Below are 63,648 nucleotides of genomic sequence, written 5' to 3'. Positions count from 1 at the left end.
CCGGGGAGGCAAAGCCCGCGCGCACGCACGCGCGCTCGCACGGCCCCGCGCCAGACGCCGGGCCCGGCCCGGCCCGGCAGAACCCTCCCCCGACTCGGAGGGGGGAGGCGCGGGCCACAGCAGGCAAAGAGCAGCACACGGCCCCGCCGCGGGGCCGGCGCAACCCACACGCCAAAGCGGCGGGGTCCTGCCCACACGCTGCGGCAGTCGCTTCCCCGTGGCGACTGCACGCTCTGGATGGAGGAGCGGCGGCTGGGGGTTGTCCGGTACCCCCCAAGGCTCCCCTCTCAGATCGCTAGAGAAGGCTTTCTCACCGAGGGCGCATCGCCCCCTACCCAGCGGGGGCCCCCTTCAGGCCTACGGAAGTCTGCCGAGGTGGACGTCAGCGCTCGGCTGGGCAGGAGGGGCCTGCGGTAGGGGTAAGCAGCGGGCCGAAAAGCGAGCGTTCGCGGTCGGGGCCGGGGAAAGCCCGTGCCGCCTCGCGAGGAGACGCACCCAAGGCCGCGTGGGGACGAGACAGGCGCCCGCCCCCACCGGCACATCACCCGGCCCCACCACGTCCGCTCCCACGCCCGGGCGCGAGCCCCGCAGAGGGGGGGACCCACCCGGCGTGCGCCCGGCCACGTCAGTCCCCCCCGTACAGGGTGAGGACGACGACCAGGAGGCGGCCCCGGCCCCAACCGAGGGTGGGGAGCGGGGCCACGCCTCGCTTACCGTCTCGACCCCTCCCCCACTGCTCAAGAGAGTGGCTCGGCACACACGACCACCGCAGGGGTTACCCGAGAGGACACGCTGGGGACGGGAAGCGATGCCACCGCTCGGCCTCGGGCACCTGAGGGACAACCTGGAGCGCTCCAGGGGCACCACAGAGGGCCAAGGCGAGACACGCTCGCACCCCGGCGAGGGGATACGTGGCGTGGCGGCGGGGGCAGCCCTCCCCCACCGCGGGGGAGGGCCGCTCGCGAGACAAGACGCCGAGCAGGCGAGGAGGCGAGAGGTGTCTGCCGCGTCACAAGACCCCGGCCCCGCCGACACCACGAGGCACGGGAGACCGAGGTCGGGCCGGAGTCCGCACCCCTTCCTTGCCCCCGCCACCCACGGGCGGTGGAGGAGAGGCGAGGGGCCCGCAGGCAGAACGAGAAGAGAGGCCACGTTCACCATGAACGTCCCGTCCCTCGTCTGGCGCGGCTTAGGCCCGGCCCGGGAGAGCATGACGTCACCACATCGGTCAGGTGAGCGAGCGAGCGAGCGAGCCATGGGGCAGGGAAGCCCCAGAGCCAGAAGGGAGGGCCCGGCGAGGACAACCACCAGAGGGGGGCCTGCTTCAGCCTCGCCAGGCGCCACCCACTCCTCGTTCCTCTACGAGGAGAGTGGCCAACGACCCCAGGCGGAGAATGCCTGACACGCGGCACGGAGCCTGGGAGGGTGGGGTCGTGCCGGCCACCACCGGGTGCCTGCGGCAGGGAGCGCACGGGGTAAAAGACCCACGCCGCCACCTCACCCCACCGCCCTCGGGCCACCAGAGACCGGAGGCGGCACCACGGGCCACGTCAGCCGGACGCACACACGAGAGCCGGCGCGCAGGCCCGAGCGGGCGGCTCAAGTGTCAGAAGCAGAGTCAGCTTCTACCAGGCCAGGGCTCACGCAGAGACAAAGCCCAAGAGCCCCACACGCGTCCGGAGACCCAACACTCGGTGACAGACACCGAGAAAGACCGTGTCAGCACCTATCTGCTGGCAGAAAATGCCCAACACGAAAGGAAAAATGACAGCGCCCGGAAACGGGTCGGGTCCACGATTTGCAGGGGGGGCCCCGGGACCTCGGTCCGGCCACCTGCCCCCAGCCCTACCCCCATAAATGGCAGCCCCGAAGCTCTCGGGGGCCATCTGATCGACCGGGGGGGGGAGGGGGAGGGGGAGGGGTTGAGGAGGAGCAGTGGGAATGGGAATGGGAAGGGGAAGGGGAAGGGGAAGGGGAAGGGGAAGGGGAAGGGACGAGAGGGAGACGGGATCGGGCCGGGGACGCCCTGCCCGTTTCTCGCCCGCGTGGCCGGGGACTCGGGGAGATGCCACAGAGGCGCCTCCGAGGAGAGGGCCCCCCACGAGGGACCGCTCCCGAGCACCGGGCCGGGGAAAGCCTGCCTCCCCCACATCCCTCGCAGGACGCCCCCGTGCCGGTCCCCGAGTCCGGATGAAGTCTCGGTCCCTCAAATGCCACCGGAACCCACGCGGGCAGGCTTACGGGCCGGGGGGCGCCCTCCCTGGCCTCCCGCGCCAACAGGGGCCGGCCCAGCCACGTCTCCGGGTCCATCGGGACTCAGAAAACATTTCATCCAAGGAGGCGCCTCCGACGACCGGGAACCCCAGCGCGCCCGTCCCCGGCCTCACCGCACTGGGCCCGGGCCGCTCCTCGCCTCGGGAGCAGTCGTCCAAGGGACACAGACGAGGGCCGGACCACCTAGCCGCCGGCGGCCCGGGCGCGGGACACCCCGTCCCTTTCCCCCGCGGCGGCACGGCGCAGGCCGTGTCCGATCGGCTCGGGTCGGTCCCCGCGGCTGCAGGGGCACAGGCGGATGCTGGTCGACCAGGCCAGGCCACACGGCTTCCCCCTACACACGAGATCCCGGGAGCGCGGCGACAGTCACCCCCTCATCAGCCTGCGAGTCCAATCTGCGCCGAGAGCAGGACGCGCCCGCGGCTCAGCGCCACGGGGACTGTCACCGCCGGTGTCGCCAGCCTCCCCGAAGTCTGCCTCGGGCCCCGCCGCCGAGCCCCATCCCTTGCCGAGGTCGCCGACGCTCGGGAGAAGAGGGACGATCTCAAGAGCGGCAGCCAGATGGCGCCCGACAGCCGTCGCCAACGTCCCCGGAACCGATCCCGACCGCCGGCCGCCCAAACGCCCGAGACCGTCCCGGGCTGAGGCGCCGGGCGGCCGGCCGGCGCGACCCCGTGGCGTCCGCCTCGGAGCCCGCTCACCCTCGTCACGGCACGGCACGGCACGGCGGCATGAGGCGACGCGACGCGACGCGACCCACCCCGGCAGCAGATCAGGGCGGGGAGGACGGAGGGAGCCGGGGTTTGGCAAGACACGGCCGGCCGGGCGGGCGGCTGCCGCGAAGGGGACGCGCTCCCCACGCGATTCCCCGGGCGGGGGAGATCACACGGACACGCCGGCGGGTGGCCCAGAGCGACCAGGACGAGATCCCGGGTTCCCGGCGGCGGGGGGGGGGTGGGAAGGGGAGGAGGGAAACTGGGAGGGAAGGCGTTGTATAGCAAGTTTAGTCATTCACACACATTAATCTGTAAGCCCACTCAATTTCTACACCGATTCCAGCTCCTCCTCCTATTTGATGACGTACACTTTCCTGTTGTAGAGACCCATATTGGCCTCCATCCTGTGTGAGAACTCTCTTCACTGCCTATAACTCACAGAGGAGCATGGCCACAAATTGTCCAGAGAGAGAATATTCTCCCTCTCTGCCGGGGGCTGTAAACAAATCTCAATCTCAGTATGAAATTTCAGGGCCACTGGATATGAACTGAGCTTTCAGCCCTGCCTTTGTGCAGCAGTGTTTGCTATGACCAAGTCCAATTTCTCTTCTCATGAAAACACATTAACAATGGAGCCAAGAAGACAAAGCAGTTCTGGAACGGCAGTTTTGCACCCCTACCTTCTACATACACCAACAATGGTATTTCTTATGGGATCCCCAATCTGTTTTGTTCCACACACACCCCATCTAGAGCTCAGTCCTTCTTCCAGTACCCCGAGGCTTCCTGTGTGCAGTGGGCCCAGCCCTCTACCTGAGTTCCTCATTGATCTCCAACAGCCAGTCCCAGCTTGTCCCTGCCAGCTAGCATATAGGGACAGGGATGCAGGGATTCTCCGTGTCAGTTTTCCTAAGTTCTGTCTGCCACGCTCTTGCCACTTACTCCTCCAAATTTTCGAAGCTCATCTGTCCACTCTGTCCTCCCGGCTGGAGAGGGGACACCCCAGTGTGAGGGTGCCTTTCTTCCTATGACACTTCATCACTGCAGGATTGGTCCTGCACCAAATTTTTAATCTCATTTTTTTAAACCAGATTTTATAAATATCTTCCTGTATTTTGAAATGAGAGACATTCTGCCAAAGTTCAGTAGATGTGTGCTATTCAATGGGTTTGTAGATGTAATTCTGGTATTTGTGGGAGAGGGCGAGGTATGAGTCTCTCTACTCAGCCATCTGGGCTCTTCTCAATTTCAAAATAAGGCTAGGTCTTCCTTACTATAAGCAAGCTTTTCTGATTTTCAGTGTATAACCCTTGTATTTTCCCTTACCTATATTGGATGCTGGTTCAGAACATACACAACCTCCTGAAGAAACATGCCCCAATCTGTCTTGTGCTACCACCTAGCTGACCTGCGACTGAGTAATCGAAGTTTTGTTCTTTACCTAATTCTTAATTCTTTAGAATATATCATTCTACTCTCATAAATGCTTATTGTACTTAGGACAAATATTTTAAAGTAGAAAGACAATTTAATTACTCTATAGATGACTAATGAGTGAATTCCAATTAACATATTATGTTAATGCTTTAAAACTACTCATGAAATACTGACACATTTAAAAAGATGGAAGTATCACCTAAAGGAAAAGGGTATAAATTTGCAAACATCCCCCAAAGTGACCCTCATGAATGGTTTTGTGCAAGTCTTTCATTCTGGTTTGAATGACTTGGTCTCTGTCTCATTCTGTCTCTTTCAGTCTCTCTCTCTTTTTCACACACCACAGGATACAATTACATCTATGAAGACTTCACACATTTGATCATAGAGATGGTATCCCGGATGCAAATAGTGGATTCACAACCATCCAACATGAGGGCTGCCCTGACATCACGCAGAGACCTAGCACTCACTTTTCCAGCTGTACAGTATTCATGTGTCCTTGTGAACTAGAACTGATGGATTCCATCCACTCTACATGAAGATTAGTGTGGCTTCCAATTTCCTACTAATTTACCCAGGACTCTGATAGATATCTTTAAAAACACATCTTTGAAAAGTTGTGCAAACATTTTAGTGGAATCAACAATTAGGATCAGCACTGCTGGGAAAGGGATGCACCTGTTGAACTTTCATGCATCCTGCACACCATTCTCCCAGAGAGAAGTGTCAGCTCACTCTTCCCTCCAGGATATCTACTGGGGCCTCAGCCTCCTCATGTTTTCACTACAGCTGGTAATCACCAGGCTGAAAGCCTGACTGTGTGATGGTGACCAATGCTGTCTCCAGAGTGCGTATGTCTGCACGTGTCCTCACCTCAGAAGCCGAGCATCTTTAACATACACTGGCCACCTGCAATGCCTCTCGGTGGAATTGCATGTGTTTGTTCTATTTCTATTTAGAACACCGGGTTTTGAGATGTTTTTTGACCACCGGGATGTGAAACTTTCTCCAAACTTGGGTTATGAGAAATGAGTTTTCTAGGTTTTGGTTTGTCTTCTCAGCTGTCTTTCTTGGCTTTTGTTTGTTGGTTGGTTTTCTTTGGTTCTGTTTTCTCACAGAAAGAACTAAGCATCTTCCTTCTGACTCTGGTTTCATACGTAGAACTGCAGTACCTATCCTGAGATTAGGTACATAGTTACTATAACAGCTTCACTGTGTATACCTCATCTTTAATCCACATGGATTGCCCTTTTAAATGACTAAAATGCTATTTCAAATAAAGCAACCAAAAGAAAAATTCACCATTCCCTGGTTAAAATATGTAGGCAAACACAAACAGCTACGTTTTGTATGACGTCACCGGTAAGGAACATCATGAATATATAAGTACAGAGAGAGAAATGGGATTAGGGCTGGTCAGGACCTGGGGGACGGAGGAAGGGGAGTGTGTGTTTTGGATACAGGGCTTTATTTTGAGGAAAGAAATAGTCTGAAACTAAACAGTAGTGATGTTCGCACAGAACTGTGAATGCACTTTATGCTCCTGAATTGCAAAATTTAAAATGGAAAAAAACCCTAGATTTTATTATTATAAACTTAAAACTTACAAAAAGATGATGCTGTAAATGACATGAAATAATACAATGAAATTACAGGGGAAAAAAAAAACAAAAACAAATGAAAACCATACCAGAGAAGGGAAGTTAACTTCCTGTCGGGAAGTGGGTTGATTTTGAGAATTAGGAGATGACAGTGCTGGTGGTTGCAGAGCTCAGCCTGTGGGGGTGGTGATGCCTGAATTGGCTCTGGGTTGTCTAGAGGTGCAGGTGTAGGTGCAGGAGGAGCCACAGAAGCAGGCTCAGGGTCTCCCTGTAGGACTGATGGAGTGTGACATGGCTCTTTATTTTTCTCAGGTGCAGCCTCAGGTATCACTACAGGGTTGGTGGATTGGGGCCCAGTCCTTGGTCTCCTGCAGGAGCAGATGCAGTTTCTCTGCCGGAGTGGTGTTTTCTCCTCTCGCTCTGCATCTCCTGATGGATCAGGTACTTCCTTTCTTTTGTCCCTGGTGTCTTCTCCTTCTACTATCTCCTGTGGTTATGTATCTGTAGGAAATGAAGAGAGATTTAAGTCTTATGGATGTTCTACAGCTGTGAGAGAGGAAAACTTTACCCACATGCCTCCCTTTCCATGTACATTTTCAAGGACAGAAATCGTCCCAGAGCTTTATAGGCAAGCCTTACTCAGAAACCCCAACAGGATATGTTCTGTGACTACATTCCACTAGATGGGTGGTCTGAGGCCAATATTTGCTCTGGTCCCGGAATCCTCACTGTGTGAGCCAGTCCTCACACCCGCTTACACACTGGCATAACCCCACTGCCCTTCTCACCTTCAGGATCTGCCTAGGTGGGCTTCAGGCCATCCAGCTGACTCACAGGAAGGTTGGCCTTGTACTCCAGGTTGAAGCCATGTGTGCTGAGCTGCCCCTCATTGCCAGGTAGGACCCTGGGGACTGGCCTGGGTGGTGTCTGGGCAGGAAGCCTTCACCATTCATCTCTGGGCCCTGGTTTGGGAGATCCCTTTGTGTCCACACTCACCCAGAGCCTGTGCTGGCCCTCGGCAGTGTGGCATACCAGCCTCTCACTCAAGGAGGTGGAGTGGGTGTTCTCGCTTACCAGCTCCTGTCCGATCTGCGGTGTGGGGCTCTGCAATGACAGTGACCAACAGCTGGCCTGGCCCGGAGATCTCAGAGCCCTGCCTGGCCAGCATCACTGCCTCTTCTGCCCACTCAACCCTCTGCTGCCAGATAAGACACTTAGTGCTTGGTGTGCTCACACAGTCACCCGGGAGAGAAGACACACCCAGAGGGCTTGGGCTTCACCTCAGGCAGAAGGGCCCTACCCCGGGTCTCCATGTCCCAGCCGGCCAGCTTTGACCCGGGTTGTGGACGTGCCTGGCCCGCCAGGCCTCTGACCCTGTCTCAGCCTGCTCTTGCTTGAGGCAGATCTCCCCACATGACCACCCCACCTCCACGGTCCAGGAAGGGGACGTAGGTCTACCTGGCTGGGATCCAACTGGCTGTCTGCCCTGGGCCTCCCTGTGTTACCTTTGGGTCCCTCAGGGTAAAGGGCAAAAGGCGCCCGGAGTGAGACCTGACCCAACGTCTGCAGCGTCGGTAAAGGCCCTCACTGGTGCTTTCCTGAGGCCAGGGCCTTGGGACATTGGGACACGACAGGACATGTTTGAGCACTTCAAACCGAGTGAGCTGGGTAGGGAGCTTCTCTAGAAAGTGGGAGCCTGGTTACCTAGGTTCCAAGTTCTGTTGGGCTCTATTGCCAGGGAAGTGAGGTCACATCCTGGGGTCCCCTTACCCAAGCTTCCTCCACACGCAAAGCTCCCCAAGGGCCTTTCTGGGCTGCTGATTGCACGTCTCCCACCCCCATGCCATGTCCACACACAGTGACAGCAACTCAGAACACCCCAGAGCCCTGGGGAGGCTTTGGTGCAGCCAGGGCCCCAGCTCTGAGGACACAGCTGGGTTCAGACCTGGTTCCCTCTTCTCAGCAGTGCTGTGACCCTGGACAAGCCATGTGCCTCTCAGGGCCTCCCCAATCCCCCATCTGCACTGTGAGGCTCATTCTTGCCTCTGCTCCCTAGGGAAGCCTTCATGTCTATAGAACCCTAAACCCCTACAGCACCTGTAAATCCTTGTGCTGGCATCACAGGAAGCTCATGCACAGGCTCAGAAAAGGGAGGGTTAAATAGAGGGCTGGTGCAGTGTAGAACACTCCCCACACAGGCCTGGGCCTGCAGAAAATCACACTCCTTGTTGCCTGCTTCACCAGCTCCCTGTGGGCGGGTTTACTTTAAATACAATTCTCACTTCATCTGCTACTGGCATACAGCCTTCTAGGTCCTCCTGTTATGTTCACATTCAGGCCCAGTGTCCCATCTTGGCCTCTGTGGTGGGCTGCCCCACAATGGCTCCCTGCTTCTTTGCCTTCTGATCACACATCTTAGTGTAATCCCCACACCCACCTCTCCATGGTGGATGGACACTGTGACCGGATTCTGACAAGTAGACTGACTTATGAAAATTGTAAGACATTTACTCATTCTCATCTCCAGTGTTCATTCTCTCTCTCTCTCTCTCTCTCAGTGTCTGTTTGTCTGTCTTTTCTCCCTTTCTGCCTCTCTGTGTTTCAGTCTCTCTTTCCCTTATATATGTGTTTATATATATAAATGTATGTGTGTACATATATATGTGTGTGTAGATATATATGCGTGTATGTACTTACGTGTGTGGATTGATAGGGCCAAGGGTACATCACTTCTAAAGACACCTTAATAACAAACTGATTATTTTAAATTCATATTACTGAACAAAAAACATCATTGAAAGTTGTGCAAGAGCTTTGGTGTGATCAACTCTAAGGATCAGCACTGCTGGGGAAGGGATCAAACTATGGCACTTTCATGCATCCTGCACACTGTTCTCCCAGAGAGGAGTGTCCACTGACTCTCACCTCCAGGGGATCTGCTGGGGCCTCTGCCTCCTCACATTGTCACCAGAGCTGGTTGTTACCACGCTGAGAGCTGCCAGCGTGCTGGGGACCAGTGCTGTCTCCATAGTGTGTGCAACTGCGTGTGTCCTCGCCTGAGAGGCCAAGCATCTCTAACAGACACTGGCCACCTGCACTGCCTCTCATTGGAATTGCCTGTGTTTGTTCTGTTTCCTTTTAGAAAACTGAGTTTCAAGAGATCTTTTCACCACAGGAATTTGAAATCTTTCTCGGACCTTGGGTCATAAGGGATGCTTTTCCATGTTGTGGTTTGTCTTTTCAGACGTCTTTCTTGGCTTTTCTTTTTTTGGTTTTCTGTTTTTGTTTGGTTTTGTTTTGCCACAGGAAGAGCTAAGCATCTCCCTTCTGGCTCTGGTTTCACACATAAAACAGCAGTGCTTACCCTGAGATTATGCACATAGTTACTAAAAGGACCTTATTTTGTACACCTCATGTTCAATCCGTCTGGATTCCCCTTTCAAATAGCAAAAATGCTTTTTCAAGTAAAAAAAATCACCATCAACAGATGACTGGATAAATAAGATGTGCTATATTTATGCAATGCAATACTATTCAGCCATAAAAACCAACAACATGACGCCATTTGCAGCAACATGGATGTTCCTGGAGAATGCCATCATCCTAAGTGAAGTAAGCTACAAAGAGAGAGAAAAGTACCATATGAGATCGCTCATATGTGCAATCTAAAAAAATAAAATAAAGTAAAAAACAGAAACAGACTCATAGACACAGAATACAAACTGGTGTTTGCCAGGGGGACGGGGGTGGGAAGGGACAGATTGGGATTTTGAAATGTAGAATAGATAAACAAGATCGTACTGTGTACCACAGGGAAACATAGACAGGATCTTGTGGTGGCTCACAGCAAAAGAAAGAGGCAATGAATGTATGTATGTTCATGTATACCAGAAAAATTATGCTCTACACTGTAATTTGACACAATATTATAAAATGAGTACAACTCGGAGAGACAAAGAAGATGGTGGAGTAGAAGGACGCTCGTAAGTCACCCTCTCCCACAAATACACCAAGACCCACATCTACAGACCCACTCAGCCAACCAGAGCACCTACGGAATTCTGACAGAACATCGCCCTCTTCAAAAGATAAAGACACCAAAAAATGTGGTAGGAGAAAAGGAAAAAAGAAAGAACAAAAGGCAAAGCAGTGCAGGACGGGTCCTGCGGGGAGGGAGCAGCAAAGGAGGACTGGCGCTCGCTCGCTGGGTCTCCCCTCTCCAACTGAGAGGCCAGCGGGACGGAGGGGGAGCCTCCGAGGCTCGGATCTGTACAGAGCAGCCCTGGTCTGACAGAACTAAGTTAAACGGGCACAGAGCGTCCCCCCGACACCCAGCCTGAGACGCGGGCCAGCAGCGGCAGGCAGGGCCAGGCTGCACAAGCCGGGCGGAGGACGGGGACGGCTGCACGGAGGCAGCCCCGGGGGACTACAAGGGGCTGCGCGCCGTGGCTGTGGGTGCACAGGGCAGAACAAACTGGGCCCTCCATAACAGCAAGGTTGATGTGCTCTCGGGGGAAGGGTGCATACCCCCATCTCTGAAAACCCACGGAAACTTTTCAGGGGAAGAGAGGCGGGGCTCAGGCACAGCCGCCATATCCCCCGGCGCTGAGCACCCAGGCGGGGGCGGGGGCGAAACCTGCACCCACACCGAAGGACATAGCAGCCTCAAAGGCCAGACTCAATAATAAGAAAAAGTTTGAAAAATAGAAACTGAGAGGATGGAATAATATATTTTATGCAAATGGAAATGATATGAAAGCAGAAGTAGCAATACTTATAACAGATAATATAGATTTTAAAACTAAGGCCACAAAGGGAGATAAAGAAGGACAGTATATAATGATCACAGGAGCGATACAAGATGAAAATATTACACTCCTTAACATATATGCACCCAATATAGGAGCACTTAAATATATATATATAAAATACTAACAGACATGAAGGGAAAAGTTAATAAGAATACAGTCATAGTAGAAGAATTTAACACCACACCAACATTTTTGGGCAGGTCTTTCAGATAGAAAATCAATAAGGCAATGGAAATACTAAATGATACATTAGAACATTTGGAAATGGTTGATATCTGTAGGACATTTCATGCCTCCAAAACAGAATAAACACTTTTTTTTTCAAGTGCTCTTGGATCATTTCCTAGGAAAGACCACATAGTCAGGCACATAAGTAACCTCAAACAAATTAAGAAGATAGAAATTATTCCAATCATCTTCTCTGACCACAATAGCAGGAAACTATAAATCAACCACAGGAAAACAAATGAGAAAAAATGACAGCACGGAGAATAAACAGCATGCTAGTAAAAAAGCAATGTGTCAACAACGGAATCAAAGAAGAAATTTAAAAATATCTTGAGACAAATGACAATACAAATACGACCAGACAAAATCTATATCTTGCCGCAATAGCAGTCCTAAGAGGGAAGTTCAAAGAGATAGAAATCTTCCTAAACAAACAGACAAACAAACAAACAAAAAAACAAAACTCAAATAAATAACCTCACCTACCACCTAAAATAATTAGAAAAAAAAAAGAAAAAACAAAACCCAAAGTACAAGAAGGAAAGAAATATTAAAGATCAGGGGGGAAAGAAATAAAACATAGATTAAAGAAACAATAGAAGAAATCAATCAAAGCAAGAGCAGGTTTTATGAAAGACTAAAAAAAATTGACAAACCTCTGGCCCAGCTCACCAAGAAAAGAGAGCACACACAAATAAACAAAATAAGAAATGAATGGTGAGATTACAACCAACACCACAGAAATACAAACAATTCTAAGAGAATATTATGAACACCTATGTGGCAAATAATTGGACAATTTAGAAAAAATGGAAGTTTCTAGAAACATACATCCATCAAACATCCATCAAAACTGCATCAAGAAGAAATAGATCATACAAACAGACCAATCAGTAGAAGTGAAATAGCATCAACAATTAAAAAACTCCCTGCAAACCAAAGTTCAGGACCAGATAGCGTCACTGAGGAATTCTATCAAACATACAAAGAGCTCATGCCAGTTCTTCTCAAACTCTTCCAAAAGATTAAAGAGGAAGGTATACTCCCAAGTTCATTCTATGAAGCCACCATTACTCTGATAGCAAAGCCAAAGGCATTAACAAAAAGGAAATCTATAGGCCAATGACTTTGATGGATATAGACACAAAAATACTCAATAAAAAGTTGCAAATTCCAACAACACTTAAAAAAGATCATACACCATGATCAAGTTGGATTCATCCCAGGGACAAAGGATACATAAATGAATCCATGTGGTACACCACATTACCAAGAGAAAGGATAAAAATCACATGTTTATCTGAATAGATGCAGAAACAGCATTTGATAAAATTCAACAACCTTTTATTATAAAAACTCTTATCAAATTGGGTGTAGAGCAACATATCTCAACATAGTAAAAGCTACTTATGACAAAACTACAGCCAGTATAATACTCAATGGTGAAAAGTTGAAAGCCCTCCCACTAAAATCTGGAACAAGAAAAGAATGTCGTGTCTCACCACTTCTATTCAATATAGCATTGGAAGTTCTAGCCATAGCAATTAGACAAGAAAACTAAAACAGTTCCAAACTGGAAGAGAAGAGGTAAAATTGTCATTATAGATGGATGACATAATACTATATATAGAAAACACTAAAAGCTCCACACAAAGACTACTAGAGCTGATAAAAGAAACTGGCAAGGTAGCAGGATACAAGATTAACATCCATAAGTCAGAGGCATGTCTTTACACTAACAATGAAATATCAGAAAAGGAAAGTAAAGAAGTAATTCCTTTTAAGACTGTATCAAAAAAGAAACAAAACTTAGGAATAAATCTGACCAAGAAAGTTAAAGTCTTATATGTGGAGAATTACAAAATGCTAAGGAAATTAAAGAGGATTTAAAGAAATGGAAAGATATCCCATGTTCTTGGATTGGAAAAATTAATATTGTTAAAATGACCATATACCCAAAGCAATCTACAGATTTAATGTGATTCCTATCAAATTACCCAGGAAATTTTTCACAGAACTAGAACACATCATACTATAATTTATATGGAATCAAAATAGACACAGAGCTGCCTAAGCATTACTGAAGAAAAAGAACAAACCTGGAGGAATAATCCTTCCAGGCTTCAGACAATACTACAGAGCTACACTAATCATATCAGCATGGTTCTGGAACAAAAACAGGCATATGGATCAATGGAACAGCATAGAGACCCCAGAAATAGTTCCACAAACTTTTGGTCAATTAATCTTTGACAAAGGAGGCAAGAACATACAATGGAGTAAAGACAGTCTCTTCTGCCAGTGGTATTGGGAAAACTGGACAGCTGCATGTAAATCAATGAAGTTAGAATACTCCCTCATACCATACACAAAAATAAATTCAAAAAGACTTATAACTTTAAACATAAGACAAGATACTATAAACCTCTTAGAAGAAATCATAGGCAAAACATTATCCCACATAAATCTCAGTAATGTTCTCCTGGATATTCTACCCAAGCAATAGAAATAGAAGCAAAAATAAACAAATGGGACCTATCTAATTAAACTTATAAGTTTTGTCACAACAAAGTAAACCATAAACAAAACAAAGAGACAACCTACAGAATGGGAGAAAATATTTGTAAAAGATGAATTTGACAAGGGCTTAATCTCCAGAATATTTAAGCAGCTCATACAACTTCATAAGAAAAAAACATAACCAATTAAAAAATGGGCAGAAGACCTAAGCAAGCAATTCTCCAATAAAGACATACAAATGGCCAAAATGCACATGAAAAAATGCTCAATATCAGTAATAATCAGAGAAATGCAGGTCGAAAGTACAGTGAGGTATCACATGACAACAGTCTGAATGGTCATCATTCAAAAGTCCACAAAGAGTAAATTCTGGAGAGGATTTGGAGGAAAAGGAATCCTCTATATCATTGATGGGAATGTGGTTTGGTGCAGCCATTGTGGAAAACAGTATGAAGAGTCCTCAAAAGACTAAAAATACACTTACCATCTTATCCAGCAATCCCATTCCTGGGCTTATGTCCAGAGGGAATCTTAATTCAAAAAGATACATGCACCCCAATTTTCATAGCAGCACTATTTACAATAGACAAGACATTGAAACAACCTACATGTCCACTAACAGATAACTGGTAAGAAGTTGTGGTGTATTTATACAATAGAATACTACTCAGTCATAAAAAAGAATACAATAATGCAATTTGCAGCAACTTGGATAAACCTGGGAAATGCCATTCTAAGTGAAGTAAATCAGAAAGAAAGAAAAATTCCATATGATATCACTTAAATGTGGAATCAGAAAAAAAGGCAAACTTATTTACAAAACCAAAACAGACTTATTTACAACACCAAAACAAACTCACAGACATAGTAAACAAACTTATGGTTACCAAGTGGTTAAGGATGTGGAAAAGGATAAATTAGAGTTTGAGATTTGCAGATACTAATTACTATGCATAAAATAGATAAACAAGTTTATACTGTATAGCACAGAAAACTCTATTCATATATTGTAGTAACTTATAGTTAAAAATAATATCAAAATGAAGATATGTTGTTCCTATATGATTGAAGTATTGTGATGTACACCAGAAATTGACACAACATTGTAAACTGACTATACTTAAATAAAAATATATTTTTAAAAATGGGGAGAAGACAGGCATTTCTTCTAAATAGACATTTCTCCAAGGAAGACATACAGATGGCTAACAGGCACATGAAAAAATGCTCAGTATCACTAATTATTAGGGAAATGCAAATCAAAAATACTATGAGGTTTCACCTATTACCAGTCAAATGGCCATCATTAAAAAGTCCACAAATGATAAATGCTGCAGAGTATGTGGTGAAAAGGGCACCCTCCTACACTGTTGGTGGGAATGTCAATTGGTGCAGCCACTTTAAAGGACAATATGGAAGTTAATTTAAAAATTACTAGTTAACATGTGATCCAGCAATCCTACTTCTGGGCACATATCTAGAGAAAAATATAATTCAAAAAGACACATGCACCCCAATGTTCACAGCAGCACTATTTACAACAGCCAAGACATAGAAACAACATAAATGTCCATTGATAGATGACTGGATAAAAAATTGTGGTAAATTTTTACAATGGAATCCTACTCTACTACATATATATATGTACTTGTATATATATAGTGTATATATATAATATCACTTGCAGCAACGTGGATGACCTGGAGATCATCATTATAAGTGAAGTAAGCCAGAAATAGAAAATTTCTACATTTATAAGTGGAATCTACAAAAAAAAAAAAGACACAAATGAACTCACCTGCAAAACAGAAACAGACTGACAGACATTGAAAACAAACTTATGGTTCCCAGGGATGAAAGGGAGTGGTAAAGGATAAATTGGGAGTTTGAAATTTGCATATACTAAATACTATATATAAAACAAATAACAAGTTCATACTGTAAAGCACAGGGAACTATTCAATATCTTTCAGTGACCTATAATGAAAAAGAATATGAAGACAAAAATATATATGTATATGTATATATATGACTGAAATATTATGCTGAACAGCACAAATTACACAAAATTGTAAACTGACTATATTTCAATTACAAAATGCATAAACATAAGAGAATAGCATATGAAATACAATTTAGGGACCTGTGGAAATTATTGAAGAACTGGAGAGACCAGCTTCAGTTAGATTAAGTCGAGAGGCTTCTATTACCTTTTCACAGATAGACCGAATGAAGATACAAAGCAGACAATAGTAACTAATGTTTGGAGACCACAGAGAAAATGGAGAGGGGTTATGCTGGGGCCACCGTTCAGTACATAAGTCTCATGGGCCTCTGGCTTGTGCTTCTGAATTGTATGTCCTATGCCTTTTAATGAACATCTGAGTTGTACAGAGATGAGAGAGGTTACAACTGCAGACCCTGAATTCACCGTGAATCCTGTTTAGTCCTGCAGTATTCTGAGCATTGCTGGAAGGCTGTCTGTCATTTTAGTAATAACAGATTTATAACCTCAATTTATTGAGCATTTGCTATATAAAAGGCACTTTACATATCAACTCACTGGAATTCTTAAAATTCCTAAATAATTGTTGAGTCATTTCACAGATGAGAAACTTGACATTTGTATCAGGCTAATCTATCCACAGTTATGGTTAAGAATCAGCAGTTTGTTGACACTGTCTGCCTTATGCACTTAAAATTGGTGAAAATTACAGCTTTGTTACGTGTTCTCAAAATTTATAATAACCAATAAAGAGTCATGACTTTATTTGAGCATGTCCAGGGTATTTCACACTATACCTCAGGTGATAATTTTGTCAATAAACATTTGTTGTTTTCCAGTGTCTATATATTCCTGATTGTATCTGAAGGATATAAATAAGTCAGCACAGAAACAGCAAACAAGGTCTGAGCCAACTGTACACAAAGTCCCCTTGCCCAGCACCATCATGTCAAATCTCTGCACACAGAACTGGTCAGGGAAGCCCCATCAGAACCCGAGCATCTGTGAACTTTTACAAAGTAGTGACCTGAAGGAAGTAGTGTGGATGTCCATCAAGAATTACAGGCCTTGGTGGATTCATCCCAGAGAAAATTCTTCAGAGATGTGGTGCTAGAAAACTTCAGCCATCTGGTCTCAGTGAGTCTGTCAACAATGACTTCTTTACTTAAGTATCCAGACAAGCTTCCACATACCTCAGACCTCAATCAGCCCCGATTCATGTCTGGTCAAAGCAATGACAGCTGTCTGAAGATGTTTACATCTAGTTTGTCCATCACTACACTGGTGCCTTCCTGATCATAATTCTTGTACACAGTTCTTTCTTGTATCCAATCTCTAAGACACAAAACAGTGCTGGAAAGTCAGTGATTATTTCTTGCATGAATGAGTAAGTGAATTAAAGATTTACTAAGTAAGTGTAATACTCTAAGCATTAAGCTGTGCAAATTAAAATAACATCGTAGAAAGAGCAGACATTTCCCTTTTCTACATAGAACTTAGATTGTTCTGGTGGAGCTAACATTTATTGGATTGTTTTTGACAAAAAAAAATAGTTCAATCAACTGTGGAGTCATCTAGTTCCTTTCTAGTTGAAAACACTGAGCATTCTTCACTCTGTCTTTGCTCTCAGTTCTCTCTGCACTGGCAACAAAAGAGTCTCACTATCTTGTCTTGGAATCAGAGTGATCTTTCTCCTCTGGTGAAACCGTGAATGTTTTCAGTTTTCAAGATGTTTTTCTTCCAGCAGATATTCCTTATGGCTTAGTGTAGACTGAGCTGGAAATAAAAATCAACTTCCAGCTTCTCTCTGGAAGGAGCTAGACTGCACATCTATCTCATGTACTGACCTTCCCAGCTGCTGTCTAAAGTCTACGTTCTAACTCACTCCTCTCTTTGGAAGCTGGCAGGGCCCTCTGGGAGCTTGAGCTGGCAGGGGGGTAATCTCTGCAGCTTCTGCCCCTCACTTGCCCCAGCAAAAACTACCAGGGCCCAGCTTCTCCCTGGAAGGAGTCTGACTGCACATCCAGCACCCAGACTTTTCCAGCTACTGCCTGACTCTTTGTCCTCTAGCTTGTATGACACTTAGAGCAAATGGAGCCCAGCACTCATTAGTCTTCTGGAGTCTGCAGAGAACAAAGTGGCAGTTCCTCATGGCCCTGCAGGCTTTCCCACAACTCCCCTTACCCCGAATTGCTCCAGCAATAGAGATCAGCTCCTAGCTTCTCTACAGACAGTGTCAGGCTACACATGCAGTGCCCCAGCTTGTCCAGTTGCTGCCTGAGGGCTGGCTTCTAATTTGCCTCTCTTGGGGCACTGACAGTACCTCAGTCTCCTGGGGGCACCTAAAAAAGGCACTATGAGTAAGAACAAGGTTTGAGAGGTACCTAGAAACTCTGGCTGGGCTGACTTGTGCCAAACATTTCTGACATAAGGCAAGACTCCGAAGATTGGGAGAGGAGGCTATTTGGTCTAAGGCAAATAAACTAACATGGAGTCAAGAAAAATGAAGAAACAATGAATATATCCTAAGAAAAAAACAAAACAAAATGAAAACAAAGATACACTCCAAGAACAATGACTGTATGATATGGAGATAAGCGATATACCCAACAGAAAATTCAAAATAGTGTTCCTAAAGATTCTTTCTGAGGTCAGAAGAGTAAAGTATGAAAAAAAAAAGGGGGGGGAGAATAAAATCATGTGAAAATAGTTTAAAGGAATTATGTTACATTATTCAGTCCAAAGACAGAACATTGGAGGACCAAGAGGAAGAGAGAAAGAAGCAGAAAAAATATAGAAATAAATCATATCTGAATTTTGTTCCAAACCTGGGGAATAAAGCAGACATCCAGGTCCAGAAACCCCAAAGGACATCAAGTAAGAGAATTCAAAGTGAATCACATCAAGACACACTATAATCAAATTGTCAGAATTTCAAGACAAATAGAGACTGTTGAAAGCAGCAAGAGAAAATCAACTTGTTATATAAATACAGGGTAATTCCCATAAAACTACCACTTGATATTTTCAGGAGAAATTTTGGAGGCCTGAAAAGACTGGGATAACATAAGCCAAAATATTGCAAGGTAAAGAAAAACTGCCAACTAAGATTGCTACACCTGTCCACAAAAGAAAAAAAAAAAAGAAAAAGAGAGAGACAGAGAAAGAATTTCTCAGACAACCATACCAAAAGGAATTTAGCAAGAACTTTCTTAAAAGCAATGTTAGAGGGAGGTCTTCAAGTTGGAAGAAAAGGATACTAAACAGCAACTCAAGAGCAGAAGACAAATTGAATCTTAATGGTAAAGTTAAATATATACAGAATAACAGAATACTCTATTACTATAATGGTGGCAACAAATTGCTACTAATACTACTATAAAAGTTAAAAGATGAAAGATTTAAAATAACTATAACTAAATTAGATTGCCAGATACATAATAGAAGTAGACGTATGTAAACTGTGATATCAGTAGCATATAATATGAATGGAGAGATAGAGGCGTCTTATGTGCAAGTGAAATTAAGTTGCTGTCAACTTAAAATAGGCTGTTATAACTAACAGGTATTGCAAACAAGCCCCTCGGTAACCACAAAGAATATACCTGTGGTAGAGAACAAAAAAAGAGAAAAGAAATAAAAACTTATTAATACCAAAAACAATGGAACACAAAAGACATGAAAAGAAAATGAGAGAAAAACTGCAAGACAAACAGAAAACAGTTCAAAAATGACAACAGTAAGTCATTCTTGATCAAACATTATTTTAGCTGTAAATGGGCTAAACTCCCTAATAAAAAGATACATAGTGGCTGAATGGATTAAAAAGCCAAGCTCCACCTATATGCTGTCTACAAGAATTCATCTTAGATTTAAGGACACACATAGGCTGAAAGTAAAGTGATGGTAAAAGATATTCCATGAAAAGCTGACCGAAACAAAGCAGGAGTGGCTATTATACTTGTCCCAGACAAATGTGATGTTTAGCCAAAAATGGGACAAAAAATGTATTATGTAATTATAAACATGTCAATTCACTAGGAAGTTATAACAATTACAATTATTTATACACATCTAATATCAGATCATCTTAATATGTAAAGCAAACATTGACAGATCTGAAAGGAGAAATTTAATGCAATACAATAGTAAGCATTTCTATATCTGATTATCAACAGTGGATAGAATATTGAGACAGAAATCAATAAACAACCAGTGGACCTAAACAACACTTTAGACAAATGGACCTAACAGACATACACAGAACTTTTCATCCAGTTGCAGAATAATTCACACTCTTTTCAAGTGAAAACAAAACATTCTCCAGGATAGATCACATGTTATGTCACAAAAGGGACCTTACAAATTGAGGAAGATTGACATCATACCAAGAATCTTTGTTGCACCATGAAATGAAACTAGAAATCAATTACAGCACAAAATTAAAAAACTCCACAAATACGAGGAAACTAAATAACACAATCTCAAATACCACTGGGTCAAAGGCAAAATCAAGAGAACTGCTGATTATAAAATTTGAATTTGAGAAGTCATAACTCACCTCTTCTCTCTAAGACTTTTAGATAAAACTAGACTCATCACAAGGCAGATGTCTGTTATTTATGACTTATTAACTGTGACTAATGGCAAATTATACCTCTACATGGAACAGAACACCTCTCATGTGAAACATTTTCCTAAGTGCTTAGGAGTATTGATTTTCAAACTGAGGTCATGTTTAAAGTGTTCTGTATAGAAATCAGTGAATTAATTGTCAATGTCTATTACTCACTTCAATCACAGAGAATTCAGATGCCCAGCCCTGCACATGACTGAACAGGATTCATGCAGATCTTGGGGTTAGCAGGTGCAGATTCTCTAATAACTACACACATCAGATGTCCATTACCAGACGTGTGGACAAAGTCAGCATCACAAGCCTGTCGCTCCAGGGATTTCTACACTGAAAGATGGCCCTAATCTGGCCCTCCAGTGACCTGAGTTCTCCCATTTCTTTCTGTCTTCTTTCTACCTCTCAGCTTTGATGGTCATACAGCATTGCTTCTTCAGGGTCGCACTCACTCTCACTGGTCTGACAGTAACAGAATCTTCCAATAAGGTTCAGGTATTTCAGTCCTTCAAAGATTTCCACAAGATCCTATGTGCTGCTCTATCTACTGCAGTTTCTCTCATCAACATACAGCCATATTTAAGGAAAAAATAAAATTTATACATTGTTTTCCAGTGTTTAAATGTGAACGAAGTTTCCTTACAAAATGAAAACTGGATGGATTTGTACAAGAGGGAAGATAATTATGTTATTTAAAATTGGCAGCCATTTTCAGAGGATGCAGTTACTAATCAAAACTATGACACTGAATTCAGGTCAGATCGCTGACCCCTCACTATCCTCCATGCTCCACACTCACAGGAGCCCTGCTGTTGTCCCCTGTGCCTCCTGCACCTGTGCTGTGTTCAGCTGACCTCATTCTGACACATACGCCAGCACAACTAGAGAGTGAGCCTCTGCTTCTTCAGTCTCCCTCCACTGTGTCCACTATATGACTAATGCACATCAGAAGCCAATCAGCCATGAGTGAGGCATCTTTCCCCTGTGCCGAAGGGACTGAGACAAAGACAGCCGCTCTCATATTGGTGTAATGTGAAGACTTTCAACAGCACAAATACTGGGAAGGAGAATATTCATCTTCTGGGCCACAAAACAACTCAGGGACCTAGGGAAACATAACCAGAGCCCCTTAAATCTTTTATTACTTCTTGGTTTTATAGAGAAGATTCAGGCCTGTGGAGAAGCCTGCTTACCTACTGGCAACAGAGAAAGAGGAAGGACCTGCTTCTCTGTGATTGAACTGTCAGGATCACAGCTAACCTCCATCAGTCTCTGGATTTTCATTTACAAAAAGTTCAAGCACTAAGACACAACTGAAAAAGGAGAAAGAAGCCAAGACATTTTATAGTTTTCCACAATACCCAGGCTCACCTGCCACAAATCCCCTAACCATCACCTGGCACTGTGCTCTAAGAGAAACAGAGACCATTTCTCCTCTCCCAGATTCAGAACTAATATGGCTTTACATGCGGCTGCTCATATAGAAAATATGAATTCTCTTAATTTACATACAAGTAAATAAATTCATTGAATTTTATATGTTAATGAGTCCATGCTACTTAGAGTCTTACTCAATTCCCCCAATCCTGAAACCCAGGAGGCCCTGATTAACACATGTGTATTTCACTCTCCACCTCTGTGGAAGCCTCTCTGAAATTACTCAGATTTACTACTCTTTGTTTATTCACTGATTCTCCAGTATCCAACTCAACCCTCTGGAAACCTCATTCCCTCCCTATCTACCCTGCCCCTACCCCTCAGGATACACTTATCCTCACACATCCTGCCTCTACTATGTAGGGTTTTAAGTAATGTCACTTCCTCAACAATGGCTTCTGTCCCATGTAATTGGTTACTTACCAAGGAACTTATGAATTTACTCCATAAGAGTAGTTTAATTAGTAATTAGTACTCCATGCTGAAGAGTTCAGTGACATCCAAAGCTCAAGTTTCTCAACATGTGTATCATAAATGGAACATCCCATATGTAGGTTTCACTGAATATGTCACTACTTCATGAGTCCTGTAATATAAATGGTAAATCACGATTAATAGGAAGAAAATCAAAATAAGTCTGGTTGATGTATGTCTTCTTTTTAACAAAATATTTTCCATTTAATGAGGTAAATCAAGTAAACACAGTTATGGAACATATATTATGTCTATAGATTATTTCTTTTTTTTTTTTAACAGTCTCAAAAGTAACTTTCTCAACTTTGCACAGAAGTGTCATTGTGGATTCTGTTTTTTCTCAGTACTGTAGAAAATCTGAAACAAAAAGTTCTGCGCTTGTCTTTATTTAAAATAACTTGTAATGTATCTGCATTCTCTCAGATTATGGGCCCAAGTGTGTCCATCTATGTCTTTCTACTATGGTCTGTCTTTGTCTACATGGTGCACATGGATGCTTCAGCCTCACCCCATGTTCTAGTGTATTCTCAGTGCTGTCCTGCCTGTGAACAGTTGTAAGCTGTTCTTCTGAGGGGGAGCAAAGTCTGTAATAACCTACATTGCAAAGTCTGTAATGACCTACATTGCCATCCTGGTGACATCACCCCACAATATTTTTTATTTCATTTCTGATATCTTCTTTAACCCAATAGTTTATAAGGAGTATGCACATTAATTTTCACACATTTGTGAATTTTCTTATTTTCCTCTGTCATTAATTTTTGGTTTATACCATTATTATCAGAAATGATACTTGATATGATTTCAGTCTTCTTACATTTGCTGAGCCTTGTTTTGTGACTTTATAAAGGACCTACCTAGAGAATGTTTCTTGTGTGCTTGAGAAGAACGTCGTTCTGTTGCTACTGGGCAGAATATTGTGCATATATCTGTTAGGTCTATTTCTTTAAAGATGTAGCTCAAGTAAATATTTATTTATTTATTTTCTGTCTTTAAAAACACATAGACTGAGAGTGAAGGGACAGAAAAAGATACTTCAAACAAATAGGAAAAAAAGGGGTGAGTTACACCTAAAACAGTCAAAAATACATTAATCTAACAAAGGTCAAAAAAGGCAAAGAAGGTCATTATATAATGATAGAGGAGTCAATCCATCCAAATAAATGTAACAATTATTAATATTTATGCATCCAAAATCAGAGCAACTAAATATATGTATAGCAAAAACAAGCTAAAAGGCAGAATAAACTACACTATGATAATTGTTGAGAACTTTAACACCCCACTCTCCACAAGTGATAGATCATCCAGACAATAGTTCAATACAGGATCTGTTGATGTGAACAACACTGAAGATCAAATGGTCCTAACAGTCATATATAAAATATTCTGTCTAACAAAAGTTGAATATACATTCTTCTCAAGTGTACAAAATTTTTTTTCTAGACGAGACCACATATTATGTCATATATCAAATCTCAACAAATTCAAGACTGAAATTATACCAAATGTCTTCTCTGATCATAGTATAAAACTAGAAATCAGTAGGAGGAAGAAAACTGGAAAGCTAATGAACACATAGAAATTGATCAACACTCTCCTGACCAACTAATGTATCAAAGAATAAATTTAAGAGGAAATAACAAAGTGTCTTGAGACAGACTAAAATGGAAACAAAGCATACCAAAGCCCATGAGATATAGCAAAACCAATTCCGACAGGGTGGTCTATTACAATAAATGCCTAACTTAAGAAATAAGAAAGAGCTCAAATAAACAATCTTACTTTTCTCCTCAAGGACCTGGAAAAAGACCAAACTGAGCCAAAGTTAGCAGAAGGAAGGACATAATAAAGATTACAGCAGAAATCAATGTGATAGACAAAACAACAGTAAAATTTAGCAATATTAAGAGCTAGTTCATTAAATAAATAAACAAAATTTTGAACTTTTTGCTACACTACACAAGGAAAAGGAGAGAGGAACAAAATCAACAAATTATAAATGATAGAGAAGACATTGCATCTCTACCACAGAAATAAGAAGGATAATAAGTTACTATGAACAACTACATGCAGATAAACTAGACAACCTAGATAAATGGAAAAAAAAAATTCTTAGAAACATATCTAGCAAGAGGGAATCAAGAAGAAATAGAAAATCTAAATGAACCATTTACCACTGTGGAGAATAAATCTGTAATCAAAACTCTTCAAATGAAGGAAAGCTCAAGATCAGATGGTTTCACTGGTAAATTTTACCAAATATGTAATGATTTAATGCCAATCCTCAAGTCTTTTAAAAAATAGACAAGGAAGGAAAATTCCCAAATTCATTTTACAAGGCTAGCATTGCTTTCAAACTGCCAGAGAAGAAAATTTAGGCCAATAACCCAGATGAATGTAGATTTTAAAAAATACTAGCAAATCAAATAAATGTGATGCCATCTCATTAATAGAACAAAAGAAAAAATATAATGATCAATAGACACAGGAAAACACCAAACAGCCTAGGTATAAAATGAATGTAACTCAAGGCCACGGTTCAAAACATACTCAGTAGTGGAAGTCCGAAACTTTCCCCTAATGTCAGGAACAAGGCAAAGGAGCCCACCCCCACCGCTCACTCAGAAAAGTAATGAAAGTCCTAGCTGGAGCAGTCAGGTAAGGAGGAGACAGGAAAGTCATCAAAACTGGAAAATAAGAAGTGCAAATATCTCTAGTTTAAGATAACATGATTTTATCTATAGAAAGTCCTAAAAACTTCACCAAAATCCTGTTAGAACTAATCAGCATAATCAGTAAAGTTGCAGAATAAAAATTTTAAATGCAAAAATCAGTCATATCTCTATACACTGAAAATTACCTGAGGACTAAATTCATCCAAGGAGATAAAATATCACTCTATGAAATAAACTAAAAAATACAGACAAGTGTAAAGTTATCCCTTGCCCATGAATTGGAAGAATTATATTGTTAAAATGCCCATCCTACACAAAGCCATATGTTGATTTAATTCCTATCAAAATCCAGTGGCATTTTTTAAAGTAGGAAAAAAAAAAACAATACAAAAATGTATAAGGAAACACAAAAGACCTTGTACATACAATGTTGGAGATATTGCACTCTATATCAAACTATAATATAAAGCTATAATAATCAAAATAGCATGGTACTGCCATAAAAACAATGGAATAGAAATGAGAGTCTAAATACAATCCCATGCATGTAAAGTCAACCAGTATTTGACAAGGTGGTCAGGAAGACTCAGTGGAGCAAAGACAGTCTTGTCAATAACTGGGCTTGGAGAATTTTATATTCACATGCCAAAGAATAAAATTAGACCTCTATCTAACACCACTCTGAAAATTAAATATAAAGGAAAGAAAGTCAAATATAAGACTGGAAGTCATAAAATTCCTAGAAGAAAACAGTAAAAATCTTTTTAACACAGGTCTTAAAAATTATTTTTGATGATACTTTAAGCATAAACAACAATTAAAAATATAACAAATGAAACTACATCAAACTAAAAATCTCCTACATGAGACAATCAACAAAATGAAAAGACAGCCTATATAATGGGAAAAAAAAATCTAAAAACCTTATAACTAATAAGGTGTTGATATCCAAAATACATATCACACAACTAAAAAGCATCAAAACAAATAACCCACTTAAAAGCTGTGCAAAACACCTAAAAATACATTTTTTCAAACAAAATACATGAATTTCCAACAAATACATGAAAATGTGCTCAACATCACAAAACATTAGGGAAACTAAAATCAAACACCCAAGGAGATATCGACTCAGGATTATTAGGATGAATTTATCAAAAAGACAAGAGGCTTACTATTAAATGCTAGCAAAGGTATGGAGAAAAGGGACTGTTTGTGTACTTTTGGTTGGCTTATGAGTTGGTTTGGCCTCTATGAAAAACACTAGAGAGGTTCCTCAACATTTAACAGGACTACCATATGACCCAAAATTTCTACATATGGGAAATGTATATAAAATAATTGAAAACATTTTGTTGAAGAGACATCTGCACCCATGTTCACAGCAACATTATTTATAATAGGCAAGAGATGATAATGACCTGCCTATCAACAAATGCTTGCATATAAAAGTTGTGCTATATTTAGACAATGGAGCATTATTCAGCAATATAAAGAAGGAAATTCTGCCATTGGTGACAATATGGATGGACGTTGAGGGCATCATGCTAAGTAAGAGAAGTCAGGCAGAGCAAGACAAATACTGTATGTCCTGATTTATATGTGAAAAAAATAAACAAAAAGTAAAATATCACATTTTTGGTTACCAAAGGTGGGCAGTGGGAAGAGGGAGAATTTGATGTAGGAAGTCCAAACATACCAACGTCCAGTTATGGGATAAACAAGTATTGAAATGTTATGTACAACATGATGAATACAGTTAACATTGCTCTGTGGTATATTTGAAAGCTGTTAAGCAAGTAGACCTTAAGTGTTCTCATTACAGGAAAATATATTTTGTTTCCTTTGTTTTCTGCATCTATATTAAAATGATGTATGTTAACTAATCTTATGTGATAATCATTTCACAATATATCAAGTCAAATCATTATAATATGCATTTGAATCTTAAACAGCACCATATTATATCTCAATAAAACCGGGGGTGGGTAATTTATAACAGTTTTACAATAATTTTCTTGAAATTAAAAGAAAATCTTGAAACAAAAGATAATGGAAACACAACTTACTAAAACTTACAAGATACCATGAAAATAGTTATGAGTTTATTACAACAAATTAGTATGACAAGAAGAAAGAATTGCAAATAAACAACTTTACTTCTCAAGGGACTAGAGCAAAAAACAAAATCCTACTAAGTTCACAAGTAGCAAAGAAATGAAATAACAAATGTGAGAGAATAAACAAAGACTGTAAATATTAGAAAACATCAATGCTAGAGTTTGTTTTTGAAATGGTAAAATTGACAAACTGAGCTATACTAACAAAGGGTAAAACAATATGCAAATGAATCAGAAATGAGAGGCGATATTATAACTGATGCAGCAGAAATACAACAGCTTATACGAGGTGACTATCAACAAATACACACAAACAACTCGGTTATGCTGGGAAAAATAAACTCAAAGAAATATAAAAACTACCAAAACTGACTAATAAACAAAACAGAAAATCTGAATAAACCAATGATGAATGAAAAGATTGTATCAGTAAAAAAAATAAAAAATAAAATAAACATAAAAAGAGGCTAAGACCAGACAGTTTCTTTGGGATATTCAACCAAACATTTAAATAGAATTAATACAATCATCTCAAACTTTTTAAAAACATGAAGAGGAGGCATATTTGCAAACTCATTTGATGAGTCCAACATTACCCTGATACCAAAGGCAGAAAAGAACACTACAAGGAGGAAAAATAAAAAAACTAGCAAGTATTACTGATAAATATAGATGCAAGATTTCTCAATGACATATAAGCAAATCAAATTCAACGGTATATTGAAAAGATCATATACCATGTCAAGCGGAATTTATCCCTGAATCCAAGGACAATTCAACCTATGTAAATCAAACATGTGATGCATCACATTAATGAATGAAATACAAAAATCATATGGTAATCTCAATAGATGCAGAAAAACATGTGAAAAAATTAAACAGCCTTCCATAAACAAACAAACAAACAAACAAAACCTCAACAAATTGCTATACAAAGTAAGTAATTAAACATAATAAATGTCATACTGGACAAGTTCACAGTAAACATCATACTCAATGGTGAAGTGTTTTCTGACAAAAATATAAACAAAATAATTTTGTGCAATCACCACTCATTTACCACATAATACTGGAAGTCCTGGCCAGAGCAATTAGTCAAGATAAATACATAAAAGTAATCAAAATTGAAAAGGATTAAGCAAAACTATTTGTTTGCATTTAATATGATCTTATATATAGAAAATCCTAATGATTCCATCAAAAACCTATTACAAACAATAGACAAATTCAGTCAAGTTGCAAGATACAATTTTCAACATGTGAACAGCAATGTGTTTCTATATACCAACAACAAACAATTTGAAAAATAAATTTAAAAAGCATTCATATTTAAAATGACATAAAAAATTAGGAATAAATTAAACCAAGTATGTAAAATATCCTTACACTGAAAATGACAAAACACTGATTAAAAAAAAAAAACAACTGAAAAAAAGATAAATGGAAACAATTTTCATGGTTATGAATTAGAAGTATTAAAACTGTAAGAATGTCTGTGTCACCCAAAGCTGTCTATAGATTCAATGCAATCCCTATCCAAATTCAAATGACATTTACACAGAAATACAGAAAACAAGCCTAAAACTTGTATGGAACCACAAGACACCCCTAATAACCAAATCAACCTGGTCAAAGAATTAATCTATAGATATCACAATTCCTAATTTCAAACTTTATTACAAAACTATAGTAATCAAAAATGGTAGGTAACAGTAAAAAATAGAGACCAAGTCCAATGAAGCAATCAAGTGCTCAGAAACAAACCCACTTATATAGTGCCAACAAGTACTTCACACGGGAACCAAGAAGATGTAAAGGGAAAACTATAGACTCTTCAATAAATTGTGCAGGAAAAAACTGGATAATGACCTACAGATGAATACAATTGGACCCCTTTCTTGCAGCACTCACAGAAATTAACTCAAAACGGACTGAAGGCTTAAATTTAAGACCAAAAACTGTAAAACTACTTGAAGAAAATGTAAACATAAAGCTCCTTGCTATGGTTTTGGCAAATATTTTTTGGATATGACACCAAAGTTTCAAGTAACAAAAGCAAAAACAAACAAGTGGAACTACAGAAATTTAAAAAACAAAAACAAAACAAAACAAAACAAACAAAACAAAACAAAACAAAAAAACAAAAAAAACCTCCACAGCAAAACAAATAATCAGCAAACTAAAAAGCAACTACAGAATAAAATAACATACAGGCAATTTTTTTCCATTTGTTAATCAAAAAACATTTTTTTATAAAATATATAAGTAAGTCATAAAATAATAGCAATCAAATAAAACATTAAAAATAGGTTAAAGGACTTGAGTAGATTTTTTTTCAAAAAGACATATAGATGGCCAATAGGTACATGAATAAATGCTCAACATCACTAATCATCAGGGAAATGCAAATCAAAATCACAATGACACATCCCATCACACCTGTTAGAATAGCCATTATAAAAAAGAAAAAAAATGTTTGCAAGAATATGAAGAAAAGGTAAAACTTGTTTAATTTTTTGGTCAAAATGTAAACTGGTACAGTCGAATGAATATAAAAGAATTAAATTGGACCCCATCTTACACTACTCACAAAAAATATCTCACAATAAAATAGTCAAATTGTGACTTGAAATCATAAAACACCTTAAAAAAAAATCATAGAGTAAAATCCCCTCGACCTTGATCTTGTAAATAATGATTATTTGGATATGACTCCAAAGTACAGGCAAACAAAGCAAAAGCAAAAAGAAACAAGCGGGACTAAGTCAATGTAAAAACTTCTGCATAGAAAAGAATTTGAAAAAATTAAAAGGCATCATATGGAATGGGAGAATCTATTAGCAAACCATCTTTTGATAAATGGTATTTACTGAAGTATATAAATACATCATACAACTTAGCAGCCAAAAAAATAAATCTAATTAAAAATGAATAAAAGATCTGAATAGACATTTTTCCTAAGAAAACATACAAATGTGCAACACGAAAAGGTTGTCATTAATCATCAGGGAAATGCAAATCAAGACCACGAAACCATATCACAACTGTTACAATGGCGAAAGTGAAAAAAGACAAGTGAGTACAATGATTGGAAGGGATGTGAAGAAAATCCTTGTGTGTTGTTGGTAAAAATGTAAATAACCACAGACACTAGGAAAAGCAGTATGGAGTTTCTATCAAAAATTTAAAGTAGTATCCACGAGTCCCAGCACCATATTTCAAAGAGACTATCCTTTGCCCACTGAACGTGTTTTACTTCCGTCTCAAATAGTAGTTGACCTAATATACAGGGGTTTACTACTGGGTCCTCTATACTGTTAATTTAAACCATGTGTGTATTTTAATACCAATATCATTGTGTCTCATACTGTAACATTGTGATTTAGTTCTAAATCAGGAAGTGTGATGACTCCCAATTTGTTCTTTCCCAGGATTGCTCTGGTGTCTGGATCTCTGGTAGTCACATAAAACATTTTTAAGATTGATTTCCCTCCATGTGTAAAAAATGCTGTTGGAATATTGATAGAAATTGCACTGAAACTGTAAATGGCTTTGGGTATTATGGACATTTTAACATTAATTCTTCTGTTCCATTAGCCATACTTCTGGTCCAGTGTATCTTTCCACTTGTTTTGTCTTCTTCAATTTTTTCCATAGAAATCTTATAGTTTTCAAAGTACAAATTTTTCACTTCCATAGTTAAGTTTATTCTTAAGTATTTTATTGGTTTTAATGCTATTTTGAATGAGGAAACTCCAGCATCTTCAACAAATGTTGCTGGGAAGATTGGAAATCCACAAGCAGAAAAATGAAATTGGACACCTACTTTCCACCACTCACAAATATAATTTAAAATGGACTAATGACTGAAATGTAAGACCTCATACTTTAAAACTCCTACAGGAAAACTTAGAGAAGAAGATACTTAACTCTGGTTTGGGTAATAATAATGGGATATAACCCCAAACACAAGCCAGAAAAGCAAATATCAACAGATGGGACTACATCAAACTAAAAAGATCCTGCACAGCAAAAAACATAATCAGCAAAATATAAAGCCTAATACAGAGTAGGAGAGAATTTCTGCAAATCATATATTGGATGGAGGGTTAGTATCAAAATATACGTGGACCTCATATAACACAATAGCAAAAAAAAAAAAAAAAAAGAGTAGACAATCCAATATAAAAAATGGGCAGTGAATCTAAATTTATATTTTAACAAAGAAGACACCCAAATACACAAAAGGTACATGAAAAGATATTCAACATGACTAACAATTAGGGAAATGAAAATTGAAAGTGGAATGAAATATCCTCTCCCTCCTGTCAGAAAGGCCATCACCAAGAAGACAAGAGACAGTGCTGACCAGGATGAGGACAAAAGAAAACCCCTGTACACTGTCAGTGGGGATGTAACCTGGTTCAACCACTATGGAAAAGCTATAGAGGTTACCCAAAAGTTAAAAATAGAGCTACCATATGCTCCAGCAGTCCTCCTTCTTGGTGTGCATCTGAAAGAAGTGAAAACAGGGTATTGAAAAGATAGCTGCATTCACATGTTTATTACAACATTATTCACAATAGCCAAGATATGGAAATGACCTGAGTGTCCAAAAATGAATGAATGGATAAAGAAGAAATGGCATTTATATACAATGGAATATTATTCTGTATTATGAAAGAAGGAATTTCTGCCATTTGGGATATTACAGATTGACCTTGAGGGTATTATGCTTGGTGAGATGAAATAAACAGAGAAAAGACAAATGTAAGATATCAGATATACAAAAACAAACAAACAAACAAAAAACAAGCAAGCAAACACTTAGAAACAAATTGTAAAATGGTGGTACCTAGGTGTCAGGGTGGAGGAAATGGGGAGATGTTAAAGGGTACAAATGTGCAAGCAGAAGATAAATAAGTCATGCAGATCAAATGCACAGCACAGTGATTACAGACAACAGTGCTGTACCAGTCTCCAAAGCTCGTAAGGTACTATCTTGTGAATGTTCTTGCCACCAAAAATAAAGAAAATTATACTTGTGAGTCATGTGAGAGGTGTTAGTTAAAGCTGTGTTTGTGATCACATTGCTGTATGTAAGTGGATCAAATCAACACACTGCAGACTCTGAAAAAAGAAAAAGTAGAACTGCATGATTTCACTTACACGTGTAATCTAAAAAAGCCAAACTCACACAGAGAACAGAGTGGTGATTGTCAGGGCCTGGGAGTGGGGAAATGAGAAGATGCCCAAAGAGTACAAATGTCCATGTTTAAGATGAGTGAGTTCTGGGAAATCTCACGAACAGCATGGTGACTACAGCTAACAAATGCTGTATTATTTATCTGAAAGTTACTGAGAGCAGATCTCAAAAATTCTCACCACAAATGGGAATTTTATGAGTTTATGGAAGTATCCTTATTGTGATAATAATTTCACAATACATATGTGTATCAAATCACCACATTACTTACTGGTAGGGCTGTGTCCTGGGTCACTGTCTCTCAGGACTCAGACTTCAGTGAGTCTGTTTCACTTCATGGCTGAACATATTCAAATGGCCTGTTTATAAAATAAAAATAAAATGACTAATAATTCATTGTGACTAGCTTCAAGAATTTTTTGTTTTTTTTAATTTTGTTCCCATGCTTACATTTCACACTACTGGAACAAAATCAAATATATGCCAAAACAAATAGCACATTACAATAATGATACCAGAGTCGTGAACACAAATATTCAATGTTTCTTCCTGATGTTTTCTAATCAGAAGTGCTTTTTAAAATATTCAAACTCACTGGGTCCTAGCTGATAGCTATGTGACAAAAGTCAAATAAGCCAAAATGACAGACAATCCTGCCAGTGGTTTTAGATAATGCCATATTTTGTGCCAGAAATTAATTACCTCTTAGAAAATCACATAAAAATACTTGAAGCTCAAACTCTGGAACGTTCCTCAAATTCATCAAACTCACATGTTATTATAATGTATGTGTCCATTCAGGTGATGAGGTAGGTAAATATAAAAAGTGATCTGTTCTTCTGTGTTTAGTACAATTAAAATAACTAAAAATGATTATAAAAAGCTTCTAAGAAATTAGAAAGATCTAGAATACAGATGGAGATATGAAAATGCTTTTTATTGCTCTGTACATGAGTAATAGACCATCAGGTACAAATGTGTCAGATGACAAGGTATCTTCATGTTAAAAACAATGCCATCACTGCAAAGGAAAGCTTTACTGATTGTACTGAAATAAAAGAAAAAAAGAATTGGAAAAGGATCATGTTGACATAAAAATGCTCATGGCCACAAATACTATAGAGGAGCAACTGTGGCAAATGTACAAAGATGTAGAAGCCATCATTCCTCCACTGAATATGATTACACCAAATTGTTACTTAATCATTTCATAAACGTAATGGGTAACATTTCTGCTTCTATAATTTAAAATATAATAACCTTTAAAATACTCTATGAGAGGTGTGGTAGTCAAATATGTGTTCTAAGAAGTACTTTAGACACACCTAAGAATAACTAATGGTCAGAAAAATCAAATGCAATCAGCTACCACCCCATGCAAATTAATGGCATTCAGCAGATATTCATATATAAAATATGTATTAGTGTACAATATATAAATAAAATCAAATATTGTATTAATATCTAATGTAAAATATCAGGAAATGTGCTGTGCCAAAATTGGAAGCGTCCTGGTGTAAACAGATTACAATTTTGTATTCAGTTTTCATAATGGGATAATACTGTGACCTGAGCAGAAATTGTAAAGAAAGTTCTCCAAGAAAAATTCCTGACCACATCAAAAGTTGCATACTTACTGTAAGGTCTCTCCCCTTGTTTACTCTCAGTATCAGAAAGTGACTTGGATCTAGAATAGGAGAATAAAAAAAAACTTTAACAAGACACAGGAAAGCACTCTGTTAAAGAAAATAAATTGAAAGAAAAAAATGAAAGAGAAATTAAGATTCTACAGATACAAATACCAATTTTTATGAGAAAGAAGGTTAAAATTAAAAAAAAGATTATAGATATTCTTATTTCACCTTTTGAACAAAGGTATAGAAAACTAAGCTAAATAACTTCATATTTTGCATTTATTAGGAGAAAATGTATTTGCAATGAAAAGCAGTCATTGTCCTGCCTTTTAAATATTCTGACGATTTAGTTTTGAATATATTTCATCTCAAATGTTCTTATGCAGTATGTACAATGGTTGGTATTTTAAAAATTGCCACTGTATTTGGAACTTATAAAAGTAATTCAAAATTTTAAAAATTATACTCTTGTAAGAAATTGGTAGTGGCCTAGGTATTATTTTTAACAAAACTGGTCACCCTGGAATGCTGCAAAATATTTTTCAATAAGCTTATATTTACATATATTTAAGACTGTCACTGTATTAATATTATGGAAACAACAGGCCAGCCAAGAAACAAGCACCACTCGGAGGGTTGTAATACTCAGATTTATTACACTGGCGGGCTCAGAGGGGCTTCTGCTCTGAAGCTCTGAGCACCTCCAAAACTTGTGCATTAGGTTTTATAGAGTTAATTGCAAGCATGGGGCTATAGCCAGTAAGGTCTGAACAGCAAAAGCAGGGAATCAGTACACTGGAGTTTATCTATTAGGAACAGATCATGTTACTTTTGGGAGCCCATGATTGGGTTAAAAAATTGTAACAAACCCCAGCCACTCGTCTCCTTAAAGAAGAGCAAATGTGCTTAGTTAACTGCCTTGCAAACAGGCACCTGTGCATCCGCACGCCAGTCTCCAGGCCATAAAAAGCAGAGACAATGCCTTGCTTGCATAGTTGAGGATTTAGATAGCGCTCTGTTCATGGCAAAGCAACAACCCAGGCCCTCAGCTATAAACACTGGGTGTCTCTGCTGTTAGTCTTCTATGCCCAGAATAAGGAGCTGGCTGGGCTGGTCGTCTTTTCTAACATATCTATAAGGATATATCTTGTTCCCCTCTTCCCATGACTTCCCCAAAGATAAACAAAGCCTTTGTACTCACTGTGATTTCTACAATCTCAATCCCACCCTGTCTTTCCTTAAATTCCTGCATTCCGTCACACAACTGTTAGTGATTTTTCCTTTGATTGTACACAATAAATGTGGGAGCATTTGAGAGGCTCGTGGAGTTGGCTCCCGACTCCCTCTCCCTCTCTTGACTTTTTCCACAGAGTCTTGAGTAATTCATTCAGTCTCAGTGGGACTTCTGCTGGCCAGAACCCAGTTACTGGCACTTGTTGAGCTAGGACTTATGAGTTAAGTTATTAGCCCAGTAAACCAACACTTATTAAACTTCAGATTTATGAGTTAGCCCAGCAGTACTTAGATCAGTAAACTGACACTTATTACACTTAGTTTTAAGAGTTATCTTGCTAGTCCAGCCAGGCTTTTCCTTCTCATTATGAGAAAATAACAATCGTGGCAATATTTGGACTTGAAAATGAGATAAGCTAAGAAGCACATTTTAAATATAAAATATTTTAAGTACAAAATAAATAATTGTTTTCCTTTAAAGACAGGAGATTAAAAGCATAATAAACTCTGACTTTGACACACTTAAAATATAAAAGTTAATATAATGTGTTTTCATACACCACTTTCCCTGTTTCAGTAATTTCTCAGCCCCTTTCACGTTACTCCCGAGTCCCCGCCCGTGACCTGCGGTGTAAACACCTCCAACCACGCGGCGAAGGGGGGGACCCAGGCAGTGAGAATGAGGGGCGCGAACAGCCCCGTGGCCCCGATGGACGCGGACCCTCACCCCGTCCCAGCAGCTGAGGACAACGGCCGAAGCGGGTCCGCCAGCGCACCCGTCCCCTCCCTCCTGGACTGGGAACCCAACTCGGCCAGGTCCACACACACCCCCGTGTGAAGCTGGCTTAGCATGCGGGGAAACCGGCATTACCTCAGACAGCGAGCGAGGAGCGTCCTCCTCCTTGCAGGAACGAGGGCCACGCGGTCCCGAAGCCGCCATGGCGCCGCCCGCTCCGCCCTGAGGAAAAGGAGCGTCGCCCCCAGGGAAGACGCCGACCACGTCTGTCGCGGAATGCGCATGCGCCCCACCACCTAAGACCTGTTGGCTTCGCGCGCCCCCTGCAGATCCTTGGGAGCAGTGCTGGATGTTCAGAACTCACTGGAGAACACATGACCCGTCCCAGCCATGATGCTAAATCACTGGGAATCTCAGTGCCCTGGTCTCTTTGTTAATGTCACTGGTGATGCTCTGATTCAGCCATGTCTGCTCTCTTGCCTGGATCATGCCTCACTCCTTGAAACCACGCCTCGATCAGATGCAGAAGAGTCTCAAATCCCATATTTAGAAATGATCAGGGTTGGTCTGGAATCCAAACCCAAATCTCTCAACTCCCTGGGGTCCTCTGAGGAGTGCGGTTTTCTCAGGACTGTCTGTTCCATGTCAGGAGCAGACCAAGCCTCAGGTAGCTTAGAAGGAATGTCATGCAGCCCATGCTTTGGACAGTTCTCAGTTCTGAACTGCATAATCTTGAGACCCTTTTGTAATTCCTAACACCCTGTTTTGTCATACCTGTATGATGGTTATTGATGACAAACTGAAATATTGTTCTTATAATTCAGAGGTGCTATTGTTCTTCAGATAACAGGATATTTTGAAGGGATCAATTATTTATCACTCCCCCTAATTAAATATACTTTTAAAGCTAGAAATTTTTCGGGCGGACAATCAGGTCCTCTTCTTAAACCAGTTGCTGAGGATTATCTGGTCTGAGCTCCAGATCCTGATTCTGCTGGTGACTTATGGTGATACCAGTGTGAACATGTTTCTCCTTGTGCACCGATGTGGAAAGGGGATAGCCCTGTTCCCAAATGGGACAGTATCATGCTGACGCTAAAAGCAAGCACAAAAAAGAATCACACAGAGTCCCCAGTACCAGCTCTCCCAGGTAGAAACGCCACCTCCATCACAGTGTTCCTGTGCTCCCATCAGGCCTTCCCTGCTCCCAGCAGGTCCTACATGAGCAGTGTGACAGGTGACTGCCTGTCCCAGCACAGCATGGTGGTGACGATCCCACCTTAATCTGTTTATCTTTGGAAGTTCTCTCACCTCTCTGAGCTTCACTTTGCTCTTCTCACAGACAGGGTTGTATAGGCATGGACCTCACAGGGTTATGGGAGGAAGTCATGGTACATGCTCACCTGGTGGCTGGCTCTGCAGAAAGGGCTACTGGGCGTGCTGTGTGTCCTCACATTTATCCTTCTCTCTCCCCAGTGAAAATACTCTCAGCCTCATCCTTCCCTGGCCTGTGGCCTTTCTGCATTTGCAAAAGAACATGCCACAGCACTTTAACCATGATGCCCTCACAGCCTCTTCTAGACGTGGTGCACCTCCCATATTCACCCACACAGATGAATCACAGGACAAACTGAAGCTGTAGGTGGTCTTTGGGCCCACAAGAGGGGCTGCTGTCTCCTCAGAACTAAGTAGGTTCGGGGGCTGTACTGGGGAAAGACGGACAGAACCTGGAGCTCACACATCTATTAATTCCCCTGAAGAAGAAAATGAGTCACAAAGCGCTGTGGTTGGGGTCCCAGCCTCCCTGGGAATCAGAGGATTGTTGGACTGAGCTGATCCCTGTGAGACCCATCCCCCCAACAGCCCCATCTCCCTCACCTGCTCTCTCTACATGCACTTCCATGACCTCCATAACTGGGGACCAGAGCAGGAGGAGTGGGGAGCAACCCACTCACAAAAGTGTCTTCAGCCCAGTCCTGAAGCTCCTGTGCATGGAGGATGGGGTAGGCTGTGCCCATGGCCTTGGAGAGAAGGGTGTCAGTAAGACCACACTCACAGCGGATCCCTGTCAGGCCTACTCCATGACCAGCCCTTCCGCTACAAGGACGGCTGTCACAGGGGTGGAAGTGGGCTGAGGCCACCACCTGGGTCCAAGAGCCAAAGAAGGGACTGTGAGAGCTCAGCATGGATGAAAGGCCAGGCCTCTGACTCTAGTTCATGCAGAAACCTCCCATGCCCTTTCCAGTACCTTGGGACCCTAGCGGCATCAGTACCTGCAGCTCACCTGGCAGCCCTGCACAGTTGGCCTACACTCCACAAGCCACATGCTGCAAGCTACAGTTCCCTCCAACATGATGCACCTTCCCCACCTCTTCCAGGTCACTACGAACCTTCTAGCACCCACTGAGGCAGGGCCAGAGGGTAGGAGGTCTGCAGGCAGGGAGAGCTGTCTGAGTTGAGGTTCAGAGGCTGTGCGTCCCTTTTGAAGGCAGCAGAGCTTTCTTTTGGGGGAAGACAAAGGGAAAGTTAGTTCTGTGGGTGAACCTTTCTCTTTACCCTCCTCTTGTGCCAACCCCACAGCTGAAAATTTGCTGAAGAGCCAGAGGAAGGGTCAACTTAGGGCCTGGAGACAACCCCTCTATGTTTTTACCAACACCACTGGTGCCGCAGCCAGCGTCACTGCCACCAGCTGCTCCAGTAGTGGCACAAGCAGCATCTACCCCAGTGGGGGCGCACTCTAAGGCGGAGCAACGGGGCCCGTCCACTCAGTCTTCCATCTCCAGCCTCAAAACTGGAGACAGAGCCAGCTCCAGCCCCAGGGCCCCTCTGTCTCTGATACATGACCAGGAGGAATGGGACAAGTAAGAAGCAGTCTGAACTCGCAGCCTCTCCACAAGGCTGGCGGCAGAACTGCTGACTCTCCTGGATGTGCTGGTGGGTGGGCTCTCATGGGGGTACTGGGGCAGGGCTTCCCTTTGAAATAAGCTGTCCCACCTCATCCTTTCCAGGATCCAGACTTCTGGGACCAGAATCCAAGACCGCAGCTCCACCGCTTATCAACCATGTGACCTGGGCAACTTTCTCAAACCCAAGCCTTCTCTGTCCACCTGCAGAGATGGAGGATAACAGGATGTTCCGCACAGAGTGTATGTGTATATTAAATAGGTAGAACAGAAAGAATAGTGGGTGGGGTCTGGCCCATTGGTTGCGGGAGGGGAGGTCACCCTGTGCAACCAGGTCCAAGGGTCACCTAGAAATATGCTCAGAATTTCAGCTGCTCCAGCATTTATCACATATCTGATGTGCACTTAAACACAGGGAGAGAAACAAACAGTCTGAGTGTAGCTGCCACTGGGGAACATGAATCTGGGGAGTCAGACCAGAATGTGATCAGGATGGTAGAAGATGCCCCTGGGGTTGAATAGAGTGGAGCTGCCCTCTGGAGCCTGGAGTTAGTGAGGATGGGCTTGTAGAAATTCCCCTCTCCTTTACCCATCAATGCTGGGTCCTGTGGGTACTGAGTCCCACAATCGGTGTGGTGCTAGTGCTCTCAACACAGAGAAAAGCCCAGGCTTCAGCCTTGTCCTCTACTTCCTGGACTCCCACTCTGGTGACCCCCACCTGGGATGCAGAGATGAGGTATCGCTGATCATGTGATGTTCCCTCTGCTCCAGGAGGTGTTGAAGAAAGTGGTTCCCTCTCAATGTCTGGGATTCACCTAGTCCCAGAAAAACAGCCCTGGCAATGAGCACATGGCACCACCATCCATGCCACTATCACTCAGCTTAACAGTGTGGCCAACTGCATCATCACCCCTACCAGAAGGACTGAGTGTGGTGGCCCAGGAGCAAGCCTGGGTGGTGGGGCACTGGGTCAAGGCGGCCAGGGTATGGCATGGACCATCCAGTGGAGCCCGTCTCTGGAATCTTGGGAATGGCCTCTTCTCCTTTGCCTGCTTTCTGGATGGAAGTCTGCGATCCAGGCCCCTGCACAGTCCCAGGTCCATCCTGCAGGGCCGTGCTGAACTTGACTCCCAGCTCTCAGTGGGTGGATGCTTCCTACCTATCTCCTTCCTTGGGCTGAGCTAACTTCATTCCTGTGGATTTTCAACATCCTGCTGTCTTATGTATTGTGTGCCTTCTAGGTCCTCCCTGGGCTCTCTGGGTGTGTGTCTCATCCAGGGCAAATTGAGACAGTGAGGGGACTAAAGCTAGAGCAAGCAGGGCAGCAACTTCCCACCTCCAAGCCTGCTATGTTCCCTTCCCCAAGGGTTCCAGTCCTCAGGAAATTTTGCTCCCTGAATGCAGTCCTCTCTGCTCTGCCTCAAATCACTCTCCGAAGGAGACATGGGGCTGTTTCTACGTGGGTGGGTGTCTCTCCACAGGAAGTTCAAAGTCAATGTGGGGTCACTTATTTGTCTGCCATCCCCACCCCCAGGCAGCTGTCACCTCCTGGGGGAAACACATTTGACAGACATTACCTGGGTTGGGGGCCAAGTCTCTAAGACCCCTTGGGAAATAGGCCATCATTCCTAATGCTTTAGGAATTTATTTTCTTAAACGTCCCAGGGGCTGGAATCAAATTGGAGAATTTATAGTGTTCTCTTTATACCAACAGAGCCCTGCCCAGCTGAAACTCAAATTGATGGAATCAGATCTTCTCAGTAGAAATGGAAATGGAGGCCCCAGGTGACCAACCCCAGGGCTCCATCCCAAGCCCCACAGCACCTTCCTGCCCAAAGAATCCCAGTGAGACCCTCATCCATGCAGTCTGAACACTCCATGTTCTCAAGTAAAAGGGATTTGCCCTTTAACTCCTCATGCACACATTTTCTCTGAACTTCTCCTTCCTTCTTACCCTTCCCCTTAGGAGGGGCTTCTGGAAATGTAAAGATCCGTGTAGCAAAGCCGATTCCTGGAGCAGGGGTCTGCTCATCGAGGTAGCGTGGAGGCCTGAGGTCTGGAGGGAGGAGGGTCAAGGAGGGAAGGGGACGGGGTGGGATGTAGTTTTCAGTTTCTCACTAAAGCGTCTGAAAAATCCCCATCTTCTCTGGATCAGCAGGACGAGGGATGTGTTCTGTCCACAGAAAAGTGGAGGGGCAGGAGACCCTGGGAATGTGTTGTGTCCGTGCTGCTCCAGGAGGGGGCACTCGATGGCAGCGCTAGCAGGTCTCTGGCTCCCATTCTAGTCCCTGCCGCTGGCACGTGGCTTCTTTCAGGCTCCTGGGTGGACGGGGTGGGTAGGGGTAACTTTCTTCCCTGACCAGCCCCATCTATCCTCAGGAGCCCAGGTCCTTGCTGCCCATTCTGTCTTCACTGCACCTCCGAGGGGAGGGTGCCCTTCTCATCCCAAGGATGAGCACTGCAGGGGTCCTATGGTCTAGGTGTGCATATTGCCGCCCAGTCCTGGGTCCTAGTGGCTGGACCAGAGACAGATATGTGTTCATTCTGTGACTCCACAATGTGCCCAACTCACCATCAATGCTGGTCAGTCACGGTCAGGATTCTCACCCTGGTCCCCAGTCAGCAATGACACAGGCCCCGGGTGGCTCATGAGAAATGTCTGGGAACTAATGGGAGCTTAGTTGATCCTTCCTGAATGACTTCAGAAGCTTCATGTGAAAGAGGAAGCAAAGTGTCCTGTCACCTTCGACCTTGTGAGTCAGAGGTGGTGCCTCAGGGGTCACGTTCCTGAGTGCATGAAGAAAGCCTGCTGTGCAGGGGATGTTCTGAGCTGTTCCCGGAGAGGGCAAGGCTTCAGCATGGCCTTGTTTTCAGCCTGGATGGCTGAGACTCCAGGGATCCTGGGGCAGGCAGGGACCTCAACCTGGCCTCCAAGGCCCATGTCCCCTCTATCCACAGCTCCACCCAGATGGGGGCCTTCACCGCTTGGGAGCCCGAAGGACACAACTCCCACCAATGGCGGAGCTGGGCTGGGGGAGGGACGCTGCCCCAGGGCCTCTGGCTGAGAAGGGGTTATGGCCTCTCCTCTGTGGGCCCCTGAGCACCGCACTGCCCCTCGGCGGGCCTCTGCCTCCTCAGCCGGGAAATGGAGAGAGGATGACCCCGTGGTGCCAGCCTCACAGAGCGGTGATGAGGAGAAAGGAAGGAGGGTGTGGGGCTTTCTGTTCTGCTTCAGCAGGAGGTGAAGATAAAAGTGACATGGCCCTGAGACCTCAGGAGAACCTGGAGGGTAAGTGGGCGTCCAATACTTGCCAGGTGAAGAAACAGGCTCCGGGGACTAGGCCACAGCCCCAAGTCACAAACCCAGTGCGTGCCAGCGCTGGGATTGTTCTGGAATCAAAGCATGCTGGAGGGCACATAGCACTGCTACCAGTGCCCTGGTCAGCTGTCAGGGTCTGAGGTCGGGGGGCTTGGGGAACCGGGTGAGGGGGCAGGCTCAATGGCTCTGTCCTCCACTCCTGCAAGAGCAGCCTCCAAGCCCAGCGCCCTGGGGCGGGGCCTCCAGAGCCCGGGAGAGGCTGCGGGAGGGGGTGAGTGCCCTGCAGGGGAGGGGCTGCAGGGTCAGAGGAGGGCACTACCCCCAGCTGGAAGCCCTCAAATCAAGGGAGGTGGGGCCTTCCTCCTCCAGCCCCGCCTCCCACTGCCACGTTAGCTAAGATCCTCATTCCAAGTGACTGCCAGGAGGGCCTGGAAAAGCTGATGCACGTAGACTTGGTGATGGGAGTAGCCAAGGTTCAAACACCCTGTGATTTGCTGACAGAAGTCTTGGGGGTTGATTAGGAGCCAGAGTTCTTGTAGGTCAAGGGGTGTGGAGATCGAGGAGGCTAGTAAGGGTTCCAGACTGCTCCACCTGCAAACAGTGGGGTGGACCCAGAGCTGAGGGTGAGTGGTTTACACGGAAGGGTCTGTGGGGCCCTGAGATCAGAATCCAGGTTAATCCCCTCCCTCAGCATAAACATCACCGACCTGGTGATGCTGGACCCAGTGTGGAGGGTGATCTGGATGTAAGTCTGGGGGCTGAGCAGGGGAACCAGGGTCAAGGCCTGGGAAGAGACAGGCCACACACCAAGGCCTGGGCTGTCAGCATTCAGCAGACCTTTTGTGAGACCCTCATTGCCAGTCCTGTGAGCTGGGGTGTCAGGCACATTTTAGGGGTGAGGAAAAGGAGGCTCCACATACAAAAGTGGTCCAAGTTCCCTGGGCTGGTGGAGCCACAGAACTGGCAAACCACAGAGCTGCAGGGTGTTTTGTTTGAGCTGGACTCAGCCTCTCCCACAGGGGCTTCCATAGGGTGAGAGTGAAATGGAGCCTCGCAAAGTCCAACATCACATAAGTGGCGGAACAGTCCCCTCCTGCCCCAGGCCTCAGCTTCCCTGTGCGTCAGCAGAGAGGGTTCTGCTACAAGCTCCCCAAGACTCAGCCCCAATGTCTTCCCTTCTTTGGTGCCAAGATATTGGTTTGGATCTAAGTCCTGATTTCTGCGCATGCCCGGCCCCCTCCTGGGGCCTGGTCACAGGGCAGCAGGAGAAGGAATGGGCATGGGGGCTGGCAATGACGGCAGGGCTCTTCCTGCTGGGCTTCGGCTGCCTGCCTTCCAGGGGTGTGAGTCTCTCCCATGTGTACATGTTAAACTTTTGTTTGATTTTCCCCTGTTAATCTCTTTCATGTCAATGTAATTCTTAGACTGGCCAGAAGAACCTAGAAGAATAGAGCAAAACTTCTTCCTCCCCAACAGTCCACAGTGAGGACGAGCTGCAACTTCTCCGGCTAATCACACCTCACTCACAGCTGCTGCAGGTGGAGATCCTGGGGCGACTGACAAAAGCCAGCAGAACGTGAGATTCTTACCAGGTCAATCTCCTGGGTCTCTGCCTGCAGAGTATTTTGTAAATGAGAAAGGTAAGAATTTTCCTCTTCTAGAATTCTATTAGCAGGAGAAAATATTTGTAGGGTTAGCTCCTTGGACTCAACAATTCTTGGTTTGAAATTCAGTGAATTACTCTTGGTTTGTGGATCTTTTCCCAACCAGACATTGTCACTATTTTTCTTTATCTCTCTCTTTTGTGTCATTTGTCATAAGGAGAACAACCACAGGTCAAATTAGACTTTCTTTTTGTCTGTTCAGTGTCTTGAGATCTTGGCCTGTTGGCCAGTGAGGAAACTCCCTGGTCTGTCCCATTCAGGAGGGGCATGCACAGTGTGAATTTGGAGACCAGCTGAACAGACTGGAACTCCAAGCCTTCTCCTGGTCAGTCTGCACCAGTTCTCAAGGGAGCTTGCCATAAGGTGTCCCAGTCCACGAGGGGTCACTGTTGTCTCAACCTTTGCTGCTTTATTACTGATATAGAATGTTTTTTACTTTCTCAGACTTTCTAGGTAATGAACTTTTGGATCATGGGGGCTACATCATGTTTGCCGTCAACAAGGATACCTCTTGCACCCATGGTAGACTGGAAAGTCCCCGCTGGGTCTTTCTACAAATAGGCTATTAAGATATTATTCTTCAATGGCCAATGATGGATCCTTTGAGTTGGAAAAACTTCTAAATTGCTAATTTTTTTAGAAACCTCTCATCACTGACAGCTATTTTATTAGCACTAATGGAAAGACCAAATTTAAAAGTGGATACAACGAAATATAACAGCTAACCTGTAGAACAGCTTTAGTTAAAAAAAAAAGAGTAGAAAAATAAAGTTTCGAGAGGCCTTTCTGAATTTGCAGTCTCAGCTTCCCCAAGTGGGTTTTTCAGATGATATTTAAAAACTTAGACTAATGTCAGGCACAAATTATTATTTTTTGTCATTGATATGTCTTGATTTATGCAATAACGCACTAATTATTTCACTGCTCAGGTTAAGTTTTTCTGAACCTTGACTTTCCTTTGATAAAAATGACTTTCCCTCTTCCTGAAAAATGAGAACATATCCTGTACCCCTCAGAACCAAGGGTCCTTCCGAGTTGATACGACCCCCACAGAGAGAAAGTGAAAAGCACGCTCAGTGCCTGAGGACCACGGCTCTTTAGTTGCGCCATCGCCCACGGGCACTTTCAGGAGCTACAGTGACTGAAGGCCTCGGGACATCTAGCCTGGGAGGAGTTTCTCTAGACGCAGGAATAAGGAAAAGTCTCTTCTTCCTAAACGTGATGCTTAAATACTGTCTCTGCCTGTCAATACAGGCAAGGGCTTCCAGGGCCAAAGTGCTTTAGAAGTGATGCCTGAACTTGGCCTCCTCACCGCAATGACTGAACTGAGGCTTGAGGGCAGAGTTTTGGATGAAGCAGAAAAGACTGCTTTATTTCTTTGCCAGGCAAAGGAGCTCACAGTGGGCTAATGCCTCCAAGACTATGGGCCTGCCAGGGAGAGAAGGAAGGGTGCTTGAATTCAAGGAGTGGCACTGGTTTCCTTAGAGATCACATTCTGGGTGACAAATTGTTGCAAAATTGTCCTTGCTTTTGCTGAAGCAGCTGTTCCTTCCACTGGGCATGTCATTATGGGCACATTGTTGACCTCTGGCTTTGGGAATCTTCTAATATTCTTGTGCTTAGAACAAAGGGTGTGCAGGAAGGGAGGCTGTGGAAAAGCGCTAGAAAAAAAGTGTGCAGTTTAAAGTCAGGCTGGTATATGTCTCTAATATCTATGCAGACTGAGACCCAGGGCCTCCTTCTACAGCACCGGCACAGGACAGGACCTACATCTCAAACAGCAAAACACAAAGAAAACACAAGAGACTACAAACAAGTGCCTGTGTGTGCAGTTGCAATGAGTTATGAACAATAAGAGACAGAAAACAGAAACCCAATTGCCATTTCTGAGGTGTCGGGGGCAAAAGCACACAGCCCACCAGGGGGCTGGGCAGACCACCCAGCCACCCCTCCTCTCCAGCCTCACCCTGGTGGGCCAGAGCAGGAAAAACACCATCTGAACCTTTGAACACTTAAGCAGTTACAAATACCAGATGGTCGCCAATGACAATACTCCCCACTGGGAATTCCTTCCATATCTATGGAAAGTGGGAAGTGGACGCCATTCTCCCCTAACTGCTTCCTAATTAACTGGGGTTTCATCTGGGTTTTTTTCTGATGGAAAAATGCACGTGTTCATGCCATTTAGTAAGGGGTCATGTTAGAGATTTTACCATAGTTTGACAAAGGTAGGATACAAAGCACATCAAAAGCTAAAAAACATATAAAACCCTGGAATAACATTGATGAGCACAAGCAATAGCTGAAATATTCCTGAAAACACAGAGCACAGCTTTTAGGAATTGAAAAGAAACTTGGAAACCAATGAGGGACGTCAGAGAGAACTTCAGGGGCATTTGTGTCAGCGCCGTCAACATTCTGAATCCAGGTTTTCACGTCATCAAGAAGGGAAGGGGCATTTCCAGATTCATCAGGGATGTGAACACAGTGCGTGGCAGGAGTAATCACACTGGTTTCTCCCTGAGAAGCCGGCAGTATGTCTAATGCCACCTGGCTCTGAAAAGCTGTCTTCCACACTAGGGGGAACTCCGTGTTCAACAGTGTAAAACTCTGCTGGCTATCACTCGGGGCTTTTGTGTGAAGTTAGCCAAGGCCTCTACATGCAGGGTCACCTTCTCCAATCCTATATTAGGGACAAAGAAGTTGAGTAGACAATCAAACCAGAACAGCGTGAGGACAAGCCCCAGCAGCAGCCCTTCTGAGAAGAGGCTGCTGGGTCATCCTTATCCTTGGAGTAACCAGGCACAGCCCAGATCAGAGCTCAGGCCAGGTGAGCTTAAGCCACTGAGCAAGGAAGACTTGGGGCTGCACACCTACGTGTGTGAGGACTGCGGCAAGCGTAAATGTGAGGAGTGCACCCACCCAAGGCCTGCCATCAGGTTGGATCTGCAACAAGCAGTCCCTGCACTTGGCCCAGAATGTGACTGACTGGGACCTGTGTCTGCATGTGAAAGGTCTCATCTCTCATTTTTCCAATGATGATGAGGACGACTTGTGTCCCTGCTGCCAGTCTCACCACTGTACACACTGGTCGGCCACAGGTGTCATCTCCCTCTTCTTGTCCTGACCATGGTGTTACCTTTCAGCCTAGGGTTGCCCCAGATTGTGCCAGGGGTGTTACGATCTGGTGAACAATTCTTAATGACACTGTAAACATTCACATAGGTTGCTGCAAAACTCCCACTGTTTTTTCCAGACACAATGTGCTGTATCTCTGTTTACACAACACCACCTGTATCTGAGAAAACCAACTTATGCCCCACTACATGACACAGTCACAAAACACCACACCACTATGTTGCACATTGGGAAGCGTGTGAACCGATCAGCACATTTTCAGACTGTGTCTTGCCCCACAGAAGCCTTCGCTGCAAGACCCTCACTTCCCTTGGACCCCATGCACACCACACAGTCACAGTAAAACTTAATTTTTACTTTCCAGGCTTCCTGACAAACCGTTCAGTGCAAAGAATATCTATGTGAAGATCCACCACTCTGTAAAAAAGAATATTTTAAGAGGCTATTTTAAATTTGATCTTGCTGGAACTTTTTATAAGGGACCTCAAGTTAAACTTTAAAAGGCCTCCCAAGGTCAGGAAAGCCACGCCACCAGCCCTCACCTGCAGTACCTGCGGGCCCAGGTGGATTTTTCTCTTCCTGAGTTCCAAAATATCTTGAGGTTCCTGCAGCTGCCATGAAGTGGCCTTCCTCATTCACTTGGAAAGGTTGCTAGGAACCTAAGAGTTTCCTGGAGGTCTCAGGTAGAAGGAAAAGATAAATGCTTCAATTCTGTTCACAAAGGTGTAATTTAACAAATTTCTGTAAGCCATAATTAGCTTCAGGGGAAGATTATCTCATATCTGGAAAATAAAGATTAAAAGCCAGAAATATTTCAGATAAAACCAAAAATTGGAACTATATTCATCAGTTTACTCCATTTCATGTAACTAATATTTCATTAACAGTTTTATGAAATAAAAAATTTCATTAGATTTCTTTAATTTCTTACCCAGCTCAGTGGTATGATCTGAAAATCAGAAACCTGTACTTATCAAAAAGTGCTTTCCATAAACCTTTTGAAAAGGAGGCATTTTGCAAGGGCATCAGAGTAAAATCCTAACTGTCTATGAGTGACAGAAGGCTCAGGAAGGCATGGTTACAAACCTGATTACAATTCAGCTGACAAAGAAACTTGGTTAATGCTGTGACATACATTTTAAGACAATAACTGGAATTATGATTGATAATATTTTATCAGGACATACCAAATTTTAGGTATTCCATATAACTTCTAGAATCTTTATGCTAATAACATTCACAGGTACAATATAATGTAAGATATTTTGTCATCACTCATTCAATAATGCTTCCTATGTAATTTAACATATCAAATGAATGCAATCAGTTTGGGATCTCTTTTGGGGATGCTCCATGGGCTCTTTGAAGCATTCCAAAGTTAAATGGATGTCAAAGTAACTTAATTAATATTTGATAATTGGGAATTTTGTCAGAGTTTTAAAATACTTGGTCAGATAAGATCATAGATCATTGCAAAACAATTCTTATTTGTTTAACCAGAATGACAATAAAATATTTAAAGAGCAGCTAGGGAACAGATTGCCTAAAGACAAAGAAATTCACATACTCTGTTATCAGAAGCCACTCAACAGTTTAAGAAATCTTTCTTTCACTAACAGAGAGTAAAAACAAATGCAACCTTGCATCTGTCTACTCTTAACAAAATCCGTTTACCTAATTACATTTAATCAAGCCTTAGATTTTCTTAGAAAATCCCAACCATGTACAAAATTCTTTTCTCAGTGTGTCTTTTCCACAAACCTCCTTCAACTATCTGTATCCATATTGTTTTGTCCCTTATTTTTTTCTGTTCAGAAACAAAAAGCTCAAGGAGAAAATCATCTTTTTTCTTTTTCCTTTTAACAAAAATCATTTCCATTCCTCACACCTTTATTTACTGAAAACATACTTCCAATTTTTTCTTACACACTGAAGGGCATACATACGGCATGCGGTATTACAGTAAAATACCACCTTTCCCCTAGTCATGGGTCTGTACCTAGTGTTGAACCAAGCAATCAAAATTCTTCCCAAAGGACTGTGATGAAACAGAAATGATGTCACCCATTTTGATCTCTAAGCAAAAGACACGAAGCAGATCTCAGTCAGCAGATGGAAGCCTCAGAAACCAGAAAGACCAGAAACTGAAACTGAACTACAGAAATCCAGAATGGGTTCCAAGTCCCACTAAGCCCGTGATCACTACCCAGGTGGCAACTTCCAGATCAGGAATTCCAGTTAAGGGGTTCCACCAGATTGAGAATCCCTTTTCCAGAGTCTTACCCAGACATGGGCCCGGAGTCCTGCTGTGCACCCCTAGGGACTTACGCTAATTCTGGCTGAGGGGTCGTGACTTCTCTGATGTTGCTTTTCTTTTTCTCCACATAACTTCAATGCAGCAGGAAGTCTAAGCTGGTGCAGGTGAGGGAAAAGGGTGTTTCCCCAAATCAATAGTGGCTTCAGCAGATGCCTGGGTGGTCCCTCCTCCATTCTGCACTCCGTTCCCATAGTCCCAACCACCAGAGACAGAAAAGTATGACCCTGATGAAAGCAATTGGAGTATATGCAAATAAATTGAAAGACATCTCAGGTTCATTGGTTGGAAGAACTATTATTGTTAAGAAATATTTCTACTACTCAGAGTGATATGTATATTCAATGTAATGCCTGTCAAAATTACAAGGGCATTGTTCCCTAAAACAGAAACACAATTATGCAATTGAAACTTGGGTTTGAACAAATTAATAGAGCATAAAAGTGTTCAAAAATGCAATAATTGAACTTTCAACTTTGTAAGTTAAAAGAAAATAAAGATAAACACAAGTGAAATAGGTTTGACTCATTTAAAATAAAGTAAATTTTAATAAAAATTTAAACATAATTAGGAATAAAGAATTAAATGAAGAATGATTATTTTATTAATAACAATTTTAAAAAGCAAAACTTTCAGGGAAATAAAATAAAAAAGGACAATTCAGACTTCATTCTCATTCAGGATGTAAAAATTTAGAAGTTTTAACTCTATCTAACAACAAATGAAAAACTAACTAAACAAACAAAATCAATGACTCCTGTTAGAAGCCTCAGAGTACTGAGGTTACAGGGCACATTGCCACCCCCCAAACTGGGGAGACAGACAGATGGACACAAAGACATTCACTGACCAGAGTAGAAATGCACAAGCAGAAACCTCCATGGACCCCAGGGAGGAAATCCGAACCGTAGCTGACAAACTGCTGGAGGCTCAGTGCTCCAGTCTGAGAGTTAAAAACTGCAGGGGCCGCAGTTCTAGGAGGGCCCCCACTTTTGTTCAGGATCCCTACCAGGTTCTCACATTGACAATTGGCGACAATGTGCCTCACTTCCAGCAGGGGAAAAAGAAAGCAACTATTTTGAAATAGGCCCACAACATTTCATTCTTCTTAATGAGGGCTGCCCTCAAGAGAAAATAAACAGACCATAAACAACTGGGGACTGAGCAGAACATAACTGCCCTGAAATACACAAGTCCAGCCCTCCCTGGAGAAACCATATAAATGTAACAAATGTAAGAAAAGCAGTAGCCAGAGAGCTAATCTTTATTCATACCAAAGAACTCACATGATAGAGAAACTTAATGTTCACAACCAATGTAAAAAAGCTCTCATTGATCATAAGAACATATTCTCATTGCTGAGCAGACAGGTCTATAATGACTCTGGGTGAGCCTTCATCCAAGCTCCAGCCCTGGGTGCACACAAGAAAATGATATATAGGAATAATCTCTAAAACACAAAAGAAGGAAAAGCATTATTTTATTTGGAGAAGAAAGCTCTTAGATTGCACAAAATAATTCTTAGTGGAGAATCAATTCAGTCAATTACACGTTGGGTTTCTATTCCTCACACAGTGACACTTGCAGGACATTGGAGGATTCTCACTGCAGGAAACACTGTCAGTGTCATAAGTGGAAGAGGGTCTTTAGTGATCACTCATTCCTCAGTCAACTTTTGTGATCTCACACTGCAGAGATGGCAATGTTTCAGTCAATGTGACAAGGCCATCAGCTGGAATCCGTGTCAGAAAACATACTGAAAAGACAGGCTACGAAGAATCCTTTAGCATACTGCTGAGCGTTGGACTTTTGCTAATGATCTATTATTTTAAATTATAAGGTAAAGACAGGATTCCAAAATGTTCTTGGAAATGCTGAAGGAAATTTTGGAAACAAGTAATAACAAGATAAATCAACTGCAATTAATTCATACTTGCTTATATGCCTACAGTAATAGTTGTTGCTGAATTTGTCTTGACAAAACCATGGAACATTATGATGAATGAAAATGGAATATTTTTTCCTTCAATAATATATTACTAGTAATCCTTTAGTCAATCCCTATAGTTAATGAAATAAACACTATTACAAAGATATACATCAATCAGAAGATAACTTTGAATGATTCTGGAAATTGTGATGCCAAAAATAATGTCTTTAATATTAATTATATATGTATGTATGTATATAAATATATATTTAATATTTATGTGCATATACAAAAATAACAAGAATGAGAGATAATTCTGATAAAAGAAAATTGAAGTGTATTTTAAATTTTTGAGGGGGCTTCCACACCAGCCCTCACAGGCTCCCTCTTCCGCCAGCTCCCCCTGCCCCCTCCACACCCACCCATATACGGGAGCTCAGCCACCGGCCTGGGCATCTGCCTCGGGTTGCCTTGCTGCTGAACAGCACACATGTGAAATTAAAAAAAAAAAAATCACCCCAAGAAAATGCCCTCTGTGCAAGTTAAAAATGAATGAATTAATTAATATGTATGTATGTATGTATGTATATAAATCTCTCTCTCTCTCCCATGTGCTCCTTACACCCCGGGACCCGCGAGGGGGCACGGGCTCCGGCCGAGGGGCCTCTCCGGCCGGCGCGGCTCCCCCGGCCTCCCCGGGCGCACAGAGCTCAGCGCCGCAGCCACTCACAGCAGCTTCTTCCCCGAAAGCCACGGCGCGGGGGCCGCTGACCGACCGTGTGAGAGGGGATGCGGCCCACCGCCGAGGGGTGTGCGGGCTCAAGATCCAAGCCGCAGCGACACCGCCGCCACCGCGCCCGGGGAGGCGGGTGTGGAGAACGAGCCCGAGACGGCGAAGCGCAGCGACCGCGGACGGCGCAGCCCCGTCCCCGCCGCCGCCTCCGCGCGGCGCCGCCCGCCCGCCCGGCGCGCGCCTTCAGAGCCCCGTCTGCACCGCCCTCCCCCGGGTCCCCGGGCCCCCGCCCGGATTTACGCCTTCTCCGGGGTTGCTCAGCCTAATCCATTCCCTCCCACCGAGCAGGGCTGCACAAAAATAAAAGAAAAACAGAATGGGAGGAAGGCTTTGCTTTTCTTGTTCCCTTTGGCTGGGTGGCCGTGCTGAAATTGTCAGTTCTTTTTGTCCCCACCCCAAGTTCACAGTCACCTGGGGAGCTCCCGAGGGGCTGGAGTCTGTGAGAGCGGGTTGAAAACTAGCAGAGCTCCACAAAGCCCGACCAGGGCGTCTGCACCGCCGCCCGATCCCGCGGAGGGATCATCCTCCTCCAGCCGCCTCCCTCGCTCTGCGTTTCTCTTCCAACCCCCGACCTCCTCCGCTCTCCGGCCGAGCCTGCTGCCCAGCGCCAGCTCCATCCTCCACCTGCCCCCTGGCTCCTCGGTCCCCGGCCAAACCAGCGATGAGATGTGAGGCAGGAGGGGGATTTGCGAGGGGACCTGCCTGCTTCCCACTCCCATGGCTCCCTGCCTGCTGCCTCCTCCTGCCTCCTGCTTCCCTCCTGCGTCTTTCTGACGCTCCCTAGTCGCCTCTGGTGTGCATCTGAGTGTGCTTTTTAGAAATTGCTCCTTGCTTTTGCAACCCTGAAGCCAAAGTGGGGTGATGGGGGCACCTAAAGGAGAAGCGGGATGTTAAAAAGGCAAGAGACTGTAGATTTGCAACACTGGACAACCAGCGGAGTACCCTGGCTCTTCTGATCTCTGTGCCAGGTGGAGGACTTTCCCGGTTTTAGAGCAAGACACTCATTGTTCTCAGTGCCCCCTATTTCCTCCGGGTTTAGGATCCAAGGAGTCCCAGCAAAATGTTCTCCCCCTGGGCAGTGGCAAGGTGGTATCAGGGTGGTAGTTGGGAGGATTTCTCAAGAAGAAGCAACCATTGCTCCCATCTCAGTTTTGGTAGCTGGGTGGAGTTCTGGGTTGAAAGTAAAAGTTCCCCAAATCCTGGTGGGTTTAGGTGAAGGGGATTCCAGGGTAAAGTCAGAGCTGGGAGATCCTTCTAAGTGTGCATCCCCTTCAGTATCTGCCTCCTATCCCTTGCCAGCTCCAAAAGTTTAAGTTTTAAACAGTAACAAGTAGTCAGTCCTAGAGGGTGGAGACTGGCAGTAAAATTTCACAGAACTCTGAGACCGACAATGAGTCATTCCCTGACTTAACCTGTCATTGTTGTTGCTGAGAGATGAGTGGGAAAGTGGGACATAGAAGAATGTTGCAGAAGTGGGAAGGGTTCCTTTTTCAGGACCCCATAGTACAGCAAGGTGTACATACACTTGATCTTGTAACCACAAAGAATTTCCCCAAGGAGATGCATTTCATAGCTCTTCCCTGAACATGCTCACTTCTTGCTTATGATGAAATAGTCCTAAGAACAAGCTGGGAGAAAGGTGTGTTTGGCAGGGTATCAGAGGTCCCAGCACTACGGTTTCAGAGACGGAAAAGGTGAGATTGTGACCCTCAGCAAGGCCTGCCTCCCCTACCTGGGGATCCCCAGAATTCCACATGCTGCTCCCATCTGTACCCCTGTGGTGTCTACCATCCCAGGAGGGCAGGACCCCATGCTGTCAGCATCACTGCTCTACCCTGGGAACCTGGCACACAGTAGGTATTCAGTAAATCATCATTGAATGAACAGTAATACTGGGTCCAATTTCTGTGGGTGTCTGTCCCCCCAGTTCAGGGACCCCCTCAGGGCCCACCTCACAACTGACATGAAAATAATAGTATCACCAGGAGCAACAATAGTTCCTCAGAATAAGTGGGCTTTTCCAAGCACTCTCCACCTGTTGCATCAGCCTCCCAGCCGGGAGGTGGGCTGTGAGGGGCAGCAGGCAGCACTGCACTCTCCACTGTAACAAGGAGAAAGCCAAGGGCCACAGAGAGGAGTGCCTTTCCAGTGTCAATGCTCACTTTCCCAACTTTTGGGAGACTGGAGGCTTTTCTGCTATATTCTGGACCTGAAGCCGCAAACCTGAGTGGACATGCCGCCCTCTCTGGAGCAAGGAACCACTAAGTGACCTGTCACTTGTCACGAAGCAGAGGGATTCATCCCAGCTCATCATGCTAACTGCAGATTGGGCTAATAGCAGGATCCTCTGGGAGACATCACACTCTTCCACTGTGGAAACGGGTGAACAGCCCACAGGTTTCCTGGAGAGGATGGTCACATGGCCTTGATCTGACCAATCAGCATTTTCCATCCTCCCTGGCCACTGTGATTGGCTCAGGGCTGGACACCAGCCCAATCAGTCTCCACAGAGTTCAGGCTTTGGTGCTGGAATCCTAGGGGAAGAGAAGTTCTATTTCAGTTGGGAGTTGAGGGGTGGTGATGTCATCCTGTGGCAGTTGGTGGCTGTCTTGCTCTCATAAAGGCAGAGCCATGTGAAGATGGCACCAATGCCAGAACCCAGAGGTGGGGAAGGATGACTTCTGCTGATGTCACTGAGCACCAGATAAAGCCCTGCCTGAAGCTGTCTCCCTGTGAATGTCTCAGTTAAGTAAGTCATTCTCTCCTGCCCTGTTTGCTTCTTTAAGCCACTTTGGTTTTCTGTCACTGGTTTAAAACAAACAAAAACAAAACTATTCTTTCAAGTTGGCTAAATGGAGACCCTGGAACTGCAACAGTGTGGTGACAGGCAATGATGTGGCTAATAGATTCCAGAGCCCTCTGTTCAAATAGAGGATTGTAACTGACAAGGGAGAGTAAATATGGCCTCAGTGAATGGATTTGCCTAGTGGCAACTCCCAGTTCCTGGATATTAGTGTGCACACACTCAGCCGGGTCTCAGCTCTGCTGTCACACCTTCTAACCCACACCTCTCCTCTCCCACGTGCCTGGCCTTGGGGCTGGACACCCCAGGGCACTTGGAACAGCCCAGAGTTTTGTGTTGTAATTTACACAGGCTGCCCCCACGTCTGAGGGTGAGGGTGACTGGGTTCCAGTTTACAGAGGAGAAAACAGACTAGAGGGGCTTGCTGGTGAGCTGTGGGGGTGGGACTCCAATCTACCATCTGACCTATGACTTCAGAGTGGGCAGCCTCCCCACCCTTAGCCAGGATGCTTGCTAAGCCTAGGGGCTCAGGAGTCCTGCTCCGTCCATCACTCCACCTGGAGGTGAGGGTGGGGAGCGGAGGGGTGGGCTCTTCTCTATACAACACTCACCCCTACAGGGACTCATGTGTGACACCACAGACTGTAATTCCTTTCTTATGACCTGGGCCTCCTTGGCCAGGTGTGAGAGGCGCCTTGACATGTGGGCACTGCAATTCATGGGTGCACATGTGAGCAGGTACACCTATGACTGAGGGAACAGCACCCCAAATTAAAGCCCCCCATGCTCAGACGATTACATTCTGGAAGTGAGGGGTGCCCAGGGGTCAGGGGGCCAATTCTCAACTTGGGGGCAAATTGTTGTCATCCAGGGGGATGATATTTTAAATTAAATTACCCATTTGCAATCCAATAGTCAAGCCCCTTTCTCAGCAGCTTTGTAGCCTCTCAGCTTTTACTCCTCTCTGTGACCACGTTCTTAGCTTCAAATTGAGTCCCATTATGGACATAAATATATCCCTTTCATGTGTCACCTTCAGAGTAAGAGACCACCGCAAACTCCCTTCCCTTCCCCTTGTCAACACCTCCACACCGGAAGTGAGGCTCTTTTGAAGCATTTGTGCTGATGTGTGAGCTAAAGATTTAGAATGACCAGGCTAGGAGGGGCCTGCCCCTCATGTCAGGGGGGGTGGGCGGGTAGCTGGTGATGATTCACCTATAAAACCTCAGCTGGTATCAGGCAGTGACAACAGAGTGGCAGCCAAGGGCTGAGCAGGTGCAGAATAAGCAGATTAAATGTGTTTACGCAGCCACCTCTGGGATGGCGGCCCCGGAGCATGACTACAAGTGTGGAAGGTAGAGGGTCCCCAGAGCCTGTACCCCTAACTTCTAAAAATCAGGGTTAAGGTGTAGCTTCGAAATCAGAAAGCTGGGGTTCAAAGCTTCCACCATCACTTGCTCAATTATTCAAAGCAAATGAGCTTCAGTTTTCTCATATGTAAAATTGGAACATTGAAGCCTCTCCCTCTGTATATATCACATTTTCTTTATCCATTCATCTGTCGATGGACACAGGTTGTTTCCATATCTTGGTTATTGAAAATAATGCTGCAGCGAACATGAGGGCACTATTCTCTCTTTAAAATAGTGATTACATTTCCTTTGGCTATATTCCCAGAAGTGGAATTGCTGGACCATATGGGAGTTCTATTTTTGAATTTTTGAGGAAACTCCATACTGTTTTCCACAGTGATGGCACAGTTTACATTCCCACCAACAGCGCATGAGTTTCCCTTTTCTCCACAACCCAGCCAGCACTTGTCATCTCTTGTATTTTGATGACAGCCATCCTGACAGGTGGGAGGGGATATCGCACTGTGGTTTTGATTTGCATTTCCTTGATGATGAGTGATGTTGAGCACCTTTTCATGTACCTGTTGGACACCTGTGTGTTTTCTTTACAAAAATGTATTCAGTTCCTCTGCCCACTTTTTAAATCAGATTGTTTGTTTTTGCTGTTGAACTGTTAGAATTCCTTATATGTTTTGGGTGTTAACCCCTTATCAGATATATGGTCTGAAAGTACTTTCTCCTAGTCTGTCTGTTACCCTGACCTCAGCTTTCTGGAGTCAGACCCGCTACCTTTGCGCCACGAGGTCAGCCGCGACCTCTGCTTTCTGGATGACCGGGGTCCAGGCACTCGGGTATCATCACTTCTCACACGTGTTTCCAATAGTGGGTGGGTGGGGGCTGTGTTCTGATAAAACTGCAGAGCTGTGGGTCACCATCCCCTCTTCTAGGAGTTGGGCTCTCAGGAGTGCAGTGTGGGCGGGGATGTTCCCCTGAAGTCATGCGTCTGATAGTCACGTGGTCTGGAGCTTACATCTTCTAGCCCGGTTGTGATGGGGCAATTTGCAAAGGGAGGACCTTGCAGCTAAAACACTGAGCAGGTGCTTGTGTGCCTTGTTGGAAGGACCTGGAAACCAAGTTGTGTGGAACAGGGACTTCCCCAGGTCACAAGGCTCAGTTCAGACTTCTGGGTTGCAGAAGTCTGCTCTGAGCCACTGTCACTGAGGAGGGAAGGGCCTCAGGCAGGAGGGAGGAGCTTCAGGATTGCACTTGCCCTGATTGTCAAGGGTCAGCTCTGGTGACATGTAGCACATAGCTTAGCTTTGGACCTGTAAGAGGAGAGATTCTTGGGGGAGGGCTGGCTTTTTCCTCTGATTGAGGGCCTACTGTGTGCCAAGCACAGCAGTCCTCTGAGTCAGTGCTGGAAAGCCAGGCACAGAGAGGTAGGGGAAAGCCTCCAGGCCACACGGTGGTAAGGGCAGCACTGGGGTCTAATGCAGACCTGACGCCCAGCCCACACTTTCTCCTTTCCCAGGACCGTGGTGATCCCACTTGTTGGGATCCCCTGATAGGGTATGGGCCCTGGGACCTTCCCTGCTAACATGTCAGGAGCCTTAACAGGGAGGTCGGGGTAATTCCTGAGTCCATGATGCCCAGAGGCTGCTCTCAGTGAGGGGCCCAGCACACACTGGGCCGAATCCTAGCTCTGTCCTGAGTCACTATCCTCCCTGCCTCAGTTCTGCCCACACAGGGCTGGAACAAGCAGACACTTTACAAGTTTTTAAGGAACCTCCAGGACACTGGAAGCAGCACCCGCCCACAGGGAGGGCCGTGGGGTCAGCTGCACTTGTCTCCTTGTCTTTTTCTCGCCTCTTTGCTGGATGAGGAGAAGTCCTAGCAGGGCCCTGGCTTGTCCCAATTCTCATCCCCTCTCATGGCCCAGCAGGGGGTGGTGTCCAGGCTGGACTCTGTCCTCTGCTCCTTCTGGGCACCCTCAGGCCCTGCACCTTGGCTGCCTGGACACTGTCTTCCAGGGGCCTCTGTGTGCTTCACCACGCACCTGGCATTCCTCAATTCTGGGCTAATCCAGTGCCTTCTGGCCCTGGGCCTCACACCGACTCCGTGCTGAGTGGAAGTGCACTGATGGACATGCTGGGCCTCCTGGACTGTCTGGGGGAGCCCGATAACCCCGTCTTGCTCATGGCCCAGAGAGACCAAAGTGGTGAGAGGGTGTGTCTCCATTCATGTGGATTTGCTCAGAGATTCTTAACAATATGAGGGACAAAAGGATGACATGAACACAGAAGAGCTGGGTGGAGGGGATGTCAGCAGAGCATGAGGTGGGGGCGAGCCCGGGCTGGTCTCATAACCCCCTCAGCCTTGACTTTCTCATCTTTAAAGTGGGACAGACTATTGTGAGGTGAGCGGGATCCTGACCCATGGCCACTGTCCTACACGCCTAAGAAAGAGAAGCTCACTGACTCCTCGTGGAAATTTGTGGGGCAGGGACAGCCGTTGTCACCCATTCCTGCAGAAGAAGTAACTGAGGCACAGAGAGGACAGGTGAGGTGACCACCCCAGGTTACAGAGCCCAGGCCATCTGGTTCCAGTGTCCAGGCTCATGGTCGGTGCCCACTCTGGGTGTCCCCCCTCCCTTCACCCTCCACTGGGACCCACGGCCGCAGCTTCATCTCAGTGTGATTGTTCATGGGGAGCAGGGAGGGGGCACTGAAGGCCCGTTTCTCTGAGCACTGCTTTCCCAGGAGGATCAAGGGGTTGGTTTTATTCACTGCTGGACACCCAGGCCTGGGCCCAGGCCAGCCACCCTGCAAGGCCTGAGTCAATGATTATTGGTAAATACATGAACATCTGCATGTAGCTGCATAGTGCCCCATTTCCTCATGTTCACAGCACACCTGGCTGCACGGCTGACACTTCTTGTCATCAGGCCTCTGCCAGGGACAGTCAAGGGGATCAGAGCTGCTCAGCTGGGGACAGGGAGCCTCAGGGGCCCTGTGGCTGTCCCAAGCCTCTCCTGGGCTGTCCCATGACAATCCACAGGGAGGCCCAGCCAGCTTCCAGGAGCAGCAATGAGGGCCTCACCCCAGGGGTGTGGAGTAGGTGTTGAGTGACTCTGCATCTGACGGGGCCCTGGGGGTCAGGCTGCTTTCAACATCCATTCCAGGCCTACACCCCTGCTGGCAGCATGGAGCTGGTCATAAAGGACACAGGCCATGGGGCCAAGGTTATAGCAGGTCCCTGTTCCCTCTCTGTGCCTCAGTGTCTTCATCTGTAATGGAGAACTAGTAACAGGGCCATGGAAGGGCTCACTGAGATCCTGCTCTGTGGCCTTGGTTAGACACTGCCCTCCTTGTACCTCAGTGTCCTTGTCTGTAACACAGAACTAGTAGCATTTTTCTTAGCCCCTTTGGCACATTTTTCTGAGTCACTTTCCATATTGGGCCCAGGGCTCTCACAGAGCTCACAGATTGGAGAGGTAATCAGAGTGATGTCCCAGCTCTGGGGGTGCCAGGGGAGGCCAGAGGGGCTGCAGGAGGGACTTGGAATCCAGAAGAACTTCATGGAGGAGGTGAGGTCTGAGCTGTGTCTCCAAGGATAAGCTGTCATCTAGCCGGAACCCACGTACATGATACATGAGAGTGTGAATGAATGAATGAACATCCCTCTAATAGAGAGTGAGGGGGGCAGCCCCCCAGGCCAAGGCAGGAAATGCAGGGCACCCTGGGGGAACAGAGGGCCAGGCTGCAGTGTGATGCCAGCCTCATCATTTATGGACATCTTGCCACCACTATAACCTGTGCTCTGGTGAATTTGGAGTCCTCGTCTGTCCTCTGCTCCAGGGTCCTGCTGTTCATTCCCAACTCTGCCCACTTGTCAAAATCTGTGTCCTCAAGTGAACATGGACCCGCCTCATGGAGGATTGTGAACAGGGTGTTTGTGTGCAGCCCGAGGCTGAAGCGGGGAGGAGAGGATGATGGGGTTTCCCCAGAGCGGGATCATGGGCCGGGAGGCATCAGAGGGATGAGGAAGGCCGAGCCTCAGGACTAAAGGATCCCACTGGTGGTGGCCTCTTTCATGAGGGGACTTCACAGGGAGGAGGAAGTCATGGGGCAAGGGCAGAGCTCAGTTTGGGGTTCGCTGACCTGGAACAACTCAGCACAGAGTTGTCCAGAGGAGCTGGAGGTAGGGGACAAAGGTGCCACTGAGGTCAGGGTCAGAGCCTGAGACCCAGATGAGTGGGGCAGTGGTGCAGGAGAAGGGGCTTGAGGATGTCAAAATGTTCACTCACTGGGACCTCAGGACGTAGATCTTCGTGTTCACTTCACAGCTGCCTGGTGCCTAACAGAGCTGGGCTTAGGGAGGTCACTCAGACACGTGCTGACAACCCAGGCTCTCCTGTTTCCACACTAAATCCCTGGTGTGGAGACAGCTGGCACTCTCTTGAGGCATACAGACCCACCCCTGGGCTCTCTGTATGCCTGGAGCCTAGTGGCAAATTACCTCCCACTCCCCACTGCACGACCCTTGGCACACCTTCGTTTCTACAAGATATAAAACATCTTGTCTTAATGTGTGTTTACTCTATGAAAACTCATTGCCTCAGGAACACAGGCCTCACATCCTGCCCTTATCAAAGTGGTAAATCCTGTTGTTCAGGGAAGCCCCTGACAGATCTCACAACCAACCAGGTACCTGTGCATGAATTGATCATGCAGCCCCCTCCTCCTTGTGTGCACAGCACCCCCCAATAACAGACCCCACACTCCTACCCTTGGTGCTCATGCAGACACCTCTTGTCTGTGGGGCCCGATGTGGCCTATAGCAGTGTCCCTATTAAACTTTCCTAAACCCTTCTCAGACCCTGGTAGTTCTTTACCAACCCAAGTAACTAGCTCGCCATTGTGCCCAAAACACCTGAGGCAGAATTGGCTAAATTTTACAGATTAATGATGCAGGTTATTTAGCTAGAAAGGTGAGATTAATGCTTACAAATAAAAAACAACATACATACTCAAGGTGGGACAAAGAATCCACAAGGACATCTAAGACCCTCCACGTGCATCCCACTGTGGCCTCAGGGCCTTTGCACTGGCTGCTCTTTCAGCCAGGAACTCTCTCCCTCTGCTTCTAAAACACCTCCAGGTGTCTGCTCAAATGTCTTCCCTGACCTTATTTTTCTCCATGTAACTTATCACCGCCGGACATTGTGTGTATTTTACTTATTTTTCTCTGTGTCCCCCACCAGGCTGTCTGCTGCATGAGAATGGAGACCTGCCTGCTTCACTCCCTGCTGTGCCTGGTATCTGGAACCCGCCCAGCACACAGTAGGACCTCAGTGAATGTGTGTCGGGTGTATGAACGCTGTAGGCCACAGACAAGAATCTCCCCAGCAACGATGGTAAGAGTCATTAATTCACTACTTGCTGAGCCCTACTGTGTGCTGGGCACTGACCTGGGTGGGAGGCACACAGTGGGTGAGACACACAGTGAGCACACACAGTGTGTGAGGAGGGACACGTGCTCTGGAGAGCACACAGAGTTCAGATAAGTCAGAAGTTCAGGGTGGAGGAGGAGAGGGCCGGGTTGGGGGGCCAGTGGTGGCAGGGGAGACAGAGAGGTGGGGCCCAGGTCGTGCAGAGCTTGATGGCTCCTGTGAGGGCTTTCCCTCTGGGCAGCAGAACCACGGCTGGGTGCGGAGCAGTGGCCGAGTCCTGAATGCTATGCAGGAAAAGAAGTGGGTGTCTGCTGGGGAGATGTGCGTGGAGGAGGCTGTCCCTGTAGACTGTGCAGGCAGGGAAGGCTCCTCCTCTGAGGTGACATCTGAGGGGAGCCCTTGTATGGACCGTGTTTCTGCCTTCTGCAGACTGGATGCCTTCATCTGCCCTGCAGACCTAGGCGGGACACACCCTGTTCTCAGTCACCTGGACTTGGCCTCCTGCCTCCCTTGTGGGCCCTCTCACCCCAGGAGGAGTCCTTCTTCAAGGTCTAACCCCCCACCTTTTCCACTGGACTTGGACTCACACTGAGCCACTGTCCACCTGCCCAGCTCACCCAGAGTCAAGTCCAGACACTTGGGGTCGCCATTCAACCCTAGAACCCATGAAGTTACTCAACTGGCCAGTCCTCAGCCTGCTCACCTGCCTCGCTTTTCCCTCCTGCAGAAACCCTGTGACAGCCCCTGTTCACAGCGCCCTGCCCCTCCGCTCCTGGCCCCGGGATTCCCCCCGTGGTGTGGCCCCAAGTTGGGTGCCGGCCCACCGCCAGTCCGGTGAGTAGAAACTGCCTTTTCAATGGCAGTTGTCTCCTGATCTCTTGGCCTTCCTGAACCACAGATTTTCTACTAAAATAATCTATTTCAAACCAGCCTGTGAGACTCTTTGCAGACACTTATAGTAAACAAATGAAGAACAAAAGACCTGTATAATTTTTACATCGTCAACAAGTTTAATATTTTAATATAAATTAGAATTCCTTTCCCCCATAATATCATAGGCTCCTTGAGGGTGGAGGAGACATAAACATTATGTGGACAGGACCTGCAAGGTCCTAAATATCTGTCTTCCCAAACTGAGGGCTCAGGCCCAGGCTTAACCATGTCCTTCCTTCACACTGTGAGTGGAGTTTCATTGGTTTTCAAATTAAGCTTTTACACCTAGCTTAGTAGAGAAGTTGTCAGTTTCAAACTAATCTTTCCAGTAATAACCAAGTTACATCACTTGTGAGCCTCCCTGTTCCCTGAGTAAATCAGTTAGATCCACAAATGTCAGCAGGGAAGGAGTCAGTACAGCGTATTTACACACACACTGCGTCTTTGGGAGACAGTGGGGCTGCACTCTGGAAGATGTCAGCTCCTGACTCATTTAGTTGGGAGCATCCATCTTCACATGTTGGATTTCCAGAGAAGTGTCCAGAGGGGAGAGTGGACTGGAGCCGGGCTTGGCTGTCACCCACGGAAGGGAGGACTGGAAACCTCAGGCATCTGTGGTCCTGGGAGCAGCTTGCCCCGGGGGAACGGCTAGCAGTGTCCCTTCCTAGACTGCTGTCCTGCTTAGAGGCAGGCCCAGCTGCTGTAACAGAGAAACAGGGAGACGTGGCCCTGGGTCAGAAGTGCCAGTTCTGTAGGGTAGGTGCATCTGCGAACACAGGTGCAGCAGGACGACCATGGTTAATGACACTGCATCGTGTCAGGGACACTCATCAAGAGAGTAGCCTTGAGATGCCCCCACCACACAAAGTGAGAAATGGGTGAGGAGGTGGGTGTGTTAATTAGCTTGCCAGTAGTAATCTTTTCACTATGTATATACACACCGAAATTTCATCATGTACTCCTTAAATTCATAGTATTCTTGTAAAAAAAAAAAAAAAAGACGAGGTCTGGGATGTGAGTGGCCAGCATCTGGACCGTCTCTGACTTCCACAAGACAGAAATGACACACCTGCCAGGCTCAGACCTGACCTGCAAAGGGTGGCAGCTTTTGCTTCGTTGTTCTTGGAAACCAGCCGGCAGGCTGGGCGGAAACCCGGCAGCCACACGGAGGCGGAGGCCCGGCCACCGGCCGCGCTGCGCCCGGGCCGCGCTGCGGCCCCAGTGCGCAAGGCCTCCACTGAGGTCCCGGCGGCGGAGAGGAGCCGCCCCCCGGGCCTGCCCGCCCCGTGCAGCCCGGCGGGGTA

The 63,648-nt window shown here is 44.9% G+C and overlaps 2 long non-coding RNA genes and 1 pseudogene across 7 annotated transcripts; 2 read left to right on the top strand and 1 right to left on the bottom strand.

Moving 5' to 3' along the window:
- Positions 1 to 5,936: 5,936 nt before the first annotated feature.
- On the bottom strand, positions 5,937 to 36,018 carry LOC140694195 (uncharacterized). Of its 6 annotated transcripts, XR_012069942.1 has the most exons (8): positions 35,879 to 36,018; positions 33,778 to 33,827; positions 32,412 to 32,499; positions 22,086 to 22,248; positions 21,419 to 21,538; positions 7,106 to 7,135; positions 6,820 to 6,993; positions 5,937 to 6,532 (listed from the first exon to the last, which is right to left on the bottom strand). It is a non-coding gene; the product is annotated as an uncharacterized lncRNA (long non-coding RNA). The 6 variants fall into 6 exon arrangements; XR_012069939.1 differs by having other exon boundaries at positions 6,820 to 7,135; XR_012069941.1 differs by lacking the exon at positions 7,106 to 7,135.
- A 5,886-nt stretch (positions 36,019 to 41,904) lies between these two features.
- On the top strand, positions 41,905 to 47,095 carry LOC140693675 (protein sprouty homolog 2-like; annotated as a pseudogene).
- Positions 47,096 to 54,384: 7,289 nt separating this feature from the next.
- Positions 54,385 to 62,202, top strand: LOC140694200 (uncharacterized). The gene is made up of 3 exons (XR_012069951.1): positions 54,385 to 54,553; positions 61,223 to 61,375; positions 62,139 to 62,202. It is a non-coding gene; the product is annotated as an uncharacterized lncRNA (long non-coding RNA).
- The last annotated feature ends 1,446 nt before the right edge of the window (positions 62,203 to 63,648 follow it).

Source organism: Vicugna pacos, unplaced genomic scaffold (genome assembly GCF_048564905.1).
Source record: "Vicugna pacos unplaced genomic scaffold, VicPac4 scaffold_20, whole genome shotgun sequence".
NCBI classification, from domain to species: Eukaryota; Metazoa; Chordata; class Mammalia; order Artiodactyla; family Camelidae; genus Vicugna; species Vicugna pacos.
The sequence above is the reverse complement of the archived record's forward strand: the minus strand, read 5'-3'. Positions and strand labels throughout refer to the sequence as shown.